This window comes from Nansenia antarctica (assembly GCF_963989245.1).
Source record: "Nansenia antarctica genome assembly, chromosome: 13".
Lineage (NCBI taxonomy): Eukaryota > Metazoa > Chordata > Actinopteri > Argentiniformes > Microstomatidae > Nansenia > Nansenia antarctica.
In genome coordinates, this window is record NC_137683.1 from 24205556 (window position 1) to 24277644 (window position 72089).

General features: G+C 45.0%; 3 protein-coding genes across 3 annotated transcripts in view; all 3 read right to left on the minus strand.

Annotated features, from left to right (window-relative positions):
• Nucleotides 1-25607: 25607 nt before the first annotated feature.
• Nucleotides 25608-41700, minus strand: dvl2 (dishevelled segment polarity protein 2). The gene is made up of 15 exons (XM_080543958.1): nt 41489-41700; nt 38385-38454; nt 34650-34804; nt 33833-33942; nt 33396-33525; nt 32538-32628; nt 32252-32321; nt 31395-31534; nt 30699-30775; nt 30318-30385; nt 29930-30064; nt 29306-29437; nt 28968-29144; nt 28417-28641; nt 25608-27484 (listed from the first exon to the last, which is right to left on the minus strand). The coding sequence occupies exons 1-15, from the start codon at nt 41647-41649 to the stop codon at nt 26892-26894; spliced, it is 2334 nt and encodes a 777-aa protein (XP_080400084.1). The 5' UTR covers nt 41650-41700; the 3' UTR covers nt 25608-26891.
• A 1538-nt stretch (nt 41701-43238) lies between these two features.
• LOC308169445 (uncharacterized protein) lies at nt 43239-43880 on the minus strand (the record flags this gene model as incomplete). Its single annotated transcript, XM_080544127.1, has 1 exon — nt 43239-43880. The coding sequence occupies one exon, from the start codon at nt 43878-43880 to the stop codon at nt 43239-43241; it is 642 nt and encodes a 213-aa protein (XP_080400253.1).
• Nucleotides 43881-65796: 21916 nt separating this feature from the next.
• The window catches only part of LOC308169145 (insulin receptor substrate 1-B), a 32943-nt gene continuing 26650 nt past the window's right edge, over nt 65797-72089 (minus strand). Inside the window, exon 4 of the mRNA XM_080543795.1 lies at nt 65797-67711. Coding sequence (XP_080399921.1) covers nt 67704-67711 — 8 coding nt within the window. The 3' untranslated portion in view covers nt 65797-67703. The remainder of the gene's footprint in view (nt 67712-72089) is intronic.

Genomic DNA, 72089 nt, shown 5'->3' on the forward strand with positions numbered 1-72089 from the left:
GAGACATAGGATCCCCGACTATGCTGAGAAGGTTGTACCTCTGTACATAGAGCACAACTTAAAAATGCATTTCCGTATGACACGCATGGCTTTTAAGCACGGGTCCTAACAGGAAATTGCAGAGGACATGACCAACCAAAATAGAGTTGGGCGACCATCCCTTCCAACCTTCAAGCAGCTACTGATTGTTCTGTGGCTCAGCGTTGCCAACTCCTCTGTAATGGAAGTAGCTGTTGGCTCTCCCAAAAGTAGCTAGATGATGTAATCAACTAATTTACATAATATGCGATTCGGAAAGGCTAAATTAATTATTTTAATTAAGTTTTGACTGAGCCATTATGGTCAATGAGCTGAGCTATGATAGCTAGCTAAGCTGACTGGGAGGGTGCGAGAGACTGACTGAGACAGAGTGAACCGTTTGAGGGATTTTTGAGTGTGAAACTAAAAGACAGAGTGAATATTATTTAAACAAAAACATATCTACAAATATTATACTGAACTGTACAAAATCATTGTTGTGATGGGATATGTTAGATACTTTAAAAGTAATTCCCCAAATGACCAGAAAAAGTACGGTAGCTAGATTTGTCACTGGTCGCTTTTGACTAGTTATGTCGCCAAGGGGGGTCTAGAAAGTCGCCATGTTTAGCGACAAAGTCGCCAAGTTGGCAACACTGCTTGTAGGTTAAATTGTTGTTTTTGTTTTCTCTTTACATTTACTTTCTAACACAGAACAGTGGATGAGTGACAGAGAGAAAGGCCTATAGTGGTTAAGATGAGTTCTTCTGAAGAGGTGAGTGGTCGCTAGCTACAAGGCAGGTCAGCCAGCCACAGGGTTAGAAGGCTACAGTGTAGTCAAACGGGACAATATGAATGTATTTCAAATAACCAAATTCTCTCCTCTTATTCTTATATATTTTTTGGCTACTGGCCAGGGGACAGCACTATTGTGTTAGGCTATTTGTTGCACATATTAGCTGTATTTATTGTGATTCGTTAATTGAAAAAAATGCAGTGCTGTAGACAGTCATGTGCTATCTTACTATGTACATGTGTTCTTACTATTTACATGTATATACGTAACGTTTGCTGGTTGGTCATTTGACTACTAGTCAGGTGCAGACAGTGGCTGTGTTCGAAATGCATTCTGGGAGGAGGTATGCATACAGTGTAAATGGTCGGCTGGTTTTCACATACTTATTGGGCCGGTTTCACAGACAAGGCTTAAGACTAATCCTAGACTAAAAAACATCTTCAATGGAGATTTTACATTGAAAGTGTGATTTAGTCCAGGACTAGGCTTAAGCCTTGTCTCTGAAACCGGCCCATTATGAATTTAGTAGGCAGTATGCAGTATATTCTCATTGAGTATGCTAGTATGCAGTATGACCAGAAATTCCCATTGACCGCCATTCAAACTTCTCCGCTTCTATCACCCAAAAAGGGGCGTGGACATTACGGGAGGGGAAAGTACCCGGATGCGTTGCTCTGATGAATGCATAATGATCGGCTGATTTTCGGATACTTAACCACCTACTTAATTATGAATTTAGTATGCAGTATGCAGTATATACTCTTTGAGTATGCTAGTATGCAGTATGCTAGTATACAATTCCGAACACAGCCACAGGCACAGGTAAGCTAATTATGGAGAATATGCCAAGTGGGCGTGATTTACCAATTAACCCCACTGGTTACATCTGTCCCGGAAATTTAAAAAACGGCTGTGTGAAAAGCTTAAAAAAGCAAAGTTTTCAATGAATATCGACGAAGCTACTAATCTTAACATGGACAAAATCCATGATCTGGCCAAAGTAACAACACAACACCTAGCCAGCAGGAAAGTAAACATCGCCAACTCATCAGCCCTCATGCAGGAGCTCAAAGATATCCTGGAGTCCAATGGTCTTGACTGGTCACTAGTCATCAGTATTCTACTTGATGTAGATCTATTGATCTATTGTTATAGTGATAGTGGCTTAATAAGTGATGCAATCAGTTTGGCCTTAAGTGATTTAATCAGTTTGTTCTTTTAAAGACATCTAAATATATTATTTTATTTTGTATTGAGTATAAAACAGTATTAATGCATTTTAACATTGAGACATATATTTTGTATTGACTATAAAATAGTATTAATGCATTTAAACATTGAGACAAGAAGCTGTCTTCTGTACCCGCTCTCCCAGTATCTGATACTGTGACCCCCTCCCCAAGAAAAAGTTTCAGGCACAGGATTTTTTCCCACTTTAAGCCCTGGGTGGAGGTTTTGGTCTTGATAGACTGGAACCTTTTTCCGGATGAAAGTCTTTGGAAGAGGTGGTGACCGGGCTGCACTCTGAGCTGCAACGTTTGCAGGAAAAGCCATATACAGATAGAAGTTATTATTATTATTATTATAGGATGCAAACATGTGCTAGTTTGACCAGATGAGGTAAGAGAGGGGTGTGGCCTATCAAAACGCTGCTATAAAGCAGTTCCCTTCTGAGAACCAGCCTTCATTATCTACCAACATCTCCTTCACAGGCAGGAACACAACACGTGTGAGTATTAACCTATAAACCCCTTTACTATCAATGACCCTGTCCATTGTAACAGCCTTTGATTGAATTTAATGAATGTGTTATTTCATTTACAGTTCCCTGCATACTTCCTTAGCTCAAGACCTGAACTTTCTCAGGGACAGAGCACTTGTAACAACACAACATTATTTGATGTATAATTTGTTCATGACCTGTCCCCTTGCTCCTTGAGATGAAATATGTTCATTGATTTACAAAAATTGATTGAAATTATTGTACATTTCATTTCAGTTGGACATTTCACTACATACCTCCAGCATCATCATTCATCACCTATCAGCTTCTTGTGCGTGAGAACATTTGTAAGTGTGTGCATCAGAGCTAAGTGTCAGCTGCCTATACAAACAGACAGGAGTTTTCAGAATTTACATTCATATTTATTTATTTTACAAATGAAAGAACAAGCAGAAGTGAGTCTATATGCTTTGACCATGTTAGTTTACAGTCCAGAGTTACACCAAGAAGCTTTGTTTCCTGTACTTGCTCAATAGCAGCATTGTTCATTGCCAAATTCAGTTGTGGTTTAATACTTGATGAAGTGTTTTGATCCAAATACAATGTTCCTAGTCTTGGATATGTTCAGGACAAGTTTGTATTCAGTTAAATACTATCTGCAGCTCTTTGTTGAGGACTGAGGTGATTTTCCTTAACTGTTGAATACTTGTTGAACCATGGATACTATACTCATCACAATTACCTGACCTCCTGTAAAACAAATCCAAATGTGTTGTTTCAGGTTCTTGAACTTGAAATGAATCCTCAGCTGGCAGCCCTGGGGCGACCCTTCAGCCTTGGGATGCTCTATGACTGCCGTAACGATTCCCTGATCCCAGGTAAGGCGTTATCTACAAGAGTCTGGTAGAGGTGTAATGGCTGCTGATCAATTAGTAGTGGGTTATATGTTTAATGTACGATGCAACAAATAGGCACTTGAATATGAAACATTTATTGATTGAGATGTTTATTTCAAATAATATATGTGCAAAACAGTAACAATAATGAATATAACGGAAAAACAAAAACTAAACTAATAGAATCAAAAAGTATAAAGCAAAATAAATTATTGCACATTTAATTTAGTTTTTAAAAAAAATGTTTATTTTGGTCCCCTATACAATTCACAATACAGATATTAAAAAATGTACACAGTCACAATGCATAACACCAGGACCAAAAAGCTGTGTAGGCTGAAGCCATGGCTTATTGCACCTACCCTTGTTACATGAATGTTTTTTTTCCCGTTTTTTTCCATGAATGCATAATCAAAACATTGAAACTTTTACAAACAAAATTTCACTTACGCATGTCAACAAAAAGTTCAAAAAATACCAAACAAAAACTATATTTAAACCTGTTTTATACTTCATCTTATTTTAAATAATTTTTAAAATCCTTTTAGTGTACTACACATTTTCATTTCCTTTTCAAAAGTATTCCATAAGTTAACTCCTTTAACTGTTATACATCTTTGTTTTGCATTTGTTCTAATCTTTGTTTTCATAAACATACATATTCCTCTGAGTTCGTAATTACTCTGTCTAACTTGAAATAGTCTCTGGATACCAGTGGCGGCTGGCCAATAGAGGGCGCTGGGGCGCCGCCCCCACCTTCACTTCCTAGTTGCGATTTGTAAAAGTTTTTGTTTTAAATAAACATTGTTTATTCACAAAATGCAGCTGATATTCTGTCGGCGCCTATCAGCATTCATTAAAAATCCTCCAATACAATATTTTTTTTTATCTGTGTGTGTGTAAAATTCACTGTTAAAATACATAGGGGGAGGAGTCGGATCGCCGGTTGAATGCAAGTCTATCGCAGGCCAAATACTTTTCGCTTACACGTGAGCTGTAGCAGCGCTCCAATTGGCTGTCTCCTATTTCTCGGCCGGGGCGCAAGAAATTGCGCCCTGAATATCCGGTTGTTAAGTCTGACGTCAAACAAAATTGCAAACAGTTTTGCAATTTCCGGCTTTTACAAAAAAAGAAAACAATGTGGTGGTCTGTAAACTGTGCAGAAATGAAATGGCCTATCACAGCAGTACATCTGCAATGAACGAGCACCTCAAGCGAAAGCATCCTGGAGCTCTTTGTGAAGACAGCCGCAAGATAGCACCGTAAGTCAGCGTTGTATTTCTGTTCACTTTTCCGGCCGTGTATGAGTGAAAAATGGATAGCTACTAGCTAATGTTACACAAGCAATGTAGCTCACCACAGTTTGTATGTCTTGTCTTCTGGTGTTAGTAACGTTAGCTATGTAGCTGGCTAGCTACGGTAGCCTATTGTCATTGTGGTGCTCGCACCTACTGTACGTTATCTAGCTCGTAGCTCGCATGCTACGTTAGCATCAATTTAGCTAATCATAACATAGCAGCGAGAGTAATGTTAGCTAGCTATGTAGCTACTAGCTAGCTATGTGTTGTGGTGATGGACAGACTTCTAAATGGCCATGTTGGCATTCAAGTTGGCTAAACATAGCAGTGAGGTGGAAATTAAGGGGCCTACACATGCTAAGATTTTTTTTATTTTTTTTTATCGAACAGAACTTTCTTATTCTGCTAGAATTGGGCTTCATTGGTAATACCATAATGGCATACAGTACATGGACAGTGGATTGAAGCATTTGAAATGTCTGTTTTGTATAGTATAGTTGGACATGTTTTTTTTTCCAGGTGAGAGAGTAATGTCAAAATGACATTATCTGACTGCATTGCCCACAGCAATCCAAAATTCAATTATAATTATGTTATGAATTGATATGGATCAATTTATACCTCTTATTACATTATAAATACTCTGGTTGTTATGTTTGCCTTTTGGTTGACAGCAAAAGGGAGAGAGGAGGATAGAGAGGGAGAGAAGGAGAGAGAGCAGGATGGTGTCGGCACACCAGAGAGAGAGAGCAAGAACCAGGTGAGAAAGTGGACATGTAGTCAAGACCACATAAGTAAGTAGCCTTGAGAACCGATGGTTCTCGAGCCTAATGGCCCATAGGGAAGGAGCCTATCTCCTGTTTCCGTAGCGTGAGGCGGCTTAATGTACAAGTTAGTACACCCCCTGGACATGACGCTGGTATGTCGCAGGGTCTTACCCCCTGGGGGGGGAGAGTCCATGCCACGGTCCATGCCACCCCCCCAAGGCAGCAAACCTAGGGGAAACACTGTTATTCTCATGCTAAAATCGACTGTAAATCCAGATTTTAAAGTTGATATTCTTCCCCGTGGAGCATGCCCCCATAACCTGTGCCCCACCCAAAATGTTTAGCACCAGCCGCCACTGCTGGATACAGTCTGGAAGCATCTTATTTTTTACTTTATACATTACTTGTGCCATTTTGAAGTCCACCAATTCTTTACATTTGAGATCATAGGTGTTTATGAATAATGCGTTAGTTGGTTCTTGATAGGCAGCTCTGTTTATAATTCGTATAGCCCTTTTCTGTAGTAAATAAATTGGATTTGTGATTGTTTTGTATGTATTTCCCCACACTTCCACACAGTAAGTTATGTATGGAACTATTAGAGAACGGTACAATATGTGTAATGAATTTGGATTAAGTATGTCTTTCGTTTTATGCAGTATTGCAATAGACTTTGATATTTTAGTCTTTAAGTAGTTTGTGTGTTTTCCAACATAGTTTGTGGTCTATAACAACTCCCAAAAATGTGTTTTCATAAACTCTTTCAATTTCAACATTATCTATCTTGATTTGTACTTGACTATTAATTTTTCGATTTCCAAATATCATAAGTTTAGTTTTTTCTAAGTTCAATGACAACTTGTTTGTGTCAATCCATCGTTTTATAGTTTTTAGTTCCGTTTCCACTGTATCCAGAAGCTGCTCCAAATCTTTGCCAGAACTAAATAAATTTGTATCATCTGCAAACAAAACAAAATTTAACAACTTGGACACATTGCAAATATCATTGATGTACAAAATAAACAGCTTTGGACCCAGCACTGAACCTTGTGGGACCCCACATGTGACCCTTAGCAGTTCAGATTTATCATTGTTTATTTGTACATACTGGTGTCTTATCAAGATAGTTTCTAATCCATAAATTTGCTATCCCTCTAATGCCATATCTATCAAGTTTTCTTATTAATAATCTATGATCAATAGTATCAAATGCCTTCTTTAGATCTATGAATATCCCTACAGTATAATCTTTACTTTCAATTTTTGTGGATATTTTTTCAATCAATTCCATCACTGCCATTGTAGTGGATTGATTTGCTCTAAATCCAAATTGATGGTCACTCAGTAGGTTTTGTTTTTCTGTAAAATCGTCCAGTCTTACTACAAAAAGTTTTTCTAATATTTTTGAAAACTGAGGAAGGAGAGAAATTGGTCTATAGTTGGAAAAACTGTGCTTGTTTCCATTTTTGTAGATAGGAATGACCTTTGCTATTTTCATTTGGTTGGGAAATATGCCGGTTTGAAATGATTGGTTACAGATATGAGTCAGTGGCTTTGCAATATATTCTATAATATTTTATTAATAATAATATATTATATATTAATTAATATAATAATATTTAATTATTTTTTTTACTATAGTCTCATATCTATGTCATTACAATCTGTAGATTTTTTTATTCTTAAATTTGGCTACCACATCAATCAGTTCATTCTCTTCAATTCTCTTCAGAAATAGGGTAATGGTGTTTATATCAATAATATCTTCGTCTACACCGTCCTTTGTTATTGGGTCCACAATTTCATTTGCTAAGTTATAGCCAACATTGACAAAGTAATCATTAAACTCATCGACAATCTCTTTTGGTTTAGTTATGTTTAGTTTATCTTTATTAAAGTAATTTGGATAGTCAGATTTTTTGGTACCCTTTTTAATTATGCTGTTTAGCACTTTCCATGTACCTTGTGTATTACTTCTGTGTTGTTCCAATAGTTTATTATAATATTCCTTTTTATTGTATCTCATTATACTAGTTAATTTATTTCTGTAAGGAAAAGGAGTCAGAAGAAGTACAAACTTATTCAATCCCAACCGATATCCGACTCCATAAATCATGAAGATGCTTCCTGTTCAAATGCACAAATTAATACTCTCATAATATATACAAATACTGCGTACCCAAAAGTCAAATATCATATTTACATACTTAATTACATTAAAAAAAGAAAATACAGAATAAATATTTTGGAAGCCAAATGATAATAAATAAAGAATAACCCCTGTAAACATCTTGTGATTATCACCCCCCCCCCCCCCCCCATCATCCCTGTACATTATGAAGACCATGTTTTTTTACCTTATTTTAAACTGGATTATGTTTGGACATTGCTTTAACTCCACATTCAAACTGTTCCATAGCTTCACTCCACAGTTTGATATACACAACCCATTTCTGTAGTGATGTCCTCTAGTCGTTGTTTTAAATCCCCGGAACAGAAACTATTTGTATAATATGCAAATAATACCCTCTTTAGTAGCTTTGATACTTTGCATATGTCATTGATATACAACAGTTTTGGGCCCAACACTGACCCCTGGGGGACGCCACAAGCAATGTCCAATGCAATGTAATGTCCCATGTTGAGCAGAAGTTACTCAGCTTCACAAACTGCTGTCTCGCAAGGAATATACAGTATATGTTATATTTATATATTTACAGACACGCACAGGCGCTCACAAACACAAACTTCGTGCCCATTTCTATGCTAGTAATAGTAGCTTGCTAGTAAGACAACGTGTTTAGAAAGTGTGTTTTGTTTTTCCATACAAAATAATATATATTTATTTTGATACTGTAGTGGAAGATATCCCACTACATATATATCAGTGGAGGCTCCTCCATAGAGGTGGAGGAGGCCTGGCCTCCCCAATAATTTGAGAGAAGAGAGAGAGATTTTAAAAAGCAATAATTATATTTATTTTATTTATTTATTTATTTATTTATTTATTTAACGAAAAAACATATTAACATTTTTTATATTAATATTATTTCCGTTTTGTTCATAAATCTGAATTTTTCCATGGCTAAAACCCAATATTGCAATTGTAAAGCACCTACAGGCCAGAATCCCTATCCGTTTGTATTGAGGGAATGAATTACCTTATGAATTGCCGCTTTTTCCGGTCTGCGCGTTAAACGTTGTCCTGCCCCCAGAGAATGACTGACAGGCCGGTAGAACATGAGAATTGCATAGAGAGTTTGAATTTTGTCAGCTGTAAAGCGGTTGTGTTTCCTAGAACATGTAAATGCAATTGCTAATCACATTATTGCATTACAATTTGAATATTGACTCAAATAACGCAGGCAAAAGTGGCAAATGAATATACTATTTTGGGATTGCATAGTAATTTTCACATTTGAATGAAAATTTGAATTTTGTCAGCTACAAAGCGGATGTGTTTACTAGAACATGTAAATGCAATTGCGTATCACATTATTGCATTACAATTTGAATATTGACTCAAATAACGCAGGCAAAAGTGGCAAATGAATATGCTATTTTGGGATTGCATAGTCATTTTCCCATTAGAATGAACTTTGTCAGCTACAAAGCAGCGCATGACTTTGAAAATTAAATGTCAAATGGCTTTGCATTATCATTTTAATATTGACAGCGAATGTGCACATCAGGTACATGAAAATGCAAATCATTAGAATTGCATTTGAATTTGAATATTGTCTGAAAGAATGCATGCAAAAGTGGAACATGCAAATGCAATCTCAAATTGCATTAACATTTGAATTAAGTCCACTATATGCTTCCATATTCCACAAGCTTCCCAGAATAAGTTGGTGGAATTTTGGCCCATTCCTCCTGACAGAACTGGTGTAACTGCTTATGTTAACGTGTTCAAATATTTTGTTTGTGTATAATAATGATTTCCAACTATCCAACTATTTTCACACATTTTGTCATTGCAGGTGTTACATTGTGGGACAAAGAGGCACTGCAAACGGATACAAAAGAGAGTCCTACAAAGAGTACTGACTTTGAGGTTATTGCATCTGATTCCGTTGAAGCCAAGTCTTCTGCATTGAACGTTACGGCCTCACTAAAGGCAAGTTTCTTAGGTGGACTGGTTAGCGTTGAGGGTTCAGCCAAGTATCTGACTGATTCAAAAGCTTCCAAAAATCAGGCAAGAGTAACACTCAAATACAAAACTACAACAAAATTCAAACAACTGACAATGAATCATCTTGGACGAGGTAATGTGAAACACCCATATGTGTTTGACGATGGCATGGCAACACATGTGGTCACAGGTATCCAGTATGGAGCACAGGCATTCTTTGTATTTGACCGTGAAGTGTCTGAGAAAGAAGACTGTGAAGACATTGAAGGAAGCCTGAAGATTGAGGTAAATAAGATTCCTTCGGTTCAAATTGAAGGTCAGGGTTATCTAGAAATGAAAGACACCGACTTCGCTAAAACTGAGAAATTCTCCTGCACATTCCATGGGGACTTTGCTCTTGAGAACAATCCAGTAACTTTTCAGGATGCCATACAAGTTTACCAAAGTCTTCCAAAACTGCTGGGTGAACAAGGAGAGAATGCCGTACCACTGCAGGTGTGGCTGTATCCCTTAAATAAGTTGGATTCCTCTGCTGCAAAAATAGTTCGCCAGATCAGCATTGGTTTAGTGATGCAAGCACAGAGTGATTTAGAGTACTTCAGTGACCTCAATACCCGATGCAATGATGCACTGAAAAACAATGTTGTACAGTACTTTCCAGAGATTGCCAAAAAAGTGAAAGACTTCAAACAAATGGGCCTTCAGTACAAGCTTACACTACAGGGGACCTTGGCCAAGACACTTCCATCTATTCGGGGAGGAGGAGCGGAGGAGTGTGTGCTTGCAGAGGTTTTACAAAGAAGGCACAGTTCTCCATTCAACAGCAAAAACCTCAGTGAGTGGATGGATGGTAAGGACAGAGAGATGATTGTCTTGAGATCCTACATCGACATGATGAAAGGCACAAATGAGTTTATAACGATAGCCAAAACCACGAGTGAACTTGACAACGAGGTCCTGTGTCGAGGAGTGAAGCACGCTGTATGTTTCACTTTCACCTCATTAGAGAGTGAACCCTATCTCACAGTTCTAAAGAACTCCTTGAGGGAACCACCCAGCTCAGAAGGCACATCTACACCATCCACGCTCCCGAAACAGTGGTACTCTTCAAGTGGTGTATCAGACAAAATGAGAAGAAAAGCTAAACTTTTCTCAGATTTTGCAGTGGCCAACAAGGAGAACAAGGCCACCAGTTTCCTAATAACTGCTACAACAAATGAGGAACAAGAAGGTGCCAGTATTTACCTTTATAAAGACGGGTTTCCAATCTCTGAGGACTTTGAGCCACCTTCGAGGCCTGAAACACCAACAGCAAGTGACAGAACACATAGCAGTGTGACAGTGAACATAAACCCACCAGAACTCGGACTACAGGATGTCACCCACTACTCCATTGAGTACTCTGTAGAGGGACAAGACAGCTGGGAACAAGACGAAGCATCCAAAGCTGATCAAACATACACCTTATCCAGTTTGATTCCAAACACAAAGTACAAGTTCAGATACAAAGCAGTTTGTTCAGCGGGGCAAGGTCCAGACAGTGAGGTCAGTGACGTCATCAAAACCTTGCCCACAAATCCACCTGGAAAACCTGAAATTAAATCATCTTCCACTGAATTTGTAGTTCTCTGGCAGAAGCCTACTGAGATTGCGAAAGGAGTCAATGTAGAGGGTTACATTGTGAAATATGCAAACGTGTCACCTGACGTGAAAAAGGAGGAAACTGAGTGGAAGGAAATTCCATCTAAAGATGAAAGGTGCATCATCAGTGGACTGCAGCCAATAAAAGAATATGCAGTAAAAGTTACCTGTGACTGCGGTCCAGCTGGCAGAAGCAAAGAAACTGTAGCAGTCACTGCCTCTACCACGCTTGAGATTACACGATTGGCTGAATCCATAAAAAATAAAAGTAAAGAGATAAGGAAGTCAGGAGATAAAGGATGCCTGTCCATTTACAAGATACCTCTGAAAAAAGAACCAGTGAATGAAGAGGGGTGTGAGAGTTACAGTTTTGGCAAAGAAAGTATAAGACGTAATCGCACCATTATGGCCCTCGGAGCAACAGGAGCAGGAAAGACAACTCTGATCAACGGGATGATCAACTACATCCTTGGTGTTCAGTGGGACGATGGGTTCAGATTCAAATTGATTGATGAGGAACCAAAATCACAGACAGAGAGCCAGACGTCGTTGGTCGCTGTTTACAAAATCAACCACCAAGAGGGATTTCAAATCCCATACTCCATCACCATTATTGACACCCCCGGTTTTGGCGACACTCGTGGAATAACCAGAGACAAGGAGATCGTTGAGCAGATACGTGGTCTCTTTGCCTCTCAAGGAGGTGTCAGCGAAATCGACGCAGTTTGTTTCGTAGCTCAGGCCTCTCTGGCACGACTTACACATACCCAAAAATATGTGTTTGATTCTATACTCTCACTTTTTGGCAAAGATGTAGCAGAAAACATTCAGATCTTAGTGACATTTGCAGATGGCCAAAGAGCACCTGTTCTGGAGGCAATCAATGTCACTGGAGTACCATGTCCTAAGACACCTCAGGGTCTTCCAGTTCACTACAAATTCAACAATTCAGCTCTGTATGCAGATGAAAATTGTGATGAAGATGATGGTGATGATGACAACTTTAATCAAATGTTTTGGGTAATGGGTGTCAAAAGCATGAAGAAGTTTTTCTCTGCCTTGGACACCTTAGAGACCAAAAGCTTAACGTTAACCAAGCAGGTCCTCAAAGAGCGCAAACAGCTGGAAACTGCAGTGGAGGGTCTGCAGCCGCAGGTTAAAGCCGGGTTGGCAAAACTGGAAGAAATAAAGAAGACGACACAGATAATCCAGGGTCATGACGCTGAGATCAGCTCAAATGAGAACTTTGAATTTGAAGTGGAAATCATGATGCCAGTTCAAATAAACATTTCTGGCACTGGAAGTTTCATTTCCAACTGTCAGCAGTGTTCAGTAACTTGTCACTACCCCTGTGGAATACCAAATGATGCAGACAAGAGAGCATGTGGTGCGATGGGAAGCGATGGATACTGCACAGTATGCCCTGGGAAATGCGCCTGGAATGTGCACTTCAATCAAAAGTACAAATGGGACTATGAAAAAGTTAAAGAGAAGCGCACTATAGATGACCTGAAGGCAAAGTATCAGAAAGCCACAAAGGCAAAGATGTCAACTCAGGAATTGATTGAAATGCAACAGGAGGACGTTGAAAATCTAGAGGATATCATGATGGACCTAATAGAGAGGTCAGCAAAGTGTTTAGCTCAACTGAACAAGATTGCTTTGAGGCCTAACCCACTCTCGACCCCAGGGTACATAGAGTTGCTCATTGAAGGCGAGAAGGCTGAGGCCAAAGAGGGATACCTGGCTCGTATCCAGTCTCTGGAGGCAGTGAAACATCAGGCGGTAATCATATCAAAGGTGCAGAATCGAGAAAGCCTCACACGCAAAGAAGAAGAACAACAACAAGCAAAACAAGAGAAAAAAAAGGGGAGAATAGGTGTTATCGGGACATTTATTAGTTACTTTAGAAGTTGAAATGTCATTTTGTTGGGTTCATGGCATTTACCAAAGTGACACAATGTGATTACACAAATATTATTTAAAAATTTTAAAAAGAAGAAAAAAACAATAAATGTTATTGTCAATGGTCATTGGTTACAACAATCGTTGTTACATTCAACATATCACAATCAACTCAGTTCCTATGACCAAAATATTTTTTTCTTTTTTATATTAAGTAAAGTAAATACAAAACAAAAACAAACAAAGAAAAAAGAAAAGCAATAGCGAGTGAACTTTGGGAGCTTTCATCTTACATATGATAGATTAGAATAGAAAATGATTCAAGAAAATAAACACAATTACATCACCCTCTCATGTTCTTTTAACAGTTCAACAGAAATCTGACCTTACAGGTTTAACATAATGATTACACAATTGTCATTTGTATTATTGTTTAGAACTGACTTAGAATGTTAGATGTAGGAAGTTCAAAGTTAGCTGCAATGTTTCCACATTTATTTGTTATGCTTGTCTTTAATTAATTAAATCTCTGTCCATTTGCAATTTAATTTTAATGTTGATGTATTCTCAATAACCGGATCTTGATTGTTTAGAACAGGCCCAAACCCTTAAAATATTTAAACTAAGCTAAAAACCTTGTTTTGCAGCAGTTATGATTAAACACAAACATTTCTATCAATGTATTTTTTCCTATACAAATAAACTTGCCTTGCCTAGAATTTACTTAGATTGTTATTTGTATGACATTTAAAGTTATTAAGAAGAATCAAATGTATTTTCTCTGTCTATGATTCTGTACAATGTTTGGCTGTAATCAGTAAGATGTCTGCATAGTGCTTGTTGCAATGTTTTATTTCATGATCAACGATTAGAGGTTTTACATGCTCTCCATTAATTAATTCCATTCGTGTGATTACCGTACTGATTACAGAGCTCAGAGCGCTGAGTGTCAATATTGTTACTGTATGTTTACACTGTATGTGTTTGTGGGAGCACTCTGTATGTCTAATGCAATTGTTTAGATGGATCAATAAACAGAATTAAAAAATACATTTTGTTTAAACTAAGATAATACAATGGGTAACATCATTTAAAAATCTTTATTAATAAAGAAAATAATTACACTTGTGGTTATCTTTTGTTGCTTGTGCGTTTGCCACTATTGTCACTAGGTGTAATTGCAGTATACAGAGTAGATTGTCCTACAAAGACACTTAGATTTAGATTTAGATTTAGTCATCTAAAAATGATAACCAAGGACTTTCAGGACTGTCTCTGTGAGCCTCGCGGGTCATCACCTCATCATTAATCTCACTGCTCTGGCAACTTGTTGATGAGTCTGATCATCTGGAGCCTGAGCTTTGCTCTGAGCTGACCTTCCTGAGCTGTTGTTAGTTTTCACACGTTTAGGTCTCCTCATCTGTGTAAGACAAATCCCATGCGCCTCTTTTTACCTCCTCTTTTGACGTGAGCCCAAGCTGCATTGGGTAGACCGGTCCACCAAACTGGGAGGTTGTGGAGGTCTAGGCTCCACCCTACAACTGGCTCTAGTCTCCATAGGAGTGGGCCAATCGCCCAGGCTGGGTAAAGGGAAGGCTTTTCGGGACACCTTCACAGCCTGTCTAAAGCAGGGCCGGTCCTAGGCATAGGCGAACTAGGCGATCGCCTAGGGTGCCAAATGCCTGGAGGGCGCCAACAGAAAAAATAAACAATAATATATACAATAGTTTTGTCTTGAAACCATTGTTGTCCATATTTTTACTGTTGAATGTGTGGGTGGTGATGAGGCAGTGCTGGTGGCTTAATGTGGTGGTGGCACCCCTAAAATTTGGGGGGAGGGGGGGGGCATCAAATCATACCTAGGGCACCTAAATGCCTAGGACCGGCCCTGGTCTAAAGGTAACGTGTGGCTTTTTGACGGTCCCCTCTGTGTCTTTGCAGGTTATCTTCCGCTTGTCCATTCTGTACTACACAGTGAATACTTTGACAGATCGATGGAATGTAAACTGTACTACTGACACTTTTTTTTATCTTGAATTATGCTTGAATTATTATGGAGTTTTTTTTTAGGCTGAGCGGAGTGGTTCTCCTTGAGCAGAAGAGAAGTCTAGGCGTTGGTGGTGTATCATCATTTTCTGTTTGACCTTCTGCTTCTGCTACATTGTAAGGGAAAACAACATGGGGGGGGGGGCGGGGGGAGAGAGTGTGTGTGTACTGTGATGTCACCTGAGCGCTAATTATGACATCATCATGTCTGATGACTGATAAGTGATCACGAGACACCTCTCGTTGTCAGTCTGGCAAATACATGAATACATCGACATGAATACATCGTCTGACACAGCGACGAGTAGCCAGAGTAGTGAGGGCCTTCTATCTGGTCTATCTGGTCTATCTGGTCCCATTACAGCATCATCTTACCTTTGCCTAACGGTTTTGAGCTGAGAAGCCTGAAGATTTTTTTGGGTTTGTTTGTTTGTTGTTGTTTGAGCCTCTCCAGAGACCACCTTCATAGTTGCCTGCATTGGTAATCAGGTTTGCAAAGCTGAAAAATGATGTTGAACTTCAATAAAAATCTAGGAGAATCCCAAAACGTTGTGATGTTTTATAAAGAGTAATCAGGCTGGGTATCAATTCTCTGTGATATGAGTTTATTACATTTAAATTATTTATTATGAATGGTTGATAATAATAATAATAATAACTTTTATTTGTATTGTAGTGCCGAGAGACGGGAGTCGGAGGCGGCGTATCAAATGTCACCGCTAGACGTTTATTAATAGACATGAACAAGTTGTTACCACACACTTAAAACAGGAACTAAAACTGAGTACCACCCACTTAACCCTCCGTACGGAACAATACTCCCAACTATTAGTTCCGGGGGTGAATTATGTTAACCCACCACACAAGCCCCCCCAGAATTCACCCATAGTCAAAATCCCTGTGTCGGGGAGGGACGACGAGCCGACCCCGGCGGGTGCGGGACGCAGGGGCATCCGGGGCAGGGGCAGGGCCAGCCGGGGCCGGGGCAGGGGGAACCGGGACAGGGGCAGGGGCAGGGGCAGCTGAAGGCACCGCGACCGGGGGCGGGGGGTGGGGCATGGGGGGGCGGCCACGGCGTGGGGGCTGAGCCAGTTCCAATGGCCGGGAAACGTCCACGTGAGCGGACTTGATCCTATCAATGGAGACCGTCTCGTGTCTACCACCAACGTCCACCACCAGGGTCTTGTCCCCGTGTTGTAGGACCTTGAACGGGCCATCGTAAGGGGGGCGTAGGGGGCCGCGGTGGGCGTCGTGGCGAATGAAGACAAAGTCTGACGAGCGCAGCTCGGTGGGGACCCGGAAAGCAGGGGTACCGTGCTGTGAAGTGGGGACGGGTGCGAACACCTCAGCGGCTTCCAGTAGGGAGGAGCGCTGCCTGGCTGCAGACCAGGGGACAGTGGCATCCGGGATGAAATCCCCGGGGACTCGTAGGGTTTGGCCGTACACGAGTTCGGCAGACGAGGACCTGAAGTCCTCTTTGGGGGCACATCTGAGGCCAAGCATGACCCATGGAAGTTTGTCCACCCAGTTGCCGTCCGTCAAACTCGCGCGTAGGGCCGCCTTCATTGAGCGGTGGAACCGCTCGCACAAACCGTTAGCCTGGGGGTGATAGGCAGTAGTGCGGTGCAGCTTTACCCCCAAACCACTAGCTACAGCGTTCCACAGCTCCGAGGTAAACTGCGAGCCACGGTCAGAGGACAGGTCAGACGGGGTCCCAAAGCGCGCGACCCACGTGCCGATGAACGCACGGGCCACGTCGGAAGACGCCGTCGAGGAGAGGGGAACGGCTTCGGGCCAGCGGGTCGTCCTGTCCACCATGGTGAAAAGGTAGGTGAAGCCGTGAGAGGCGGGCAGTGGTCCCACAAGGTCGACGTTGACGTGGTCGAACCTCCTCTCAGGAACAGTGAAGGGCTCAAAAGGGGCTCTGGTATGGCGGTGTACTTTGGCGCGTTGACAGGCCACGCACGTGTCGACCCAGCCCCTTACCTCCTTCTTGAGTCCCTGCCATACGAACTTCTCAGAAACCAATTTTACGGATGGTTTCCTGCCGGGGTGGGAGAGGTTGTGTACAGCCTCAAAAACGGGCCGGCGCCAGTTCACAGGGACTAGCGGCCGCGGCTGGCCCGTAGAGAAGTCGCACAGCAGTTTTGCGCCTGAGTCACCGACTGCGACATCCTCCAAGCGTAGGCCTGTGTCCGCGTTCTTGAGGGTCTGGACCCCGTGATCGGAGGCCTGGTCCGCACTCATGCGGAGGTAGTCGAGACCCAGTTGAACGGCCCCGACGACCGCTCTGGAGAGACAGTCCGCGACCACGTTGGACTTGCCAGCGATGTGTTGGATGTCTGTGGTGTACTCAGATATGTACGAGAGCTGGCGCTGCTGGCGGGCAGACCAAGGCTCGGCCACCTTGGACATGGAGAACGTGAGGGGTTTGTGATCCACGAACGCCGTGAACTCACGGCCATCCAGCAGGAACCGGAAGTGGCGGACTGCCAAAAAGAGGCCAAGGAGCTCCCTGTCGAACGCGCTGTATTTGCGCTCTCTGGGCGTCAACTGACGGCTGAAAAAGGCGAGCGGCTGCCAGGCGCCTGCGACCCATTGTTCGTGCACCGCGCCGACGGCGTAGTCGGACGCATCGGTGGTGATGGCAATAGGGGCCTTGGGTGACGGGTGGGCCAACATGGCGGCCTGGCTTAGGGCGGTCTTGGTGGCAATGAAGGCGGCTTCCCTCACGGCCGTCCAGTCGATGGCCTGGTTGGGGGATTTGTCCTTCATAGCCTCGTACAGCGGGTGCATGGTGTGGGCTGCACGGTGGATGAACCGGTGATAAAAAGTCACCATTCCGAGAAACTCTCGGAGTGCTCGAGCTGTGTGTGGGCGGGGGAAGGCGGAAACGGCCTCCACCTTCGATGGGAGGGGGGCGGCCCCATCTTTGTTGATGAGATGCCCAAGGAATCGGATGGAGGGTAACCCGAACAGACACTTCGCCGGGTTAATGATCAGGCCATGTTGGCTGAGCCTCGTGAAGAGGTCTCGGAGATGTGCCAGATGCTCTTCCACCGAGGAGCTGGCAACGAGGATGTCGTCCAAATAGACGAATAGGAATGGCATTTCCCTGAGCGTCGAATCCATTAGCCGCTGAAAGGACTGGGCCGCATTCTTAAGTCCAAACGGCATGCGTAGGAATTCGAATAGCCCGAACGGCGTGATCACCGCCGTTTTGGGAATGTCTGAAGGGTGCACGGAGACTTGGTGGTAGCCACGCACTAGGTCCACCTTTGAGAAAACCAGCTTACCCGCCAGATGCGCAGAGAAGTCCTGAATGTGGGGGACTGGGTAGCGGTCGGGTGTCGTAGCGTCGTTGAGGCGGCGGTAGTCGCCACACGGTCGCCATCCGCCGTCTGGTTTCGGCACGATGTGTAGCGGTGAGGCCCATGGGCTGTCTGAGCGGCGGATGATACCAAGGCGCTCCATGTTGGCGAACTCAGACTTAGCGACTGCTAGCCTGTCGGGGTTGAGCCGCCGGGCCCTAGCGTAGATGGGGGCGCCCTTGGTCTCTATGTGGTGCTCCACCCCATGCCTGGTAGTGGTGGCGGAAAATGTGGGCTGTGTCAAGCTGGGGAACTCGCTGAGCAGGCGCTGATAGTTGTCACCCTCTGAGAGTGAGCTGGAGAGCCCACCGTATGTCGCCTCACCGCGGACACATGCAAGTGAGGAGAATGTCAGTGCGTCCACCAGGCGGTTGTTCTTGACGTCCACGAGCAGTCCGTGAGCACATAGGAAATCTGCACCGAGGAGGGGGAAAGAGATGTCGGCCGTGACGAATTCCCATGTAAACCGCTGACCCCCGAAACATAGGTCTACAGCTTTCGTGCCATAGGTGCGGATGGGGGCGTCGTTAGCGGACTTTAAATGTGGGCCATGACCTCCCCTGGCGGTGTCATCCACTGTCGCAGGCAGGACGCTCCTCTGAGCACCGGTGTCACAGAGGAATTTGCACCCGGAGAGAGTGTCTCTGATGAACAGTAGCTGGTTTGCTGTGCCCACGCTCATAGCCACTACCGAACGCAGGCTTTGCCGTTTCCCGCCGAGCCGTAGTTGCAAGGGGAGCGGCACCTCTTCGCCTTCGCGCCAAAGCGTGAGTGGAAATAGCACATGCCTGGGCTAGTACGGCTATCGGTGGTAGGTGGGCCCATGTTAGCCAGCCTGTCTCTGCCAGGGGGAGTGTAATTGTGTGTCGGGGCTAGCACTTCAGGGGTAAAACGCTGGGTAGCTAGGAAGAAGCGGTCAGCCTCCTCTGCTAACTCACGGGGTTCCGTAATAGTCGTATTAGCGAGCGCCGTCTGTACATGTGCAGGCATGTGCCGAAGAAACAGTTCAATAAAAAGAAAATTTGGTTCTTCTGTACCTAGTAGGTTCAGCATCATGTCCATGTGCTGGGAAGGCTTGCTGTCTCCCAGCCCCTGAATTGCGAACAGACGTCGGGCTCGTTCCGACCGTGATAGTCCGAAGGTCCTGAGGAGGAGAGTCTTAAACGCTGTATATTTATTCAGGGCAGGGGGAGCTGTAATGAAGCCCACCGTTCTGGCTGCAGTGGAGCTCCCCAGAGCCGAGACGACATGGTAGTAGCGTGCAGCGTCGTCTGCAATCCCACGGAGGGCGAACTGCGCCTCCGTCTGAGCGAACCATGCTGCCGCGGACGTCTCCCAAAACTCCGGCAATTTGAGAAAAACGGCGTTATTTGCCATGTTCGGTTCAGTCTCGGATACTTCAACGGGACTGACGTCGGGGTCACCAATGGAGTGCCGAGAGACGGGAGTCGGAGGCGGCGTATCAAATGTCACCGCTAGACGTTTATTAATAGACATGAACAAGTTGTTACCACACACTTAAAACAGGAACTAAAACTGAGTACCACCCACTTAACCCTCCGTACGGAACAATACTCCCAACTATTAGTTCCGGGGGTGAATTATGTTAACCCACCACAGTATAGCACTTTTCCTGCAAATGTAATTGACCGTATTCCCAATCATTACATCACACCAGTAAAGTACCAGTCCAGCACATAGTAGAATTATCATTGAAATGTCATGCGTGAGAGAACGGACTACATTATAAACATGAGAACTACAACTACCAGCTACACCACGTGCACACATATCTATGACGTATGAGGAAGTGTCGGACGAAGCAGGTCCGTGTCCAAATGTGAGTAACGTGGAAACGGGTTAAGAGTGGGGGTGCTCATACCACATCATCGCAAGGTTCCTGGTTTGATTCCGACCCTCAACATATGCATGTCATCCCTCCTCTCTCACCCATCCTTCCTGTGAATCTTAACTGTCTCCATCCCATCTCATGTCAGCTCCCCGAATGCTTGCAGTTTATACATGCTTACTGTGTATAGGCAGGAGGGAAGGTTAAACATGCTTACTGTATATAGGCAGCAGGGAAGGTTAAACATGCTTACTGTGTATAGGCAGGAGGGAAGGTTAAACATGCTTATAGGTAGGAGGGAAGGAAGCGAAGGTAAACTATTGGAACGGGGCCGGTCGCTCACCTTCATGACGGCCATACTGCCCATGATCTGGATGCACTCATCAGTCACGGTCGACGCTGCTTCCTGTCAGAGACGCACAGCGTCAACACACCCTGAAGCATTCACACTAGCTCACATTTCAGGACAAGCCAGGCGGATTTTCCGACAATTGATTCGGGTCGGGCTGGGCTCTGGTTTACTGTGGAAAAAGCTGTGTTTATTTATTTTTGTTTAGGTACAATCTTGCATGGCTGTGTTTGATAACTCACTCATTCACTTACTCAGTCACTTCGCCACATTTCCACTTCCTCTGTTTCTCCTCATGTCCCTTCTAAGGATGACCATTTATAAACAGGGGAAAGAGATTACAGTGTGGTGGTGGGGTCCATTGTTGTGGTGGTGGGGTCTATTGTTGTGGTGGTGGGGTCCATTGTTGTGGTGGTGGAGTCCATTGTTGTTGTGGTGGTGGGGTCCATTGTTGTTGTGGTGGTGGGGTCCATTGTTGTTGTGGTGGTGGAGTCCATTGTTGTTGTGGTGGTGGGGTCCATTGTTGTTGTGGTGGTGGGGTCCATTGTTGTTGTGGTGGTGGGGTCCATTGTTGTTGTGGTGGTGGAGTCCATTGCCGAATGGAAGACATGAACGGTATGGTTACGGTACAACAGCAGTGGATGTGTCTCAGTGTTCTACTCGGGCTATAAATGTACCTACTGGGGAGGACAGAGGGCTTTATCATCACGCTGATAGTTGACACACCTTGCTTTAATAACAATCTCTTGCTTTGATAACAATTCTTATCACAAAGAACAGTACCACTCCATAATAATAACAGTTATGGTACAACGTAGAATAAAGAGAGATTGCATGCAAGCTAGAGAAAGAAGGTACTGGTACTGGATACTTACAGAGGAGAAGATCTTGCTGATGGCAGCTTCAATCTAGAAATCTGCAGCTCCGCTGTCTGTGTTGCCACTGATGGTGTTGTAGGCCATAGACTGCAGGGCACAGAGAGAGACCCACAGCACAGTTGAAGGGAGCCTGTGATGACGAGATGGTGCCAAGAAGATATATGGGTGAGTGTCCTGGTGCCAACTGAGCTCGGTGAGATAGTGCAGCATGGCCATGCAGGCCACCTTCTCCTGGACGGTTCCGTAGTTGTGAATTTTGTCGCCGAACTGGGTCCTGTTGGCAGCGTGGTCCACCTACAGGGGGAGACAGGGGCAAGATACCAGGTTTCTACATAAAGAGTCTGCTTTACTCTTGAGGTTTCTAAATACTCCCGTCTTTTCTTTTCTTTTTTAATGAGTGGGGCAGTCCCACTCATTTTTCATTTTATTTGACAGATAGTGAAGACAGACGGGGAGAAGAAAGGAAAGAAGGAAGGTAAAAAAGAAAAGAAAATAAGGAAAGGAAGGAAGGAAGGAAGCATCTGTTACGTACAGTACCAGTCAAAAGTTTGGGCACACTTTCCCATCTGTCCTCTCATCTTTCACAGAGGTCTTGGCAAACACTGTGAATATCTCAGCCAGACCTCCGTTGTCATGAGAATGGAGGTGTTGAATGAATGTATGATGTACTACAGTGCCCCCTTGTGGGAGGAAGAAAGCACCGATATTGAACATTTTAACCAGACGCTTTTATCCAAAGCGATTTACAAATACAGATTACTGAGAGACAGTCTCGTAATCTAGTCTAGTAATGTAGTCGCTGTTTTTTAATAGCTAATAAACATAGGAGAATTATCAGAAGCTGATATAATATAATTAATATATAATAATTGTTCAACCTTAGAACTGATTGATTTTGGTGGAACCTAGAGACACAAAAAACTCAGGATATATCTAAATGTGCAGATTTTTTATCAGCATCATCTTCCAATCATTGTTGTCACATCGTGATTGACAGGTGTGTTGGCGCCGCCTTGATTTCCCGAAAATTTGGGCTAAATTAATTCAGCCCAGGCTGACTTTTGACCAATGACAGGGCGTAGCAGTACAGTACAGTGAGGGCAGGCCGACTGGGGAGAAGAGTAGTGAAGTGAAGCGGCAATTGCGGGTATTAGCATGCTAAACTAGGTGGATTATTTACTTTCTCATCCATTTTCGTTAATGTAGGAAAAATTGGAAGTGAAGAGACAGGGGGCACATCGTCCAAACGGTGTTCAAATAACACAAGGTCAAACGAAAGTTTCTGAATAAAAGTCTGAAAAACAAAAGTTTCAGAATAAAAGTCTGAAAAAAAGTTTCAGAATAAAAGGCAGAAAAAAAAGTTTCAGAATAAAAGTCTGAAAACAAGAGTTTCTGAATAAAAGTCTGGAAAAAAAGTTTCAGAATAAAAGTCAGAAAAAAAAGTTTCAGAATAAAAGTCTGGAAAAAAAAGTTTCGGAATAAAAGTCAGAAAAAAAGAAGTTTCAGAATAAAAGTCTTGGAAAAAAAAAGTTGCAGAATATAAGTCCCCCCAAAAAAGTTGCATGGTGAGTTTTCAAGGCGATTTCAAGACTTCAAAACAGTTGAGAATGAAATGAACATGATTTGTTCTCCCTTAACCTGCAGTGTGGATAATACACCCAGCGACGTTCAGCTCGAACTCATTGACCTGCAGTCTGATACACTACTGGCAAAGCACTTTAAGTCAGTATCACTGCTGGGCTTTTACTCTTCTCTCAAAGAGGAGAACTTTCCACACATGAGGAGGCATGCTCAGAGGATGCTAGTTCTCTTTGGATCTACCTACACATGTGAACAAACATTCTCAGTGATGAAGTTCAACAAATACAGATACAGATCCTCTCTCACTGATGGATCACCTGTCAGCTGTCCTTCGCATCTCCACCTCAGACATTCAACCAGACTTCAGTGCACTTGTTCAAGCCCAAGGCAGACTGGACTTTTCTCACTGAACACAAAAAAGAACTGAAAAATATCAAAAGCACTTGTTGCTTTTTCTACTCAGATGCTTCTGTGTGTTGTAACTTTATAGTTAGTTAGACAGTTACAATAGATTGATTAATATGTTACATGATTGATTCACAGTTAAAATAGATTGATTAATATGTTACATGATTGATTGACAGAAGTACATTTCTGTTGTATTAGCTAAGAATAAGAACTGCAGGTTCCAGAATGTCTTGTCGAAAGACGTCATAGAAGTTGACAGTTTGTTGTTTTTGAGAAATGTGAATTGTACATTGAATTGAAAGTGAATATCTAACTAATAGCTCGTTTTATTGAAAAAGAAAGTGATCACAAGTGGATGTCAGCAGATTTGTATATAAAGAACCTTTCGCTTGATATCACCAGTCCTAGCCATCATTTCAGAAGGTAGAAATACTACACTGTGACTCGTAATGTTGTATGTATGTAATGTTAATAAATAATAGGCGCAAACTGATGTTGCAAAAAGTCAAAACTATAGCTGCATTTACTTCCCTGTGTTTAAATGAGTCCTCTTGCTCTTCTATATTTGACCTACTCCACATTTTCATAGCCTTATCGTAACATGTATTCTTACCAGTAGCAGCTAGTCAAAACCATATCATTTACTGCTTTTTATAAAGCGATAAAAGTAATAGCAGAATTAAGTTCAGCCTACTGGTCCGGCCCTCCACAATAGTCCCAGTTTCTCATGTGGCCCATTGTGAAAATGAATTGCCCACTCCTGGTATAGACCCTAGGCCTAATGGATTTATTAGCCCCCCCACTCAGTATCACCACCAGCCGCCACTGCATAACAATTACTGGAGATCAAAACAATGTGACCTCAGAACATTCCAATAACCTAAGTCTCACTGCATTGCTTTGATTTTGAAGCTAGGTGACATTGTTGCATAACCTAGTCAGATCCGTACAGTATCTGTAACACCAACGTGAACTCTGTCCCATATTCAGATGGGTGGGGGGGGGGGGGGGGGGGGCTTATGAGGACATGTCCTCTCCTCACTCACTCAGGCGCATTTACACAACCTGACAAACTGAACAGACATTATTTCCATGACAACGATCGACGGCACGTGGTGAATGAGTGAATCAATCCACACAACTCAGCATTTGACAGTGACTGACAGGTTGCACACATCTGGCCAGGGAACTGCCAGATGTGTGCAACCTGACCCTGCAATCTGTGTGGGATACAGGGGCATCTCTACCAGAACTGATCCACATCTACACCCTCCACCACCTACACACCCCAGGCTAACTGTATGGTCCTCCCAGGGGGTCTTGAAGGGTTGTCCCATTACATAGGGGAAGATTTCAACCACTACCTCTTCAACCACTGTTCAGACTGTTAGGGGTAAAACTAAAAAAGAAATGGGATTGGGCATCATGTGTTGTTTTTTTGTTTGTTTGTTTTTCGCTGTAGGGACGGGGTCGGCCATAGTTAGCACCCCTGGAGCAATTAGGAGTTCAGTGCCTTGCAGTTTCCTCTTGAGGCAGGGATCGAACCAGAGACCTTCCGATTGCCAGTCGGCCTCATATCAATTAAATTTCAATTCAACGATGGGCTTCTGCTGGAACTGGTGGTGCTGGGGGAGGTGACGGGGTGTGTAGGTGGTGGAGGGTGCAGGTGGTGGAGGGTGGGTGATGGGGTGTGTAGGTGATGGGGTGTGTAGATGGTGGGCGATGCGGCGTTGGTCCAGGGTTCAGGGTGGGTTATGGTTGGTCTGGGTGACATGGACTGTGGTTTAGATGTATGGTTCCTGAGGTTTAGCCACTGAGATGGGCTAAACCAATTTTCCGTTTGCATACCGCCATCGATTGAGCTCAAATGTCAGAACAATTAACATTTCTCAGTTAACCGATGCAAACAAACAAAAAAACACAGACTTCTTTGAATTTCTGTCTATTACAAATTTATTCTCAAATACAGAAACAAAAAGTGACGATATGAAATCAAACAATATGGCGCCTTAAGGTGACACTGCCGTTCTTTGAAATATTGACTCTTCATTTAGCACCTTTATGGTTCGGTTATACATCTATATTCACTCTTTCGTGTCCAAAATGGATGCTTCGTGTGTCACATGCTTCGTGTGGGGTCAGTAACATACAAAATATGTGGCAGTGCTCAGAGGGATCACAGTTATTAGAAGAGATACCTTATAAAACCCCCAAAGTACCGTTTCTGGTGTGCCCTCCTCCTCCACATGTACCATTTTCTACACCACCTAGACCTAAACTGCTTTACACGTCTCGCCCACTGATTACTAGACAGACGTATCGACTGCCTGCCATCGTTTGATCGTTGAGTTTCACATTATAGTTCACCATTCTGTAACTATTGCATTGACATGAGAGGTATTATATACACAGGCAAGTCCTTTAGAGAGAGAATATATATATAGTTGGCACACAAATTCAAAATACACCTCCCATTGTTGGTAACAGAGTTGAGCAGGAGTGAATGAAATACCGGTATAGTATATTTCAGGTCTAAGGTGCTCAAGATACTCTTCTCAAATGTCATCTCTATATAAAATGTGAATCAAGGCACGTATGATCGGTTTAATCTCCGTCTTAGGGGATCGCATCTAAGAACACTAAACGTCCTCTGTACAAGCACCGTTCAGTGCACTTGTGGTAAATTCAAGTGAGCGAGAGCACATTTTCTTCAGTCATTTCAATGAAAGACGACTACTGTTCCTCACACCCCCAGTCCCGTGTAGGGGAAAAACAAACATGATGCTACTAACGAATTCAAGTTAGAAAAACACATAACCGCCTCCTCACATATGGAGTGTGGGAAGCGTAAACCAAAACCAATAGGGTCTGGAAATTAAAAAAATCTAAAACAGAAGGGGAGTTTGCTTATTGATATGAAGCCCAGCAGCGTTGTTTCATGTCAGGAAACTGGCTAGTCACAGAACCAAACTGCTTGTTAGAACTGGGTTTCAAAAAACACAAAAAACAAACAAAAAATGGAACAAGCCGTATGCAACTCATGTATCTTTTTTTTTTTACTATCGATAAGATTGTGAGAACATTATTTCTCGCTCACTGTTCACTGCTCATCTCTCGCTCACTGTTGAACCCTGTTTCTTACCAGAGTAGAAATGACACCAACCGTTTGAACACACACACACACACATACAGACAGTAACACCCCCGATAACCTTTCCACCCTCTTCCTACTACATCACATCTACAAAGAATTCACTGGGGTTGCCCATGGCCAGGTGGAAGGACTGGCGCGAGGCCGTCAGCTCGGGGGGCACGGACGCCAGGTCGCGGGTCGGGGGGGCTCCGGGGGGTCCCCCTGGGGTGGAGGCCGGCAGAGGCAGGCCCATGTGGAGCTGGGTGGAGGGGTGGAGCTGGGGGTGACCGTGCGGGTGGGGGTGTCCCATGGCCGGGTGCGGGTGCTGGGGCACCATCATCACCATCATGGGGTTGTAGGGCAGGGGCATGCCGGGCGGGTAGGGGGACATGTGGGGCTGCATGGGCACGCGGTGGTGGTGGGACCGCTGGGAAGCGTGGCTATGCTGGCTGTGCTGGCTGTGCTGGCTGTGCTCGCTGGGCGTGGCCGAGCCGTGGTCCCGCCTCAGGCTGCTGCGGGTGGAGTACTCCGATTCGCTGCCGCTGCCCGAGCGAGAGCCCTCCCCCCCGCCGCCGCCGCCGCCTCCCGAGGGGGACTTCTCTCCGCTGCCCCCCGCCGTGCTGCCCGCACCCCCCTTGCTGCCCCGCCGCCTCTCGCCCTCGCTGCGTGTCGACCCGCTGCTCCGGCTCCCTGGAGAGAGAGAGAACAGGTGGGGTTAGAACACACAGGGAGGGGTTAGAACACAGAGGGAGGGGTTAGAACACACAGGGGGGTTAGAACACACAGAGGGGGGTTAGAACACAGAGGGGGGTTAGAACACAGAGGGAGGGGTTAGAACACAGAGGGGGGGGTTAGAACACACAGGGAGGGGTTAGAACACACAGGGGGGTTAGAACACAGAGGGGGGGTTAGAACACAGAGGGAGGGGTTAGAACACAGAGGGGGGGTTAGAACACAGAGGGAGGGGTTAGAACACAGAGGGGGGTTAGAACACAGAGGAGGGGTTAGAACACAGAGGGAGGGGTTAGAACACAGAGGGAGGGGTTAGAACACAGAGGAGGGGTTAGAACACAGAGGGGGGGGTTAGAACACAGAGGGAGGGGTTAGAACACAGAGGGGGGGTTAGAACACACAGGGAGGGTTAGAACACAGAGGGAGGGTTAGAACACAGAGGGGGGGGTTAGAACACAGAGGGGGGTTAGAACACAGAGGGGGGGTTAGAACACAGAGGGGGGGTTAGAACACACAGGGAGGGGTTAGAACACAGAGGGGGGGTTAGAACACAGAGGGGGGTTAGAACACAGAGGGGGGGTTAGAACACAGAGGGGGGGTTAGAACACAGAGGGGGGGTTAGAACACAGAGGGGGGGTTAGAACACAGAGGGGGGGTTAGAACACAGAGGGGGGGTTAGAACACACAGGGGGGTTAGAACACAGAGGGGGGGGGTTAGAACACAGAGGGGGGGGTTAGAACACAGAGGGGGGGGTTAGAACACACAGGGGGGGGTTAGAACACACAGGGGGGTTAGAACACAGAGGGGGGGGTTAGAACACACAGGGGGGGGTTAGAACACACAGGGGGGTTAGAACACAGAGGGGGGGGTTAGAACACACAAGGCTCACCTTCACTGTGCTGGCTCCCGGCGCTGCCCGGTGCAAAGCTGTAGCTGGAGAGTTCGTGGTAGGGCGGTGGCTGGCTGGAGTAGGCCGGCTGGGGGTACTGGTAGGGGAAGGTGTGCATCAGGGGCCAGGGCGTGGCCCCCGGGAGGGGGAGGGGGGCCAGGGTGTCCTGGTCCGAAGCCCCGCTGGAGCCGCCATCGTTGTCGTTCAGGGACAGGTTGGCCATGTCTTAGAGGGACGAGGGGGATGGTGGGGGAAGAGGTAAAGAAAAGTAACGGGTTAGAAGAACTGGTTCGGACATGAGGTTTTCGAATCAGGTCAGACTAGAGAGACTGCTACTGTGGGCGCGATGTTGACGACCATCACACACAACCATCTTTTTGCATCTCGAAATTATTCCAGTTTTCCTATTCACGGTGTTTTTCATGGCCAGAGTATTGGCGGATGACTCGGTTCAGATCTGTGGTTCAGAAGTATCGAGTTTTAGTTGCGAGTCAGACAGCCAGCCCGCCCCCCCCCCCCCCTCCCTCCCCACCCCCCTCTACTCTACTCACAGTTCTCACAGTCGCTGAAGTCTCCGAAGATGTAGTAGCACTGCTCGGAGAAGGTGATCTTGTTGACGGTGTGGCGGATGAAGCCGGCCTTCAGCAGGTTGCTGGCGTACTTCCTGGCCTCGCGGCGGTCCTGGAAACCCTCGATGTGATGGTACAGCCACTCCACCACGTCAGAGCCTGGACTCACGCAGCCGGGACCAAACACAAACACGCGCACACACACAGCTCATTAGATTTTCTGCCCCCCGTTTCCAATTCGAATTTATATTAATCCCCACACAACTGTTCCCTTCTCCCCTTCCTGCCCGCCTCCCTCCCTCCCTCCCTCCCTCCCTCACCCAGGAATGCGTTGGGGATGGTGATCTTGAGCCACATCCTGTCTCGGACCTCCAGGCCTGACTCAGGGGACGCCATGGCTTTAGCCACAGACGCCATGTCAGAGTGAAGGGACAGGTTGAAGTCGTCAAAACCTGCAGAGAGAGAGGAGAGAGAGAGAGAGAGAGAGAGAGAGAGAGAGAGAGAGAGAGAGAGAGATTGATAGAGGGAACGAATAAGGGTGAAAGGGAAGGAGAGAGAGCCATCAATCATAAAAAGAAGAGAAAGACAGATGTGGACAGAGATTTCCTGTGCCAAGGTCTGGTAGAACTACCTAGCAGACCACAATAGGATGGATGGACGACAATAACACGAGATAGCTGAGAGAGAGAGCTGAGAGAGAGATAGAGAGAGAGCTGAGAGAGAGCTAGAGAGAGAGCTGAGAGCAAAGGGAGGTAGACTGACAGACAAAGTGTGAGTTAAAAAGGGATCAGAAACGGAGAATAACCCCGAAAAAGACACATACCCCAAAATACACACATGAAGACAACTAACAGAAATGAGAGAAGCCAGGCTGAGTCGGAAAAGGCCGAAAAAACAGATACGGTAGAGATGAGAGAGTGAGAGACAGGGACGGCACTACTCACGTTCTGTCTCTGTGACGGAGGAGTTGGAGGTGATGGTGCTGAGGGAGGAGCTGCCGGGGTAGGGAGGGTAGGTCCCCGTCAACGCCACAGAGTGACTCACCCACGCCGCCGGGTCTATGGGCCGGATGGGTTCGTCTACAGAGCCAGATCGGAATCGCTTTTATTACATTTCACTGTACAAGTACACGAGATACAAATTCTTTGGCTTCGGTTCCTCGACATTGGTATTGCAGCGCGGGGGAGGTTAGGGGGTGTGGGGCGGGTTAAGACAACATGGACCACCAACATTGAGTCTTGAGTTCCCACCACAGACTGCTCGAATGAACAGCTCTACTGGGTGAAGGCGGGTGGGTGGGGAGGGGGGGGGGGGGGTTCAGGTGTAACTCACTGCGTGGGAGGGTGAAGTAGCCCTGAGGTGAGGGGTCCCAGCACTTAGCCACCGTCAGGATGATGGGTCTGAGAGAGGGAGGGAGGGAGGGTCGTTCATCATCATCATCATCATCATCATCACAGGTCTGACCAGGTATTGTAACAGAAGTACAGGGGACGCTTGGTGGCGTAGCACACTCAGGCGCATGCCATATAATCGCAGGGTCCTCGGTTCGATTCTGGCCGTCGACATATCCTACATGTCATCCCTCCTCTTTCTCACCCATCTTTCCTGTCAATCTCTACTGTCTCTACTCTAGTCCAATGAAGCAGAAATGCCCTAAAAACATATATACAGTATAGTATAGTATATATAAGAGAAGTACAGAGTCAGACTCACCCTGGTTTATGCACAATCTCCCTCAGGACTCGTACCGCGTCGTCATTGCTCATGTTCTCAAAGTTGATGTCGTTCACCTTTGGTAGGAGGACAAAGAGGACATTTAGAAGATTTAGTTTAGCCGTGGAAACCTCATCAACCTCATCTCAGAGCAGTGAGACCCACTGGTGAACACTTTACTTTTTGAGATGCAAAAAGCCCCAAGCCCCTCACCTGTAGAACCATGTCTCCCACCCCCCCTCACCTGTAGAAGCATGTCCCCCCCGACACCTGTAGAAGCATGTCCCCCCCCCACCTGTAGAAGCATGTCCCCCCCCCCCTCACCTGTAGAAGCATGTCCCCCCCACCGCCCCCCCCTCACCTGTAGAAGCATGTCCCCCCCCCCCTCACCTGTAGAAGCATATCCCCCCCACCGCCCCCCCCTTCACCTGTAGAAGCATGTCCCCAACCCCGCCCCTTCACCTGTAGAAGCATGTCCCCACCCCCGCCCCCTCGCCTGTAGAAGCATGTCCCCCCGCCGCCCCTTCACCTGTAGAAGCATGTCCCCCCCCCCCCGCCCCCTCACCTGTAGAAGCATGTCCCCCCCCGCCCCCTCACCAGTAGAAGCATGTCGTCGCCGTCCCCCCCGCCCCCTCACCTGTAGAAGCATGCCCCCCCCCCCCCGCCCCCTCACCTGTAGAACCACCCGCCCCTCACCTGTAGAAGCATGTCCCCGGGTTCGATGCGTCCGTCGGCGGCCACGGCCCCTCCCTTCATGATGGAGCCGATGTAGATCCCCCCGTCGCCTCTCTCGTTGCTCTGACCCACGATGCTGATGCCCAGGAAGTTGTACTTCTCTGTGGGGGGGGGAGACACGACAGGGAGAGGTTGGGTGAGAGGGTGGGATCATTGGAGGGGTAATGGTGGCCTAGTGGATAGTGAGTTGGAGTGGTGATCGGGAGGTCAGGACTTATAGTGTGCCCCTTGAGTAAGCCTGTAAGGGGCCGGCTGTGGCGCAGGAGGTAGAGCCGGCGTCTAATGATCGCATGGTCGGCAGATCAGCGGTCCGGGCAAACCCCCGGCTGGCCACATGTCGAGGTGTCCTTGGGCAAGACACTGAACCCCAAATTGCTCCCAATGAGCAGGCCGGGCGCCTTGCATGGTAGCTTGCCGCCACTGGTGTGTGAATGTGTGTGTGATTGGGTGAATGAGAGGCCATTGTAAAGCACTTTAGAATAAGGCGCTATATAAAAGTCAGTATTTGACCTGACCATTTACCATTTACTTAGCCTAAGTTACTCCAGGGAGACGGTCCCTGTAACCTCTAACTGTAAGTCGCTTTGGATAAAAGTGTCTGCTAAACGGTAGAAATGTCAACGGAACATCGTCAGGTTTGTTTTTTTAGGACGTTTCTACAATTTCAAAGGAAGTTAGAGGATGGGGGGGGGGGGGGGGGTGCTGAATCCTGCGTAAAAACAAACGGCAGGACGGCGAATGACAAAGTGATAAGAGTAAGGAGAAGGTGGGAGGCACGGTAGAGAGAGAGGAGGTGTTGTGGAGGAGTGTGTACAGACCCATGTTGAGTGTGATGGTGATGATGTTCAGGGACATGGTGGAGTCTGTCACGCTACTGAAGGACGAGGCCTAGGGAGAAACACAAGAAAACCCAATCAAAACATAAAAAACAAAGCCCATCCAATGACACCCATCCAATCACCACTGTTCTACACCCACTGACTCTCCGACCCCCCCCTCCTACCAGGATCATCACTAGTTGACTTTGAAAAAGAGTTGGATCGACGACAACAACATAATTTCTTGACTTTGGAAACTTTTCTGAAGGTCCGTGGGTGTAATTACCCTCTCCAGCCTCGGGGGGCGCTGTTTCCTGCGTCTACGGTGGCGTTTGAGGAGCCGTGAGGCGGTGCTCTGCTCCGTGGAGCTGCTGAACCTGCGGGGTGAGGGGGTCAGACACGGACACGTCAGACCACCAGGGGGCGCTGGGTGCACCTCAGTCATCTGAAGTAGCTTCCCCTCCTCCACGTCCATCCCCTCCTCCTTCGCACATATACTGATCTAAGAACACATTCTTTCCCGGAGCTGTCACTCTGATGAACAACACCCACCCCCCCCCCCCCCCACACACACACACTCTGATGAACAATCCCCCCCACACACTCTGATGAACAATTCCCCCCCCCCACACACACACTGTTGAACCCACCCCCCACCCCCTGCTACTGCTGTTTGCACACACCCCTGGTCACTGTGAACACTCATCTAACCTTTGCACTACTGCGGCACATACCACCCTTATACGTACCATATGTTTCCACATTTGTACACACCTCTTTTGATATAGCCTCTATTTATACATCTGTGTACATACACCATACTGTACATAGCGACCTTAACTGTACATAGCTTACTGCTATCCTCTCCTGTAATAATCTCTAACTACTGTACTTGCCATACTGTACCTTTCACTTATCACTATCATGTTTTATATCACTATATGCACTTCTGGTTAGATGCTAAACTGCATTTCGTTGTCTAGTACTTGTACTCTGCAATGACAATAAAGTTGAATTGAATCTAAGAACACATGATAGATGAAAGCAACACGGTGGATGTGTCGAGAATTAGCCTTCTCCTCTCCACTCCTTTTACCCTCACTCATTCTTTCCTCTCTCCCCCCTCCCCGTCCACCTTTCTCACCTGCTCATGGTGTCGTCGTCCTCAGAGTCACAGAAGCTGGTGGTGTCCAGCTCGCTGCTCATGACCGTGGAGGCGCTCTCGTAGCCCGCTAGGTGGCGCTCCAGACGGCTCTGTCCGTTTACCCGAGGGCCTGGGGCGTCAGAGAGAGAGAGAGAGAGAGAGAGAGAGAGAGAAAGATACAGACAGAGAGAGAGAGAGAGAGAGAGAGAGAGAGAGAGACAGATATCCAATATAAATATAACGTTTCACGCCGTCAACGTAAACCGCCGCTAAAACCCGACGACAAGCTTTACGAGGCTCGCAGCGAGCAGCAAAAGTTTGCTCCGAAACACGTCTGGTTCATTTCACGCTCGGAGCGACCCGTCCCTTCGAAAGCACACACATAAACATGAAGAAGTACTGTTAGCTAGCGAGCGCTACGCCAGTCGTCCCCTCACCGTGCTGCTCCAGGCTCTCCCTGTGTCTGGGCCTCTCTCTCCGGAAGGACACCACGGACTCAGTCTCCGTCTGCTCGTCCAGGGTGTCCACACTGCCCGCCGCATTGGGACTGGGAAGAGAGGACGAGGCTGAGTGGAGGGCCGTGTCATTGTGGATATCATAACCGTTGTTCTAGCAGTTTCTTTTTGGTTTTTCTTTTACTTGCCCAGGGACTTAGAGATTAAGAAAAAATGAGCTCATACTTTGGAGCTCTCGTGACATACATTATCTAATAAACCACAAATAGCACTTAACACATAAACCCCCAACCCCCCCCCCCTCCTCTGCTAGCGTACTGCTCATGTTACAGCCCCGTGAAGACACTATACAAAGTGTGTGAATAGGGAGTGCGATGGGATCGCAGTACATCTCAGGATCGAGGCTAGACAATATGGTGAAACCTGTTCCCCCTGAAACAGGTGCTGCTGTGCTGGGAGTGAATGAGCGGCACACAGCTCAGGATGGTTCAGATGGCGGCGGCTGCTGCATTAAACTGTAAGAGCAGGTAACTAAATACCGGAGAGGGAGGGAGGTATTCAAGTCTGATCCACAGGAGAGAAGGACACTGTGATGTGTTGTGACTGAGGTGGAGGGAGGTGTGTGTGTGTGTGTGTGTGTGTGTGTGACTGAGGGATGTGTGTGTGTGTGTGTGTGTGTGTGTGTGTGTGTGACTGAGGGAGGTGTGTGTGAGAGAGATTGAAGGCGAGAGGTGTGTGTGTGTGAGAGAGATTGAAGGCGAGAGGTGTGTGTGTGTGTGTGTGTTGGGAGGCAGCTTACTGAAAGGATGGGGGTCTTGAGTCTCCGATTCCCCCCAGCCTCTCGACGGGCGGGGGGGGCAGGGGCGGGGGTGGGGGCGAGGGCTGGGCTCGGGCCTCCGCTGGAGGGGGGGCCGCAGCTGGGGTTTCTGTGGCGGGGGTGTCTGACGAGACCAACTGAGGAGGAGGAGGAGGAGGAGGAGAGGAGGGAATGGAGAGAGAGAGGGAGGTGTGGGTGAGGCAAGAGAGAGAGGGATGGAGGGAGGGAAAAGTGGGAAGCCGAGAACATTGGAGAAAAAAGAGGGGTGGATGTAGAAAGAGGGGAAACAAAGGTTGATGAGGAAAGAAGGAAGAGTGAACACAAGTTGAAAGGAAGGGAGAAAAGGAGAGAGTAAAGTAAAGGTGGGGGGGGGAGAGGGAGAGATGGGTCAGGGTGGGAGAAAAAGAGGGTAACATGTTAATTGCTTTGGCACACACAAACATCTTTAATGTTTTCAGATGAAAATCTCAGGGAACTGAAATGCAACCCATACGTAACACATAACCCACCTCCCTCCATTAAACAACAAGAGAGCGACAAGAGAGACTCGTGCACACACACACACGCGCACACACATCTGATCAGGGAGCCTCTAAAACAGCGATGATGACAATGACAATTATCATATTTTCACCTCAGAATGACATGACTGTGTGTGTGCGTGTGTGTGTCAGAGAGAGTTGTAGGAAGTGTGCATGGAATAGCCATCCATATTCTAGGAGCCAAGACTATGGCTGTTAAAAAAGGGCTGACAAACCAGCCATAGCACTGTGCACTATTTGCTTACAAACTAATGCCCATGCAAACCAGCTTTTTAGCTTGAAAACTGGTAGCATCTACTAGTGAGTCTACCTAGTCTAGTAGGTAATAGTTATGGTCAGGGGTCGTTTTTCTTTAAATACTCAAACGGTCACGGTGATTGTATGACCAATTTGACCATGGGGGGGTGGGGGGGGGGAACAAGAGTCACAAGTTCAATTGAATCGAACCTCAGCTGCCGGTGTAGACTGTACAGCATTGTGCCACGTATGACACTTTTTTTCTTCTTTCTTCTTCTTTCTTTAATGACTGTCTTTTTTTCCTCTCTCTGTGTGAGACTATGAAACAGCCCTTCTCCGGGCTCCCTCCATCCTCCCCACGGTGCTATCACGTATCAGTCCCTGTGGCCTCCTCTCTTTGTCCCACTCCTTTAATCCCCCCCCTGGCTTCTTCTTAGGCACTTAGCAGACACTTTTGTCCCCGTCCTCTGATCTGGGGCGAGTCACAATGTTTTGTCTCTAGACTACCGGTACATATGTTTAAGACCAGAGTATAAGATAAACCCTGATCAGACACAGTATGTTTAAGGTAAATCCTGATCAGACACAGTATGTTTAAGGTAAATCCTGATCAGACACAGTATGTTTAAGGCCAGAATAAGGTCAAATCTGATCAGACAGTATGTTTAAGGCCAGAGTATAACCTGATCAGACACAGTATGTTTACGGTCAAACCTGATCAGAGACAGTATGTTTAAGGCCAGTATAAGGTCAAACATGATCAGACACGGGCTGTGTTCGGAATAGCGTACTAGCATACTACTCATACTAGATATGACGTAGATTTTGAGTATGTAGTGCGTTCACACTGTACAGTATGCGAGATTTGAGTATGTGAGAAATTTAGTATGTGAGCAATTACTTCCGGAAAAATTTAAGTCAGTTACGATGGACACTAGCTCGGGTCCTATTTCCCAAAATGCATTTCGCATCCAGGGTTGCAGGATTGCGTGCAGGGTTGCCAGATGGGGCGGGTTACCGCCGAATGGGCTACTTGATTTTTAGGTTATAGAAAGTTTAGGCTGTAAATTGTCAACCCCATCTGGCAACCCTGTGCGCTTTCAGCCTCGTCAAACTGCATCATACAAACCCGTCATACAGCTTTTGTTTACATTGTCCGATAGCCAAAAAACATCGTTTTTTGCACATATTTGAGTGTGCAGATGCTGCTTTCTTGCACTCTATTTGATACTCTTCAGCTGCAGCACCCCAGCTAAGTCTGATAACGGATGAGCGGTGGTATTTTCACTACATTAACATGGTGAAATGCATTCTTAGACCAGGCTAGTCGTCATGATTACAAATATGCCACTTGAAATGCATGAAATCCACGTTTATTTGTGTCTTACACACATGTTCACCTAGTATTTGACTGCTTGTAGCCCAATCACGAATGATCCCAGTATTGTCGCTTCAGACGGACAGGTTGGGTTGTTTTTGTGCTTGCTGCAGCCCACGATATGTTATTGCTCATATATATTTATTTTAATCATGTTATTTTACCAACTGTTAAGACAACAATATAGTAAGCTAGTTACTTGAGCTAAATAAAGATATTGGCCCCCCAAATCATTTTACAACGTGTTGTAGTTATGTTACGATATTTCTGTTGAGTGAGTGAAGGTAAGCAACGTAGGATGCGTTCGTAAAATCGCTCTGAGAGCGCACACAGGGTGCAACGTCATAAAGGGGGACCAGGTAATTTGATTGGACAAGAGGCATTCCATGAGTGCTGATCATATTTCCAGGGCGAATTTACGAACGCAGCTAGCGAACAGAAGACGCAAAAAATCATCAGATCAGAAATATAAACTATTTTATTTATTTTGGTAAACTGGACACATTTTGGGAATATATGTGGTTACTTTCTCGCCTGAAAACATATTAAAACTTCATAAAATGACATGTTAACACTTGTAAAGCCAAAATTACATATTTTAGCTAATGGAGGTTTAAAATGGAGGTTTAAATTCTCCGCTCCCGGCGAAATGCATTCTGGGAGGCAGTATGCATACAGTGTGTTTAAGGCCAGTATAAGGTCAAATCTGATCAGACAGTATGTTTAAGGCCAGTATACGGTCAAATCTGATCAGACAGTATGTTTAAGGCCAGTATACGGTCAAATATGATCAGACACAGTATGTTTAAGGCCAGTATAAGGTAAACCATCAGACACAGTATGTTTAAGGCCAGTATAAGCTCAAACCTCATCAGACAGTATGTTTAAGGCCAGTATAAGGTAAAACCTGATCAGACACAGTATGTTTACGGTCAAACCTGATCAGACAGTATGTTTAAGGCCAGTATGAGGTCAAACCTGATCAGACAGTATGTTTAAGGCCAGAGTATAAGGTAAACCCTGATAAGACACAGTATGTTTAAAGCCAGTATAAGGTCAAACCTGATCAGAGACAGAGTTGAGATGATCACAGGCAAGTCAGTCTGTTTTTTTATTTATTTAACAAACAAGTACTTCTCCTCATTTCTGTTTTTATATTTGGGTTTGTTCAAATCAGAGCCATATAGAAAAAGAGACGCAGAGTAAAGAGTTTGGCAAACTGTCCGCCATGTTGGCACCCGTCAGCCCATGACAAGAACATTCTAGTTTGCATTCTTACCAGATCACGTAATCGGTCTTAACAACGCTCGGTGCCAACATGGCACCCGTTAAAACTCAGAATCTCAAAACTGACTTTGCTTTACTCTCTGATTCTGGATCAGAGCTCACTGAGGGAGCAGCATACTATACATATGACAGCTGCTGTGTCGATTTTAGCAGTCATCTACAAGTTCTGGGCATCCTAACTTTTACAATCCAGTGCTGGAAAAAGAATATAATATTCTGGAGTTGCCCCCCCCCCCCCTCCTGCTCCTTTGTGCTCTTCCCCTGTACTCTTACCCATGACACCACTCTCCCGTTGAAGCAGGGAAGCTTGGCACTTTCGTCTGAGATCTCTTCCTTCACGACCCTGAGGAGACAAGAGGTATTGGAGGTGAGACGCCAGGTCACACACAGGTTGTTTGTTGTGAGTCGCTGTGGATGAATGCGGCTGCTAAATGCCAAAAAATGTCAATGTAAATGATATTCGACAAAAACACACAAACAAAAGAGACCCAACAACAACACATACCGGAGTCGGTACACATATGGAGTCGGCTGTGTTTGTGTGCATTCCACAATGACTCACCATCATTAGGCCTATTCAAAGCAGAAAGTAAGAAATGGGGACACACACACACACACACACACACACTACAACTTTAAGAGACCACTAGATAAGTTCTTTCGAGAGTCGCCTGTCTGACTATACTTTCCTCCCACACGTCTCAACAACGTCTGTGAATGAACATCTCCTGTATAATTTCTCTCTCAGACGCCATGCTATTACAGACGTGCTTAGGACCGGACACAAGAGGGACACTTGGCTGTCCAGAGTCCTCACGAGTTAACTGCTCACGAGGTCTTTTTTCAGCATCGTTTGCCTCTACGCTTCCTTCTCGTGTCCGTGCGCGTGTCCGTGCGTGGTGTGGTGAGAGTGGTAAGGGCCCACTAGGGTTTTGGAAGCAGCTGTTCGGGCTGGTTCTGTGGGTGAGTGTTAGCACAGGGACAGATTGTTGTGGGCACTTAGGAGGCTCGTCACAGAATGTTTTGTGTGTGTGTGTGTGTGTGTGTGTGTGTGTGTGCTGGGTTAGTGAATCTTTTTCCTCACGCCGCCTATCTCTCCTTTGTTCTGCTTCCTCTTTCTCATCTTTCACTACTTTCTCCCTCTCTCTCTTTCTCCCTCTCTCTCTCTGTACTCATCTGGCATCCAGAAAATGGACAAAGAGATGTAACATTCTACTCCTAACAGAGTAATTCTCCTCATACCTCAGTGTCCCAAACAAACAAATGACCTCACCTCCAGCCATTTAACACTCTCTTAACATCTCACATATTCAGAATCCCTTTGGAATACTAAATCCGAAATTCTTGCCCCCACCCACCCACCCCCCCACCTCTGAGTTGTTATTTATTCCTCACACCACCTCAAACACACATTGTGGCATCTCTTTTCTCCCATCAAGGCTAATCGCCGACCCACGCCCCTTCCCCCCCCTCCAACACAGTGATTTCAGCAGCACACCCAAAACCCCGATGCACCACCCCCACCCTCCCGCTTTCTCTCTTTCCCTCTCTTCCTGTTGACTCTGCTCCAGACAGACACCCAGCAAATGGCCTCTCTCCAACCCCAGGTCCCCCTGGCCTGCTGCTCCACGCTGCTCTGACTGCCACACACAGCCAGCCTGACAGCTGGCTCACACTGATGGAAACTAAAACGCACACTGATACACACTTACTTAGGCCAGATCCTAAGGAACGGTTAAATCAAATGGTTTGTTTTTGCGTTCTCTTTGAGGGCTTGTCTAGAATAGTGTTTTCATGTCTACACTTTGTATGACCTGTAGGCCCGCGCTCTACTTGAAAGCCAAAGGTTTCTGTACAGTAATAAACAACTATTTGACTGAACTAGACTTTACTAACTGTGGCTATTGACGTAGGACTATAGTGGAGTACCAAAGGTATACTTATAATAACCCGGTCTACATTCTGATAGTAAATCTTAGTGTGATTTAATATACTAAGAAGGAAAAAATCGTTGAAGGCCAGTTTTTTAAGTCAGTTTAAACTGCGATGCGTTTAACAGAAGCCCTAGGTCTCATAAGGCAAACTCACCACAAACACGCATTCCATTCGACCTAGAGAAATGCACAACAGACAGACAGAACAGGGCCACCAAAGAAAGATTCATTGAGAGAGGAGACAGCTCCTTCAGTGTCGAGGGTTTAGCTGGGAGAAAGGAGAGAGAGAGAGGGGAAGTATAAAAGGGTTGCTAGCAGACCAGACCAGGCCAGGGTGTAAAGGGAGACAGAAAGCCTGGCTGGTAGCCCAAAAGGAAGAAAAAACAGAGGATATTTTTTTTTACAAGATGATGGGAGTGGGGAGAGAGAGAGAGGGGTGAGGATTAGTGGCAGAGTAAAGCAACCGAGAGAGAGGTTGTATTTCTCCTTTGCAGTGACACTGTGGATGGTGTGAAGCTGTTATGCAGGTAGTTCTGTTTTCAGGCATAATTCGAGTTATTCATGCTCTATGCTATGGCCTTGGGTGAAGGGTGGGGTGGTGAACAGATAGGTAGGCGAATGCAATTGTTTCATTCTTCCCACAATCACCCCCCATTCCCCTCCCTTTTTTTGATAGATACCGAACACTGAACACTGAACATTGAACACTACACTGAACACTGAGCACTTTAGTTAGTTTAATGTTGGTTGTTGTTGAATGTAATGTCTGATTGCCTGAAATGTCTTAAATGTCTGATTGTTTGTTTGTTGATTGATTGAATGTATACATGGTGTTGTGTTTTTATAAAAAACAATAAAAAACACTTTTTTTTTGATAGATAGGCGACAATCATTCACAAAACTGGGACATTTTGGTGACATTGAATTGAATGGTGCTCAACATTAAAAACACGGGGGCCAAATAACAGCTTGCACAAATCACAGGCCTTGTCACAATTTTGTCACCTGATAGAATTTTGCTGATCTGACTTGAGCCTAAAAACGACCCGTAGACGAATCTCACGTCTTCTAACTAATGCATGATCAACATTTTAAACTATCCACCTTTTTTAAATTATCGGATTCATTTTCGTAATGACAACTGACAGTGAGTGAATCGTGTATGTATGATCATGATGTGAGCATTGGAGGCTTAATAAACTCTGATCACGTTATGCATCTGGGAACACAGCTCTCAAATCGGTGCGATTGTAACAAAGAATAGCAACGATTCATGTAAGTTGGGGAGTGGCAGACAAGAGGAGAGGTTTTTGTTGCAACATTGTATCAACTCAGATGACGTTTTAAATGCTTTATGTGGATCGGGGAGACCATGATCGTTTTGCATGGAGGACTTGTAAACGCGACACCAAATCACTGTCTGTCTGTCTCTGACTCACTCACCCGAAGTCCTGGTCCATAGACTTGAAGAAGAATTTGTAGCTGGGCTTGTTCAAGACCTGTTTGAAATCCAACAAAGTGATCTGCTCGGCCGGGATGGGGATCTTCACCAAATACGGCGTCTCCTCCTCGTCGATGTGGTAGATTATTTTAGTTTCCGCCATTTCGATGATCCCAGCTCCCCTTTTCTCTCTTTCTCAGCTGTCCCACCACCACCAAACTATCATGGGAGAGAGAGAATGGGGCTGGTAGCAGCGAGCTGGCTCAACCAGAAGGGGGGGTGAGGAGGTGAAACGGTGGCCAGTAAAGCTTTTAGAAAATTGTTACAAAATGTAAAAAGTTGAAGCACCTCTCTCCCTCTATCTACCTAATCATCTAATGATCGCAGATCGATCATGTCCCTATTGGCCGAGGGGGGTGAATCAGACCACGCACACGCAACATTCACACGGTCAGCTACCCCGCAACTTTTCCCCCAACAAAAACATACGGTGGTGGTAGAGGGGAAGGAAGGGAGGGGGTCTAAAACTTTTTCTCAACTGTTGCAAAGCCAACGTAGCCTGTGACGTGTGTCTCCCGTTACGTTTCCTCCCGACGTGATGTGTCCTGATTTTTTTTTTACTAATTACAAAGGCTGCGTTCGCAAATTTTGCTCTGGAAATCTGATCAGCAATCATGGAATCGTGAGCTTAGAATTATAAGGTTCTATCTCCGTTTAGGGCAGTTCAGAGATATTGAACGTCAAAGTGTTTACATTCCATTATGTTTTGTGAGATGGAACCTTTGTATTATATGAATTACTAACTAAAAAATGTCAACATTTTTAAAATAACACCACACAGGCATTAATAAACACCTAATGGATCAGATTATGTAAAAAACAAAATTTTGACAAAAATTGAGATAGAACCTTATCATTCTAACGTCAAGAATCATGGAATGTCTCTTGTCCAATCAAATTACTCATTTTATGACTTTGAACCCAGTGTGCGCTCCGGCGCTCTCCGAGCGAAATGTACGAACGCAGCCTACAAAGGGTGCAAACATGCAGAAGACCACGTGCATCATTTTTCCTCAAGATGCAAAGTATAACGAATTAATTAATTAATTGATTGATTAATTATATTAATTAATTAACACACACAATTAATTAAAACTCACACACATACACACAAACATTATATATTGGGTCTCTAGACTCTTGACTCTGTAACAAGTACTGTAAATGACAGTGTACAAATGTGAAGCAGATATGAAACGCTTTTATTCAGTAGATTATTATTAACTGCATTATACTTTATTAAGACAGTGTATCAAGGTTGATTAAATTACATATAGGCTGGGCCAGTCTAATGGTATTCAGTGCGATATATATTACATTAGGCCTACTGATAGCTCAGTTTACTACAGCACCATAGACCACTAGAGGGACCTCTAAATCAGCATAAAACACAATGTGATAAGAGACATGTTTAACACAGCAATAGAATAGAATGATCACATTGATCATCATCTGAAATTCTTTCCAAATCCTTTAGCAATCAAGCTACACAACTTACCTGTATTTGCAATTAAAAGTAGAATTTACATTAATAAGCAGACAGTTTTTTTTAGGTATCCAGTACTTAGTATTGTTCAGTCTGGATCACAGTAACTGTTTAAATACTTGGACAATGCAATCCTTCCATCCTTCAAGATTGTCTCATGGAAGGAAGCAAGGAAGGATAGATTGTAAAAGTATTTCGACAGGCCTTCAGTTGTGGAACAAGCTGGGCCCGAACACCACCGCCAACACACAGGTCATCACAAACATCACCCAGAAGGCCACAGCCAGGAGCTGCACACACACCAGGGTCCTCCTGTGCTGCTGCTGCATCTCCAGTTCCACCTCTCCCAACAGGCCCGGAGCTACACCGGTGGGGGACCTCTCAGGGTGCATCTGCTCCACACGGAGGCTCACCGTGGGCAGGATGATGAAGCGGGCGTCCCTGCTGCCCTCCAGGGAGACCACCACGCTCTGGGTGACGGTGGCCAGGCGAGCGGCCACAGATATGGGCATGCGGAAGGCCATGGGGGGCAGCTGTGCCAGGATGCGCGAGTTGCAGGGCAGGGAGAGGGCGTTGCCTGTCTCCAGGGGGGTCGGGTGGCGACAGAGAGGGCAGGAGATGGCCGGCGGGCCCTGGGGGTCCTGGAGGTCACAGGTGGGGCACAGCTGGATCCTCAGTAGGCACTCTGTGCAGAAGACGTGCAGGCACTCCAGCATGCGTGGGCACTTGCCGTACTGGTTGTACTCCTGGTAGCATATGGGGCACTCCACCTCAGTGGACTCCCCAGAGTTGGCTGCTGTCGTCGCCGTGTCCCTCTGGAGATGCACCGGTTCTCGGAGCTCAGCCATGGTGAGCTGAGCGGCGACGGGGGTTAGATTGAGGTGGGATTGAGGGAGATTAGGAAGATCAGGGTTCAGGGTGGACAGACAGCTGCTGTATTGATCAAGATGTTGTCATCTATGTCTATGTGACCACCTGGAAAGAGAGAACATGTCAACCAGGGTGCGAAATAAGGGGGAGCTCGGGGAGCTATAGCTCCCCTAGTGGTGACATGAGCTCCCCTGGAAACATGGTTTGTGACATTTTGGGGGAGCTCTAAAATATTCAAAATTGCGATGGATTTATTCCAAGTTGTGACGGATTTTACCTGGTGTAATATGATTTGTAGAGGCATACAATCTATTTTGATGTTGGTATTAGGTATATAAATGATATATAATAGCCTAGCCTACATATAGGCCTTTATTGGCTACAACTATGCGACAGTAACAGATCGGGGTGCACTGACGCTGAACCCCTCATAGTGAGAAGTAGGTGGACAATGCGTGGTGCTGAAATAGCCGACATGCGGTGTGTGGTTTGAAAAAAGTAACGCCAGCTCAGTAAATAATTCAAACTTAATGTTTACTTATAGGCTATGTGAATGTGACTGCACCACACATGTGAACAGTAACAAAGCAAATGCAGTTTAATTTTATGAAAAACATTGACAACTAAATCGGCGCAAAAAAAAAAAAAACTGAATCCGCTTAGCCTATATGCTCCTGAAAAACATTTAATGACAGAGCAAACACGCTACATTACTAGGGATAATAATTACAATGAGCCATTCATTAAAAATAGAAAAAATAATATTAGGCTATTAAATCTCACTTAATGAGAAAACTGGCATCTCTGGCAACGGGCTCCCCCGCACACCGTGATTTAATTCGCACACTGATGTCAACAATATGACATTGACGTTGATTTGATATAGTGAAGCAATGCCGTTGTATCATATTCCAATATGTGTGTAGCACACGCGGAAAATTAAATATAAGGGGTGAAATTATTAAGGCTTCATAAATTCAAACCTTGGGGGTGTCTGCAGTGTTTCTTCTTGCTTTATGACAATATTCCAAACCCCCCTGAATCAGTGGAATCATTTAAATGACCAACTGCCAAACCACCAACTATAAGCTTGCCCCTTAGCTCAAGCATTGTGGTGTCTGCAGACATAGTTATGCCTGCAGTATATATACGCTCGGACTGGAGTGGAGGAAAGGTATGGAAACAAGAGGAAAGGAGCTGTAGATTTCAATAATTACTCTGCCCTTTCTCTTTCTCTCACTCTCACTCACTCGCTCTCTCTCTGTTGCATTTGGTTTAGGTTCAGGTATTTCCTGCTGTGGGCTAGTTAAAATACCATGGCACTAACAACAACCCAAAGTTCAAGAAGAGAGAATAAGTACCTCAGCAGCACTGCTGTGCTCATTTAAAATTCCACAGAAGTTGCAGATACATGAAGTAGTACTGTACCATAGTGGAGAGAGTGTATACTGTATGAACTAAACATCCTCACCTCTGCGTCTTGGGATGCTGTGCGTGACACATTATCCTAAGCTACAGTATGGCTAATGATCATCAGGTGTTAGGTCATTAAAATATAGGGAAAACAACCTGCAAGACTGCATGGATAATTCCAGTCAATCCCAAATGATTTAATGTTATTTCACACTTTTTTTTAAATGACTTAATGCTTTGGGAATAATATGAAAATGTGCAGTGTGTTTTACTCACGAATATTATTCATGCCCCAGATAGTTTTGGCATTATTTCCTCTAAGTATTTGGGTTTGCCGTATTTACAGCGTAGGTTGTGTAATACTGCTACTAGCTTGCGACACATCCAGCGGTCCCTACGGGTTAGCTGTTTGTCTTTTTAAGCTGTCTTTTCAGCGTCTGCATCCATACAAAGCAGTCCCAGACCTTCACTCACCTGGGACCGAGAAAGGCAATACTCACTTGAAGGGCTGGTTGCGTAGCAATAGGGGTCTTCTATGGGACCAAAATAGTAGAGGTTGTAAGAAGCACAAGCATCCTTAGTGTCATCAAAATGTTCTATGATCACAAATAATCTGTGCATGTACAAAATATTTCATGCACATTGTGTCAAGTTATTAAGTTTATATTTTGATTTTGACCAGTAACCTGGTCACACAATGTACCTAACAAAACCCCAGAGACAACTGTATTGTGAGACTGTTCTGTACTGTAGAAGAACAGAATGTTCATTGTGTTCAAAATGTTTAAAAAATGTATCCTTTTGTTGACATTCATGAACTACACGTCCCTACTCCTGTATGTATGAGCACATTAACACTTTGCGGGATTACAGAAGGAATGGTATGAAACGTACAGTATATACCACATTCCTGTTTTGATAGGCTGTGTATATATATATTGCCATTCCTCGATCTAGCCTATGTGGGTCAGTTGATTTAAAACATACCCTCAGTGAGACTCACCGACACCTCACCCTGGAGTGCGTGGGGAGATAAGAGAAGCACTTACCGCTTTACACCCCCCTCAGATCAAGGTACACGTCAACGTCCCTCTCCAGGCCAGACATTTCTCTCACCCAACATCTCATGGATGGTTCTCACATAGCAAGCCTTGTCAGACTGTTCCTTCTTCTTCTCTATCTGAGCATATACACATTAACCACATACTGTTCTTATGACATACATCCCCTCCTCACCCTCCCTTGCTTATTATTCCTGTCCTCTTTTCTCCTCTCATCTCTTGTACCACCGTACCCAGGGGTGTCCCTGGTTCCCCGGACATTAATTAACCCTTGGTGATGTGTTGGTAACCGGGACAGGGAATATAGAGGTAAGGGTGAGTGACAGTAGTGTGTGTGTGTGTGTGTGTGTGTGTGTGTGTGTGTGTGTGTGTGTGTGTGTGCGTGTGTGTGTGTGTGTGTGTGTGTGTGCGCACGCGCACCAGGGGCATGACCACTTGAGAAGGGAGTGTTTGTGGCTAGTAGGCACTGTATTGGATGGAGAATGATGGAGGTCCAATGCCCGATTCACAATAGGTGTTTTTTTATTAACAAAACGTATACAAAAAATGTAAGTGAAAAAGCAGCATAACAAGTCCAGAGTAAACAAAGTGTCAATTTTTACATCAAATACATTTTAAAAAGCCTTCTACAGACTGCCTCGTGCAACCTGTTAAACCCTTTCTTGACAGGCTGCAAATGAACAGAATAATATAAATAATATACCTGTCTGGACCTGGTCCGGAAGCGGCCCCACCCGAGCCGCGGTTTATTTTATGAAGCTGGTTCACATGACCAAGGTCAGGCTAGTACTGTATTTACAGGAGTCTGGCTAATTAGATGGTAGACTCGCCAGCCAATGGGGGGGCTCATCACGAGTGCTTCGCCAACCAATCAGGTAGCGGTATTGCCCTGCCTTCCCCTACCATCCTAGGTTTCGCAAATTCGCACCCGGGCCGGACTAAACCACTGCAACAAGCGAGTATGGGGGCGGGGCTATACCCCGGAAATACAGATACATGCATTATATCTCTCTTAGTAGTTAAAATTAAGGTACGTATTTGAATGATATGACTATATCAATGCAAGCGGTCGGTCATATATTTAAGTTGTCAAACAGACACGTATTGCCTCCCCCTCTAGTATAGTAGTGACACGCCCTCTTTCACCCCGAGATGTCAACACGGAAGTGGGACGCTGGTCTCGCCGCGCTGTGCGTTGGTTTGGTTAAATCGTGAGGTTAGAATTATAAAGTTCTATCTCAATTTTTGTCAAAATTGAGTTTTTTTACATAATCTGATCCATTAAGTGTTTATTAATGCCTGTGTGTTTTTTTTATTTTTATTTTTTTAAATGTAGACATTTTTTAGTTAGTAATTCATAAAATACAACTGGTTCCATCTCACAAAACATAATGGAATGTAAAAACTTTGACGCTCAATCTGAACTACCCTAAACGGAGATAGAACCTTATCATTCTAAACTCACGAAATCAGAAATCAGAAAAACACTGCACTATATAGTATAATTGTCTAGCAGTCACAATATATAGGATGTGCTAAAACTGTAAATAAAAGTAACATGATAAATATGCACCGTAATAGTGTCTGTCATTATTTATAATAATTCTAGATATTAATTAAATAATAATATGAATTAATTAATAATAAGCAAAATGGAGAAAGACATACAAACATATCACACACAATTGGAGCAAGCACAGATGAAATATCTATGAACCAGACAGCCAGGGAGGTCATCTCTTCAGGTCATCTAATCGTCATTATGCATAGCCTACGTGCAACACTGGACATTGTCCTATAATGGACATTGTCCATTGTGTTTTTAGCTAAGTCTTCACTCATGTTTTGTAAACTACTTCCTGGTCTGGATCTGATCCCTGTGTATTAGTGTTAGGGGTTAGAGTTCAGGAGTATGACCATTTAGTTTGCACTGTAATATAAAGTGTATGTGGAGTGCAGTGTTTTCTCTAACTGAATCAGATTTTTAAATTTTATTTTACACAATAGGCCTACATTTCACTATAGCCTAAGTGTGACTCCAGGTGCAAAAATGGAAAATAGTCCCATAAATCACACAAGCTGCTTTTCTTTCTACAAAGATCCAGTTACTCTTGGCTTTGCTTCCATTGGGACACATCATAAAAAAGAACAAAATGTCACTGGATGACATGGATGACACTCAAATCTACATAGCCCTCTCACCGAATGACTAGTCCCATACATATCAGATCTCCTCCCTCCCTATATTCCAGCAAGGCCCCTAAGTCAGACTAATCAGCTAATCATTCCAAGAGTGAAAACAAAACACGGTGCAGCAGCTTTTAGTCACTCTGCCTCATGCTCCTGGAACAAACTCCCTGAAGAAATCAAGCAGGCCCAAACCCTAAAAATATTAAAATCTAAGCCAAAAACCTCCATGTTTTGCAACAGTTATGATTAAACACTAACACTTCCATCCATGTCTTTTTATTCATTCATATTATCGTATTCATTATCTTATTAAATGTTTATCTATATATATTTATTATTGTAATTTATTATTATTTGTAATCTGTTTACTATTCTCCTCTTGATGTATGTTTTAATGCTGTATGTAAAGCACTTTGAATCGCCCCTGAGGTTGTGCTGTTATACTGAATATCAGCACGGCTGTGATTGTCTTCGGTACTCGGCCTGCGGCCTCGTACCTACAACCTATCTATCTATCTATCTATCTATCTATCTATCTATCTATCTATCTATCTATCTATCTATCACACTATCAAACTATCTATATATCAGTGGAGGCTCCTCCATAGAGGTGGAGGAGGCCTGGCCTCCCCAATAATTTGAGAGAAGAGAGAGAGATTTAAAAAATCAATAATTATATTTTTTATCAGACACACAATATACAATTCAGAACAATACTTCATCCATTTCTAATATTTATCCTGCAGAACAGCACTCATACACGCGTGTGGCGAAAAAAGGTACTACACGGAGGCCAGGCCTCCTGTCGGAAAGTGGTTTCTCATAGAAGTCAATGTAATGCAAATTTTTTCATGGCAATATGTGATTGGCCAAATCACTGAAAATGGGTGGGCACAGGAGGCCTGGCCTCCGTGTAGTACCTTTTTCCGCCACACGCGTGTGAGTGCTGTTCTGCAGGATAAATATTAGAAATGGATGAAGTATTGTTCTGAATTGTATGTTGTGTGTCTGATTGACATAGTGTTTGAGTGCTTTTGACATGTCATTGATTGTATGTAGTATGTTGTGGTGAATGTTGTGAGCCTGAGCAGAAGGGACAATAGCTGCTGCAGGCGGACCAGAGATTCATGCCAATTGTTTTGTTTATTTGATGACCCATTGTGCAGGCAATAAAAGCTGCTTCATCCACCATCCTGAGAGTGTCCCAATCCCTTCAGTACCGCCAAACACAAATTAATAATTTTTAACAAAGACAGATAAGAAGAACAGGGAACATTCCATCGCGAGTGAATCGAGCAAGCGGAAAAAAAAAATTGGCCTCCTCAATTCTGGAAGTCACCAGCCTCCACTGCTATATATCTATCTATCTATCAAACTATCTATCTATCTATCTATCTATCTATCTATCTATCTATCACACAATCAAACTATCTATCTATCTATCACACTTTCAAAATATCTATCTATCTCGTAAAAAGTGGGAAGTAATATTTCCTAAAATACATTTGATGGATTTAGTGTTCTGGTCACCATTCTGGTCACTACCAGGTTTGTTCTGAAGGATTGGTTGCAGTGAATTATTTGAGCCACATTCACGGTAAGCTACTCGAGCTGAAATGATCGCGAATATCCCGGATTTGATTTAATCGGCCTTCTAGGAATACCCCTCCTGTTGTATGAAATGTGCTATACAAACATACTTGCCTCGCCTAGCCTTGCCTTGAGGGTTGGAGGAAACCCCCATGAAAGGATGCAGGTGCTGTCTGGGGATTATTGCGTAGACGGCGGAAGACTCGTCACGCACGTAAGCGAATAGGAGGTGCTGCGGTTTCGGGAAAAACGAAGCAGAGGCTGTGTTCGGAATGGCATACTAGATATGACGTAGATGTTGAGTATGCAGTGCGTTCACACTGTAGAGTATGTGAAATTTGAGTATGCAAGAAATGTATACTAGATTTTCGGTCGGCTGGTTTTGGCATACTTATTATGAATTTAGTAAGCAGTATGCAGTATATACTCATTGAGTATGCTAGTATGCAGTATGCTAGTATGCCATTTCGAACACAGCCGCAGAGTCATTAAACACACACACGGGCATGGGTGTGGGAAGAGGTATGGCATGTCCGTCAACAACGACAGTTTGAATGAAAGGACCTCGATGACATCACATATTTAAAAAGATTAGTCATAGTATTTGTTGGCAAGCTTCAAGCGAGAGTCCGTCCCGTTCCCACGCACCTCCCTATAATAAAAGGCCTATATAACAAGTCTCTGAGGAGCAGTCTCAGTAGTAAGTTCACTCTTTGACTGTTGCGCAAAATAAAACTCAAAATGTGTTCAGAACTTGAGTGCGGAATTTGTTACGGACGCTACAACACCGGTCGACGGTGTCCCCGTGAGTTACAATGTAAACACAGCTTTTGTGAGAGCTGTCTGGTGATACTTTCCCGACCCTCGGTGTGTGAGACGGAGTCCACGGAGGTAAGAACGGTAGTCTGCCCCTTATGCCGGTGTCCCACCTCCATCTCCGGGAAGGTGAGGGGAGCGCTGCGGGTAGACGAGGGGGTCCTGGAGCGCATAGTGGCAGCTGGGGTCCTGGAGGGCGACACGACAGACGACGAGGACACCGGAGAGAATCACGAGTCCAATACCTTTCCTGACACCTCAGCGGAGGAGAGGGACATATCTTCAGACTATAGAGGAGGAAGGTTTCGGTGTGCGTTGAGGCGCATTTGGGGCAAGTTCACGAGGAACGCTCAGCGGAGGGGCGGGACGCGTAAGTAACCTATTTCTATTGCGCAGTTCGTGACGTTAGAATTATAAGGTTCTATTTCTCTCTTTTTTTTTTTTTACATAATCTGACCCATTAGGTGTTTATTAATGCCTGTGTGGTGTTATTTTAAAAATGTTGACATTTTTGAGTTAGTAATTCATAAAATAAAAAGGTTTTCCTCTCACAAAACATAATGGAATGTAACAACTTTGACGCTCAATATCTCTGAACTGCCCTAAACGGAGATAGAACCTTATCATTCTAAACTCACGAGTTTACAATAATAATAGTGATACCTTGATTTCTGAACAACTATTCAGAAATCAACTGCTACTATAACAAGAGAAAATGTCACAAACATAGGCTACATCCGCAACAGTATAATTCCAAACAGAGAGCAGTATTGAAATAATAAATATGAATGTACAGTAATAGGCTTAGAGATTCAGGCAAGTCATTCAACTAATGAGAGTTTTTTTTTTTTTTTTTTTTACTTTAGTTTAGAATTAGGACTATTATTCTATTGATTTACAATGGGTTTACAACAATAAAACATGTCTTATTCATATGAACTAAATAGCCTCAGTAGACAGAGTAACTTTGTTAATAAGAATTTTGTTCTTAATTGTCTCGCCTGGTAAAATAAAGGTAAAATGAAAAAAATAAAAACTTTGAGTTTGAAACTTTTTTTCATATAGCCTAATCGTTTTTTCCCCCCCAACAGACTGTATGACTGATGAAGACTTGCGAGACCTCGCCACGATGTCATGCTACATCATCTGAGAACGGTGAACCGGTGTCCACGTGATGGTCCGCCCTGGTGACACATCGGCGTCCTCAAGTCTCCTCGCTGGAAGCACCAGTTGGAAAACACTATTCAAGGATATTAACATCGATTTGGATCCAGTTTGAAGATTTCAACAACTGCAGACACTGTCTCTCACCAGGGGCATGTCCAGTTAATTTCAGGAGGGAGACACAGGGGGGGGAGATGACAACAGTTCAATAGGGGGGCCAGCCAAAAGCGACCAAAGAAAAAGTTTTTTGAGTCAAACAAGTACATAGTACAGTTAGGCTACACAGTGTATTTGTCTTCATAGTGTTTTTGTTGGCTACATTAACTCTTTCACCTTGTAAGCAAGGTGCATACCTTCTTTTTGCACTGCCAACATGAACATTCTGATTGACATGTCCCCATGTTTATGATATTCTCATCAACATAATGTCTTGTGCAATTAGTAAGCTCACCAACAGTAGCCTAAGTCAGGTTAAGCGGGTACAATGTATTGTGCAAGAATAACACTATTTACAGCCCTGTCAATTTATAAATATTGCAATATGTATTACTATTATGTTTTAATAATGATAATCAACTTGTGATCCTTTTTTCAGATCACAGACATATCTGCCCATATTGATCACGTTTTGAAAAACTGATATTTTCTGAAACTGATTATTTTACTGTTGTTTGTCTGAGGTTTCTTGTTAATGAAGAATTCTTGCATATCTCCCCTTCTTTTCATTGTTAAGTCTACATTGAGAACAATTACAAACAAAGTAACTTCCATTTAAGTGGTTGAAAATGATACTTTCCTCAATTAATATTTTCGAGGCATCTCTTTTGTGGTGCCAGATGTCATACGGTTTCCAAATAATATAATGTAGGCTAATGTGTTCTGAACAAACTTTACGTAGCAATATTGTATTTATTTATTTATTCAAGTGAATGGGCTTTGTGCATGCCATTTATTTGTCAAGATATTTTCAGATACATTTTGTATAAATAAATATTTTTAAATATAAGTTTGTTTTCTATTCCTTTATTCTTATTTCATAGTGTACATAGCAGTAGCAATGCACTATTCACTTTCTGAGTTAACAACTTGGCTAGCCTATAGGTTCAAATCACACAACCTGTGCAATTCCTATTGATGGTACACATGCAGAAAATTAGATACTGATTGAATAATACACAGCTAGCCTATGTGATATCAACCGTACCCAGAATATCATAATAGAATTTGTCTCACTCTTGTCAAAAAATCTCACCGGTAACAATTGTGGTTGCACCTCACAAAGGCCAGTTTGAGTTTGTACCAGGTCACCTGGGCCAGGTGTGCCTACTTATGTCAATCAGGAAGATCTGGAGCAGAGTTTTGTTTGACTGTCAGAGCACAGGAGGTCACACAACAATTAACTCACCTTCAAGTTGTCTTGGAAGTAACAACCTACGAAGTCTATACTGTATTATTTGGCTGGTGGATCTAATGATGTCAAGAAACTTCAGACTTTATTCAAGGCAAGTCATCAAATGATTACAATCAATATTCAGTCAATTAATGTACAATATTTATAGTATGTCATCCTACTGACATACTACAATACAGAGACCGTTTTCTCAGTCAGTGCACACTTTCCTTCTCCCTGCAGACCTCTGTTTGTGTGTCTGGTGATAGCTGTATTTGTCAGTTCTGATGCTTCAAGAGGTAAGACATTGTGCACATGCTAATCTCATTAGATCCCTTGTACAAAGACATTACTTAAGCTTATTTTGGTTATCTTTTGGTGTCAGATAAACCTTTTGTCCAACCTTTTGCCCTATGCACTACTGCTGTTTGCACATACTACCTTTGCACACACCATATTTATGCACATTTATATATACCTCCTTTTTGATATAGCCTCTAATTTATACATTTGTATACACCATACTGTACATAGCTACCTTAACTGTACATAGCTTACTGCGATCCATCTCTTGTATATTTATTTCTACTTATCACTATCATGTTTTATATCACTATTTGCACCTCTGGTTAGATGCTAACCAACATTTCATCAACAAGACATTTCTTTGTCTGGTACTTGTACTCTGCAGTGACAATGAAGTTGAATCTAATCAAATGTAATCTAATTGTTTAACAATAGCTGAGGTCCCAGGGTTATTTGTACTGAATCTATCCTTAGGTGACATGGTGCTAGGATTTATCTAGGTGCTAGGATTAACCTATGCTAGGTTTTATCGAAATTGTCAATGCTTGACCTCAACATATTTTGTGTGAAATTGTTTGGGAACATTTAGTAGTTGGATTATCCGACTCCCTTGTCAAGGAGTCAGAATGTCTTCTCCAATCACCCCATACAGTTGAACCTGAACCAGGTATTTTACAAAACATAGTTACTGTACAGTGGAAATGTAAACACTGGGAATTAGTCAAGTATCATGGAGTAAAACCTGGTTCAAGTCTATCTGTACAGTTTGAGTGGAGAAGGCATTCTCACTCCATGGCGAGGGTTATGGTGACGAATACTCCGGCTAGATGCTCAAGACAAGATATTTGAAGAAGTCTATATTATTACTCAATTAACTAATATTAGCCACCTTTCGCAGAGCTTATTTTATTATTGTACAGTCTCATAAACACATGTCATACGGCAATTTATGTTTGTTTATTATGATTAACTACTACCATCATTTGATTAATCAGGTTTCTCTGTTTAATTTAAAATATCCTTCAACTTTATCACCATTGCTTTTCCTCTGCAGCCAGAGGCAGAAGAAATGCACCAGAAGAAAGTTCCCCCGGCACAGAAGAACTCAATGCCTGGAAGCCACTGTCCCACCCTTACCCAGCCAGGCAGAGGGTCCCTAGCACCCACCCTTACCCACCCATCCAGAGGGTCCCTAGTACCCACCTTTACCCACCCATCCAGAGAGTCCCTAGTACCCACCCTCACCCACCCAGCCAGAGAGTCCCCAGTACCCACCTGTACCCACCCAGCCAGAGAGTCCCTAGTACCCACCTGTACCCACCCAGCCAGAGGGTCCCTAGCACCCACCCTTACCCACCCATCCAGAGGGTCCCTAGTACCCACACTTACCCACCCAGCCAGAGAGTCCCCAGTACCCACCTGTACCCACCCATCCAGAGGGTCCCTAGTACCCACCCTCACCCACCCAGCCAGAGGGTCCCCAGTACCCACCCTTATCCACCCAGCCAGAGTCAAAACCTTCCTGTCCCCAGTGGTCTTCCCCCTGCCCAGGCTCCGAGGGTCTTCACCAGGGTACAATCTGGGACTAGCAACATTGAGGCTCATCAGAGAGTCACAAGTCCTCACCATGCAGATCAGACCTCAAACACTGCCACGTCTGAACGCAGTAACAATGATTATGCCCATAATGCCAGGGACGTCAGGCCTTCCCAGTCCGGCAGCTTTTATAGAGTGCACAGCGGTTATGGCCCAGATAGAGTCAAATCTATGAGCGGCAACTTTGACATGAGGGATGTTCAACCCACCTATGGCAGACGACATCACACTGCCCCTAACTGGTCTAGCTCTGCCCAGGATGGAGGCCAGACTGGACATGTGTCCAGACCCCCAGCAACCTCTGTAAAAAGGGGAAAGGAATTTGGTGATCCCATGGACAACCAGGAGACTAATGAACACGTGGATACCCATGAAAGCACCCTAACGGCCACATCAAAGGCACGTCAAACTCAACCTTCAACTGGCACAATAGATTCTCAACCCTCTAACCCTTCCCCTTTATATTTTAAAAGTGGGAGAATTCCAAGTAGCTCTGTGCCTAGCCAAGTTCTCCATTATCGTTTTAGGTCTTCTTCTAGTGGCCTTAAACATGAGCCAAGTAGCCCAATGGTTCCCAGAACATGGAGTACACCTGCACATGTTCAGTCGGTCCAAACCCCAGTGATCCAAAGCAGTCATGTCTCCAGTGGCACGCCACCTACCAGCAGCAGATTTGGACCAGACCAATCTGCACCACGAATCACAGATTCAATCAGCAATGATAAGAACATCCAACCCTACCTCTACAAGGGATCCCAACCCACCTCTGGCAAATTTGAGACTGTTCGTATTGTAAAGAGTCAACTAGGGAAAACCAGAAGCAGACTTGCATCCCCCTCAATACCAAGTAAACAAAAACCCAGTGTTTATGGGTCTAATGAATCCACATATGTCCAAAGTGGCCATGGCCACATAGGCTCTCAGTCTTACCCCAAATCTGTACCATCTACCCATGGCGGGCCAATGATGAACACTTACAACGCCCTCGGTCAGATCAAATCCACACCCGGTAGTTTCCCCTCTATCAACGTTGAACATCTCCCAAATGAGCCTAGTTGTAATTCTATTTCCTGCACTAGGAATTACTATAAAAAAGTGCCACCCTCAGGTTACGACAACAGAGGGCCAGCTTCAAGGCGCTGGTTGTTTTCGGAGCCGAGTATTCCAGCAGTCATTAAAACCACACCCACCTCCGACTATGAACAAGGAGGGAAAACCCCAGCTAAATATTCCCTTGACTCCTCTCTGGAGTTGAATGGCATGTATCCCATATACAACAAGAGACATAGCTCCCCTCTCTTTACTGGGAAAGGTGGTTTAAACACTGGGGTACATGCTGTGCCTAACGGAGACATTAACACATCCAGAATCACGGACCCTTCTGCCACCAGCAGCTCAGAGGATACCCACAGCTCCAAACCCACCTACATCAGTAGGCCTGGAAGACTGACTAATGTTAATACTGTCTATGCCTCTAGGGGATTCCCACTCGCCCGAAGACCGCCAATAACGTCTGGTTCTGATGGAGTAGATTCTAGCACAGAAGTCCAACCCGCTCCTACTAATTCCAAACCCCTTCATAGCAGCGGACATTTCGCAGAAATAGGAAGTGGCCCTCGGAGCAATTCCCCTGCTATAACTAAATCACAGACAGGAAATGCTTTCCATAGAGTTCAACCAGTAAATACTAGGTACAGGGCTATCCTGGCCACCCAAGCTCAACCCACCCACCGTCACACTGATTCTGAAGAGATGGATACAGCCCCAGAGAACTCTACCCCTGATAAGTCTTCCAGTATCCAGAGAGGATATACCCCTGGAGGTAAGACCTCTGTGATGAGAGCTACGAGTAGTTACCAACCTGGAAGATCAGCTAACGTTAACACTATCTATGGGTTCAGAGGGTTTAAAAATCAACCCCTCAAACCAACAGAGGCTCCTATGGCGGTTGAAGACCAACATTCTCCCCGAACCATTGAATCCTCCTATAGTAGCACGAACACTGCAAATAGTATTGATGCCCACCGGAGGTACAGCTATAGTCAACCCATGGACACCAAGAGAGGTAATGCAGTCAGTGGATATCCAACAATATTCCAGAAGTATAGCTTTGGCCAGAGTAGAGCAACCCCTACCCAAGCGGCCTCTTTCCTTAGCCACATATCCAGTGCCAAGAAAGTTGCCTCTAGTGAATCAATCTCCACCCAGTACGGCAGTGGCCCTAGTGGCTACAGACATGGAAAATCCACTAATTTGAAAAACATCCATGTGGAACTCCAATCAACATCTCAGAAATCAAACCCTGCTCCAACTCAAAGTCCAAATGGGGAGGTCCAACGCCAAATCATGCCAAGTAGTCATGCGTTACCCCTAAGGACATTCAAATCAGGTCCCGGAGAAGTCCAACCTTCCACCGAGGACAACCCTGTCTCTGGCAATGCAGACTACGGACATGGTGAAAGTGTCCACAGCAAAGTCCAACCAGCTCCTCGTAGGGTTTTGGTGGATGCAGACACCTCAAATGTGGACTACAACTCATACAGCCCAAATCCCAGCCCCCAAGTCAAGAACTATAACCGTGTCTATACATACAGGGGATTCAACACACCATCTAGCCGTAGTTCCACTTCTGAGCAGACAGATGGCGCCATTGCAACGATCGAGCCTGTGCCTAACTATAAAACCTCCAGGGTTGTCCAGCAGACTTCTAATAGCCCTGTTCTGAACCCCCCAAGTCTCACCCGTAAAGCTCATTCTTACTCTGTGGATGACACCATTACCGACAATAGTGTCCTCACTCAGAGAGTCAGCACATATCGCCGATACATGCCTAACAAGTACGCCGAAGTCAAAACCAGCGATTCTTTCAAAGGATTCAAATCCGCTTCAGAACACCCATCGTTACCACAGAGTGAGGGCCTGAGCAGCACGGAGCCAACATCAAGTCTCCCACGATATCATGGATCGGATACACTCACTCACCGTCAGCAGTACCGGCATCCTGCCAGCTATGAGTTTGCCAACCTCCAGAACAGGCAGTCTCAGGGTGGGATCACCCCAACAACGTTTAAGTCCTCCGCTGACCCTATAGGAGGAGAGAGAGCTCTCGGCATCTATAGGTCTAGCACAAGGATATTCAAGACTCCTGACGCTGTTCGTGAATCTCGACCCACGCAACACAGGCCTGTTTCTGCCCAGAGCACCGAGGAGCCAGCTGAGGTCCAACCCCCCACCCCCAGCAGTACAGGTCCTCTAGGAACCATACCCGATAGCGATTCCCCTCGTTTTAAGTCTAGCCATGCCTATGCTTCCACCTTTAGTGACCTCTCACCTGTTAGTGGGGCCGTTGGATTCAGCAAGGTGTATCAATCCCCAGGCGCATCCACTCATGGCCCCGCCGTAGACCCATCCAGTCATGTCCTGAGTAGAACACCCACCAGAAGTATCGTAAAGGCGAGACGTGTGACGGCCCAAAGTGCCGTTGCTTCCTCTCCCTCCGACAGACCCAAAGACTCGGCGATAGTCAGGGCAGCCAAGCGCCCCAGGAAGTTCAAGGTCACCACATTTGCTGATGTAGTAGGAAGTGCTTCTTTTAGCGGAGTCACGCCTGATACTCAGAGGAGAAAGATCCCAGACAGTGTCCAGTCACCATACAATGACTCAAATCTAGCCCAGGATGATGGTGCTTTGGACATGGACCCATCAATGCCAAAAGGGTTTGACTCACTGCAAGCTGAGGTGCATCAAGGGACTGTCTTGTTCTCTAGTAGTCTGGAAAGGGACATCATAAGTGAGCAAGGGGACTTTATTAGTGTGAAAGGGGGCATCAGAAGTGAGCAAGGGGATGTTATTAGTGTGGAAGGGGGCATCAGAAGTGAGCAAGGGGACTTGGAAGGGGACATCAGAAGTGAGCAAGGGGACTTTATTAGTGTGAAAGGGGGCATCAGAAGTGAGCAAGGGGACTTTATTAGTGTGGAAGGGGGCATCATAAGTGAGCAAGGGGACATCAGAAGTGAGCAAGGGGATGTTTTTAGTGTGGAAGGGGACATCATAAGTGAGCAAGGGGACTTTATTAGTGTGAAAGAAAACATCAGAAGTGAGCAAGGGGACTTGGAAGGGGACATCACAAGTGAGCAAGGGGACCTTATTAGTGTGGAAGGGGACATCACAAGTGAGCAAGGGGACCTTATTAGTGTGGAAGGGGGCATCAGAAGTGAGCAAGAAGATTTTATTAGTGTGGAAGGGGGCATCAGAAGTGCAGGGAAGAACAGGAGTAGAGAAGGAGGCTTCAGTAGCAGGGTGACTGGTGGTTTGGAACAGGTCCACAATAGTACAGACTCCCATGACTCCGGCATGTCTCTGATAGATTTGGATCTCCACGGACATGAGAAAACAACAGCCATTAACAACACAGATGTTTACAGGCCTAAAGCAACGAATCCCACGGGAACGCGTGAACCATCCATGGAAGAGGAAGAAGGAAGTGTACCATGAGAACATCAAACATCAAACCCACAAGTCCACTCATGCCTCTGTGAATGTCAGTTCACCTGCATGTTTATCAGAACTACACTTTAGAGCAGTCCAATGAACTACAATGAACTCTGCTAATCTTTCCTTCAAGTCAATAAAGTCCCATTTGAGCTAATTAAAGACTAATTTATTTATTTATAATAAATGTTGCAACATCACTTAGTTTCATTTTCATATGTGCATATCAGTGGTAGGCTTATTGTCAGTTGTAGTGCTGCACTGTGAATAGTGTATATCTAGTTTATACTTTCAACATGTTACGCATGCTTTTTGTTTCAGTAGTGTTGCGTACCATACATATTATTAATGAACTGTTTTGTTGTTTGAGTGATGACTAATTGTTCCTGTATTGGGCAATGATACCTTTGTAGAATCATCCATGGTCACTCATTGACCAATAAGACACAGTTCTGGTCTCTTAAGCACCCAGCATGAAGCGTATAGAATTAATTTTAAAAATGGCATGCCAAACACTGACATCTATGAAATTGAAAAGAAAACAGACAATATTATAGTTTGGATAAATACCTGGCAGAGCTTCACACCTCATCTCATGGGACCCATTCTAAAACCAAGAATTATTCTCTGTGGGAAAGCTCAACGAGTCAAACCTGGAATGGGCCCTCATCATAATTTCAGGGTTGTTTGGAAAAAGCCATTCCTTGGCTTTGCGTGGGGGGTGGGTGTATGCTGGAGATTGTTTTGTTGATAAAATGATCGTTTTCCCATTAGTTGAGTCCCCATAGCCAGACAGGCAAGGTCCAATGTGCTGACACAGACTTTCCATCTCCATTCAGAGCATTATGAGGAGGTTTTGGCATGCTGGTCCCACAGTTGACACACAATGAAATGGAAAACTTAATCAGCCCTTTGTGAGAAGTTCTTTTTTAATGATAATGCCAAAAAGACAACAAAGGCTTTGGTGGAAAATATGTCTGCAAATGTAGTTTATGTCCATTTAACCTCACTTCCAGGAGAACAAAGATTAATTGAGTTATTGAGTTATTGAGATGGGAATGTGTCTCGAGATATTAAGTGCACTTGTTTCAACGGTTTAATTGTTCCACTAGGTGGCACATGACATCCATTAAAAGCTTAGTGTTTTCAGTTCTGTTTCGTGTCCCAGTGGAAGTGTCATATTAGGTGACTACAGAATTGTGTCAGTAAGAAGATTGAGCACAATTCAATTCTAGATATAGTAAAACTAGAAAAAACACACTCATTGCATATATGCACTAATTGATAATATATCAATGGACATTGATAAGCACGTTGATCTCAGCTTTAAATAGAATAAAGACCAATAGAGAAACATCCTACATGTGCACAGACAGTGTAACTGATTTAACACAGGGTTCCGATTCCGTGTTAAACTCAGATAACAGAGCTAACAATCTCCTTCATGGTGGGTGACCTTTCACCTTTCCCCACTGCGGCTGGGTCAGCAACATGATCACTTCTTCACTTGTCCTCAACTGCCGCGCTGGATCAGCCGGGGGGGCCGAGGCGAGGGGCAAGCTTATGGGATCTGTCAATTTTAAATACATTGTACTTTGGATAACTGCCCCCCCTCCCCCCGAAACTTGTGGAAAGTGGAACTGTCCACTTTCCCATAGGAGTCCCCTTCAGGCTTCAGACCCATTAAGGCCCATATTTTGTGGGATTTGCGTTTTGTGTCCCATGAGCTACGCCTGTCTGATCTTACAGCTCTCTCTAAGCTACATGGCTCTGTGTGTGTGTGTGTGTGTGTGTGTGTGTGTGTGTGTGTGTGTGTTTGTGTCAGAGTGACGTGTCCCCCCCCCACCCCCCATCTCCCACTGTGAGGGGAATTCTGTACCATGTGTCTGCGGTTTTCAGGGAGCTTTCAAGGAAAATAAAGCCTCAGAGCCTCACAGTCCTGCCTTTCCCCCCTCCCTCCCTCCCTCCCTCCCTCCACCCTCTCTCACTCCCTCGCTTCCATGCGGCAGTTGTTTTTTATGTTTCTCTAACTTCTTCTTTCAGTACAGAAACAGAAACGGTACAGTGTAACAGAGCTTAACCACGTAGGCAGTGCATAAAACAGACGTCAAAAATCACATCCACATTTTTCCCATGGAGCGAGAAGGAGGTGAGTGGAAGGAGGGGCTGGGGGGGGGGGAGGGCAAGAAAGAGAAAGGCTTTTTGTTTGGTTAAGTACACTATGTGAAAGAAGGAGGGAGCAGGGTGAGGAAAGGGGCTGAGAATACATTGGAAATGGTTGCGTCCGCTGTGCCCTTCGCGGATCAAATTACCCTCAGATGCCAGAAGCAATGGATTCGCTGAGTTTGACCGTTTCCATATTAGCCTGAACTTATTAGTATTTGCACTGATTGTACAGCACACAAACTTTACCCATAATCCACCACTTTTGTTAGAGATAGCTTCTGTAGGCATTGGTCCTACTACCATAGATTAGTTTTTTCTTATGACGACTGATGGACAGATGATTCACTTTGCTTTTTTGTTGTTAATAAAATAAAATAAAATTGTTGTTAATAAAATATATTATAATAATATTAAATATATATATATAATAACAGATTATTATTAACACATATTATATTTAATATTATTATTATATATTTTATTAACAACAACAAAGCAAAGGGTGGCTACTTTGAGGAATCTAAAATACAAGACATATTTAGAGTTATTTCACACTTTATTGTTAAATACATAATTCCTATGTGTTCATTCATAGTTTTGATGCCTTCAGTGAGAATCTACAATGTAAATAGTCATGAAAATAAAGGAAACACATTGAATGAGAAGGTGTGTCCAAACTTTTGGCCTGTACTGTATATATAAACATAAACCTCTGTCAATTGCACAAAATAGGAATATAAATGCCTTAACATTCGGTCGACAGAACGAAAGGAAAACAATGACTGATTGGTTAAAATGTGTTAAATAGGGTGGAATTATAATCTAGGGTACTATGAAGCAATGTTTAGAGGGTAATGGGAACCGGAACAGACCAGCGCCAACATGTGGACAACATGGTGGAGTTCATGGAGTTTATCGGAGCAACCCCCTAAAATAGAAACCCTGGACTCACTGGATTCGTGTCATGGATGGAGATCTGTGCCACGGTATATTTCTGTGCGTCTGGCGCAGGAACGGAGCCATTTCCCTGTCAAACACACAACGAGCTTCCTGTCTGCCTGCGCCAGGGGAAGTCATAAAGCAGGAAGACTTCCTGTATTATTGCCAACACAGGGGATGGTGTGTGTGTGGACTGCTTAAACTACATGGGGAGTGGAGCAAATAATATTAAAAAGTATTTAAGATAAACCCCCCCCCCCGCTCCCCCCCTCTCACTCACTGTGCATTGTGGTTGTGATTGAGTGGGACAGTGTTTGGGTTAGTTCCAAACGATGCTGTGGGGCCTGTGGGCCCCTTTCACTACCATGGTTCAAAGGTCAGACGATCCAGATGGAGGACTGGCTCACGGCCCGTTGTTGCCAAGGCAGGCCCCACCTGTTGGCACTCGGACACACAAAGCTCCTATCCCTCTGTTTAGGTTATGTGACATCAACGTCTGAACTCTCTGTGCTCTTCACCTTGGCTTTGGCTCCGACCCAGAATCCCCCTTGGCCACGACAACCGCCATGACAATGAAGCAGGGGGACATTATTGTCGCGGTGTCTCAATGACGAGGCTGGCACCGATGTTGTTGTTCCAACTCACAGTCATTCAGTGTGTACCGGTACATGTTTCTGGGTCGAAACTCTCCATCTTCCCCCACACTTTCTCTACCATCATCCTTCTCCCTCCACAACGAAAGGACACTTCTTATTCATAGTCTGGCTCTTTGAACATAATCTACCCCTACTGCCCTGTGTCACCTGCGACACAATAGCGGTGTAATGTAAGAGACACCTGAACAGCGGAAGGCTGTGTATCCGCGGTGTCCTGTGTGTCCGTTCGCTGTCTGTTGTTACTCTGAGTAAGGTTAGAGGGTTCAAAGTTCAAATGAAGGGCACACATAGGGCCACCAGCCCCCAGTGGGTTTCAGGTGGGGGGGGGCTGCTCATCCCCCTTATTCACTCGTAGATGGTTATATGTAATGTTGTTTGATACGAGTGATGTGCAGTGCAGGACAGAGAGGGTGAGAGCATCTGTCATTCTCATGCAGGTGCAGGACAAGTGTGTGTGTGTGTGTGTGTGTGTACTCTCATTCCTATTCATCCTAGTTGGGACACAGTGACCTATGATTGAGTTACCTGGCCATCTGTGAGGGGAGGCGCTGAGTCTGAGAATGATCCCAATATGTTCTCAGTTATGGAGAAAGTGAGAGAAATTACAAAAGGATGTAAGATACTTATCTTGCAATTAGCGCATTGAATGAATCTTAATTAATTGAGAGAGAGACAGAGAGAGAGAGAGAGAGAGAGAGAGAGAGAGAGAGAGAGAGAGAGAGAGAGAGGGAGAGAGTGGAGGGTGACGGAGTTGATTGCCTTTCGTGGATCTTTCAATAGGAAGGGAGACGACGACTAATACATTCAAAGGCTTTGTAAATAACAGTTAACAGTTAAGCAGTGTTCTCTCCCAAACCATCATGACCGTGCGCTGTGGCTGCAGGCAGGCAGCCTTTATGAAAGTGTGTTTGTGTGTGTGTCTCTTTGTCTGTCTGACACTATACGGAAACGCTAACACTTGTCTCATGGTGTAAAACGATCTGCCGCTTTGCTTATCAGTGCTTGTTAGGCTGCCCCTCCCCGCAGACATCCATTATCAAGTCCTGTGATTACCGTTTTTTTTCAAGGAGAATTCTGTATTGTATTGCACACAAAAATAAAACAACTGAAACATTTGTTGTTCGCCTCTTTTGTTTTTTTTGTCATTTTGTTTTTCAAGCAACAAAAGTGAAATTGTCTACATCATCACAGGCAATTATCATCACAATTTCCCCATTCTGAATTATCCCGGTTTGATAGGGAGGGGGGGGGAAAAATAGAACACTGTAGTAGAACACCCCCTTTCTCATCCCACTTGAAGAACAACATCTCTTAACTCTTGACTGCAATGAAGAACAATAACTTAGCCTAAGCCACTCCTGAACTCTCCCAAACAATCTTTCACGATACAACATACACATTTTTTCATATCATTTTTCATAATGGACACGACACAACTACAGCTCTCCTTTTGGAATAGGGTAGCTGTTACAGCCAGTACAACCAACCCTTTTTCTCTCTTTCTTTCCTAGCATTTTGCTCATTTGAGAGACTTAAAGGGTGTAGTAGTTCACTGGCAGTTCACTCCAAAAAATCAAAGTCGCTCAGATCTTTTTAAGACCTAAAAAAGATGAGTCCATGTCCACATTTTGGGATCTGAAAGCATCCAACACAGTTTGATCAAAGAGTGAACACCCTTCCTCTGCACGTTTTGCTCCAAATTACTGGTGCTGGATTTACTTTTGAAGCATTGCAATTATTCACCATCTGTTTGCGTGTGTGCGGGTGTGTGTGTGTGTGTGCGTGTGAGTGTGTGAGTGTGTGTGTGTGCGTGTGTGTGTGTGTGTCAGTGCACTGGGTTGCAGTACAGCGTCCCGGCACAGTGAGGTTAGAGTCCAGATTGTTTTTCCACCTCTACATTAGAAACCGTTGCGGTCAATTCTCCCTGACCACAGATCCCAATCTGGTTGTAATAAAGCTGCTTTGTTTTTGCTACGCCGAGTCATGTGACACGGTTGAAAAAAAGGGTGTGAGGCAACCGGCAGACAGACTGACTGGCAACCGGCAGACAGACTGACTGGCACACGAGTAGACAAGTGTTGAGAACTGGGCGGCTACAGAAACGGTTTTTTGGGGGGGTGTGTGTGTGTGTATCCTTTTTCTCTGTTTCTAGGATTCCTAACATTTGAATCCAAGTCGTTGCTCCTATTAGCAGATGAGAAAGGCCTATTGTTGAGCAACTCAAAGCGGAGGCATCTCAAAGCGCCACGGGGCCAGACTGTGAGGTAAGATGTGTCCCAAAAATGTCCTTCTTATTTTTCGGTGTTTCAAGAAAAAACCACAAGAGAGCAGGCAACGTTATAATAAAACATAAAAAACAGCAGAACTTGAGAACTTAACGTAGCTTTTGAAGCACTGTCAGAAAGAGTCACAGCGTACCATCGTTTTTCCGTTTTGGCACCGATAGCCACAGAAGCTTTGTCCATGTGGGGGCGAAGCGAACAGCACCTACCCCAAAAATGTTAGGGCCAAAAAAATTGGTCAAGTCTTTTACATGGGTCATCATCATCACTTATCAAAGTAGCTACCTTAACAGAACTATACAGCTGCTAGGAAAAATAGACTACGTACACTCTGCAAGAAGTGCTAAGAGGGGTAGAGATGGACAGAGGGACATACAGAGACAGACAGACAGGCACTTCTGTACTAATGCATAGCAGTATTGTAAGAGGAAGGGGGGGTAGGAAGGGAGAGGGAGATGGCTAGGCTGGTAGGCCCTATACGGCGAACCAGACATTTCGCTAACAATAAAGCTAGCATGGCTATCGTCAATGTCTCTTATCCTCCTGAGCACGACCTGTCTCTAACAGGCTCCTGGCTGACACAGTGGGCTTAAAAGACATGCGGCTGTCTCGGGGCTAATAGTGCTAATGACTGAGCTGATAATGGGATCGGTCAGGGTCATGTCTGGCCTCGTTCTGAGCTGTGGTCAGCAGCACAACCAATTAACCTCACTTCAACGCTAATGCTAATCTGACCTGCTCAGTCATCCAGGTCTCCAGGTCTCCTGCAGCAGCCAAACCAACCAAGTGCCTTTTGTTGCTCTTGGGCGTTACACACATTGCCCAGGGCCAATATTCATCGTTAGGGATGAGTGTGTATGGGATGTGGGGGTGTGTTAATGTGAACAATGAATGGAGTAACTCTCTACATATTTGGATGTGTGAGGTGGAGTTGTGGACACTTTACAGAAAGAAAAATATAGATTAAAAAGAAAGAGAGATGGGGGAAATAGATACATTGAAGCAATGAGAATAAAGCGAATAAAAGCTAAGCTAATATCTTTCACAGTAAGACAGTAAGGCCAGCTGATTGCTAATATCATTATCATCATCATCATCATCAACATCATTATTATTCATACTAGCCTATATACGAATATCAGTTCTCTCTCTCTTTTGTTGATTTCACCTGCTGCAATAGTTCTACTTCAATGCAAACACAACAACTGAAGCTTCTTCAGTTCCTTAGTCAATGCTAAGTTCTTTGTAAAATGGCTACAATCAAAAAATGAGGCACTTTTGAGCAGATATATATCTCTATATATTTCATTATTACACAATAAAATATATATTTTCAGCCATCATTAGATTGAATCCTGTTTTGTGATCGGTTAATTGGGTTTCGCTTAAACTGAGGATCAGCTTAAAAAAAACACACCAAAAAAACATCGGCTCCCAATTGGCAGTCAAGTCTTTGCACACTCCTCTGTGATTGGCGCGTTCGTCACGGGGATAAGAACAACCAATAGGTTTTTAGAATTTCTTTTGGCACACATCCCCATTGGTTGCCACAACCAATAAACTGAAAGCAAAAAAAAAGAAAAAGAAAAAAAAAAGAACGTTTTCCATCAGTCTTTTCAAAGTGCTTCAGGGACGTGTCCACGTCTCTCTCCATCCAGTCGTCACACGAAGGATGAAGAGGAGCTAAGGGATCTCCAAGACTCCCTTCCTTCTCCGTGATTCCAAGGACACGACATAGACATCAGCATTCTGAAAACAAGGAAAGAGTCGGCTTAGATGACGGTACGCAACATAATAAGATATGAAGAAACACAAATATTTACTCACTAGCTCTCTTAACAGCAATTATCAGATCTACTGTAGCACATATCAATGTCTGCTTATAAAGTGAGGAACATTGTGACCAAAATATTCATATACATACACAATGAAGTAAAACAGAGGAAGGAGAGAGATAAGAGAGATGGAGAGAGAGAGAGGGGGGGGGGATATAGCTGGAGGGATGAAGCAAAACACATGGGTGTATAACGCAAGAGTGGAGGGCAGAGAGGAAGGAAGGAGGGGGTTTCTAGGGCTCTTTCGAACGTTTTGTTACACAACTACAGTAAGAAACTGTGTCGTGACGTCAAAGGTCATTATTAGTAATAACATGAACCGTTGTGTGAGTTTCACACAAACATGCCAAGATTGTTATGGAACCGACCGTACATTTGGATAAAGGCTTCGAGGGTTGCGCACTGACAGACTGGGGATATTTAGACTACAGAAAGGAGGGAAGGAAACTCACAGCAAAGTGACCAATTCCAAATCAACACAAGTCCCTAACCCCCCGTCCCCGTCCCCGTCCCCCCCATCCCCACCCCACCCTCGGCACTATGTACACATGCAGGACTTGATAAAAGTGTCACTCAAGTATTGTGGTGAAAACTCCTGAATGAGCACAACCGTCGGCAAGGTGGGAGCTACTAACTGTATTGCTAGTTTGCTAATACCTAACAAACTCTCTCAGATAGAACAACAACATCATATGATAGGAATATGATTCCGCGTCTATGATAAAAAAAAAATCTAAAGGCCGATACAACTAAAATGGAACGGGCAGCGAATGTCAATTAAACAAAGCCGGAGTCGGAGGAGACGACACAGACTGTGATTGACAGAGGGTGCCCGGACGTTCCCTACTTTACATTTCCCAGCCCTGTGCTCTAATTGTCCCGCAGAAAAGTGCTCCTCTATATTTACGGCTCCCCCCTTTTCTTCCTCCTGGTGCAGTGCTATATATAGCCCCCCCTGGCCCGGGCCGTGCCAGCCAGCCCAGCCAGCCTGAAAGAGCCACACAAACAATCTGACTGAACGGACTGAAGGAGACCAGAGGAGACAGTCAGGACATGCATTGGTGGACGGATACACACACACACACGACCACACACACGGCCCCACACACACACGCACGCACGCACACACACACACACACAAATTCATTAGCAAGCAGAAGGTTGGCGGGTGCATCTGCCTCGCTATTCTACACACACACACACACACACACACACACACACACACACACTCGCACACACACACCCGCACACACACATACACACACACACACACACACACACTCGCACACACACACTCGCACACACACCCACCCACCCACCCACACACACAGCGGGCCCAGTCATAATGCGACCAGACAGGAAGCGTTTCCTTTCCTAACTACTGTAATCAGATATCCCTCACTCCCCCCCCCCCCTCTCTCTCCCTCCCTCCCTCTCCCTCTCTCTCGCTCTCTCCCCTTCGGGCCACTTGTCTATCGATCTCCTCCATTTCCTTGTGTGTCTCTCCATCCGTGGTCTAATCTACATCACAATGCCTGTGGGAGCTGTACGCCCGTGTCTCTCTCCAGCTCTTTAACTCCGGGGGCAGACAGGGCTATCTGCCTCAGCCAGCATCTGTCTAATAAACTGTTCTCCCCCGTCCGTCCGTCCGTGTCCGTCCGTCCGTCTGGTCTGGTCTGTCTGTCTGGTCCGTGCCTGTCACGGTGATGGCTTCATTACGGCTAAATTTCACTGGAAGCGCCGAACCTCAGCAGTGTGTGTGAGGTCCATTTCGGCCCCCATGTTAACGGGTTAGAGCCGCCTTACAGCACGCGTGAGATGCGGGTCTCACGCTGGCTGCCGCCGCACGCCATCTAGAGAGTCGGGAGTCTCGCCTATTTTCTCTGTGTGCCGCGCGCCTGAAAATGATCATACCAGCAACATACACTACAGTCTTCAATGTCTACATCTGTAAATATGTCTTTTTTTTTTTTGCCCCCCGCTATCTGTTTCAAATTAAAAGCTGTATTAAAATACGGTAGTCATAGTCATCATCTCTCTCACTCACCCACTCACCCACCCACTCACCCACTCACCCACCCACCCACTCACCCATCCACCCACCCACTCACCCACCCACCCACTCACCCATCCACCCACCCACCCAACCGCTAATTAAGGATGGTTGACAGCAGAGACTGAACCCAGAACAATTTACAATGAAGTCAAATGAAACATGATATTATTGATGCCCATTATCAAGGGCAATGTACTCAATGTACAAAGGTAGGGGTGGCATTAGCAGCTCCGCAGTAGAGCCGTAGCAAAAACGCTTCCAGTAGGGAAGATGCAACAGTGACAGCAACAGCGGTTCCACCACACACACAAGCTGCTGAGGTTGACGCCTGCGGGATAATTTAGGGGTCACGGTGCTCTGGGTGTGATGCTCGTCTGTCTGTCTGTCTGACCATGTGTCTAAGAGTTAGGGATGCTCCGATTTATCGGCCACCGATTTAAATCGGCCGATTTCACTCCAAATGACTCGATCGGTGATCGGCAAAAATGGCCGATCGCAAAAAACGTTTTTTTTTTTTTTTTTTTTTTTTCCTGGGGAAGACAGATAACTGAACAGAAAACATAGGAGGACGTAACAGTATGTAAACCATGAAGGCCACGTTTATGATGTCTTTTATACAGCCATATCGACTGACTTGGGCTTCAGGCCCTAACTGGGTGATAGGCCAGACCTTTACTATGCCATAAAAATGGGTCTGCGTTTGCTTGGTGCCTAATGGATCAAAACTTTTGTCTAAAAAGCAAAAAATATGTAGGCTATCCAGTCAGTAGGCCTACAGTTATGTATTAAAAAAAAAATCGGTATCGGTATCGGTTGATCTTGAGGAAAAAAATCGGTGATCGGTATCGGCCCCAAAAATCCAGATCGGAGCATCCCTACTAAGAGTAACTGTGGCTGCAGTTCCACACACACACACACACACACACACACACACACACACACACGATTATTGCCGTTGGGGAAACGGTACCGAAGCCTCAGGGCTAAACTGACAAACAGCTATTTCCCCCTAGCAAACACGCTCCTGGAGAAACACACTGGGAGAAAACAAAAGACTGCCACCCCCTAAGCAACACCATGCACATACTACAAAACATTAACATATTACAGTATTATAACTACTGCACAGTGCACACTACTAGATTACTTGTTTGATTACATAAGTAAGTAGCCTTGAGAACCGATGGTTCTCACGCCTAATGGCCCATAGGGCAGGACCCTATCTCCTGTTTCCGTAGCGTGAGGCGGCTTGATGTACAAGTACACCCCCTGGACATGACGCTGGTATGTCACAGGGTCTTACCCCCAATCCAGCCCTTAATGAGTTATCTTCACCGAGGGGGGGGGGTCCATGCCACCCGCCCAAGGCAGCAAACCTAGGGGAAACACTGAAGCTACACTGGTACTACAATAAACATGGCATTGGGTAGACTGACTATAGTCCAGCCATGTGCCTGTCTGTCTGTCTAAACCTCTGTGTCCATGTGCCTGTCTGTCTGTCTGAATCTCTGTGTCTGTCTGTCTTTCTGTCTGTCTGTCTTCCTGCCAGAGAACATGCTACTGCTGCAAACACACACTGCCCCCTCTCTCCTTTGACCCTTGCACTGTCAATCACTTCCACGCCTGGTGAAGACACCACTACACCAAGTTATGTAACACGTCTGTTCATCCAGGTGTGTGTGTGTGTGAGCATATCTTGTTGAGGTTTTTGACCTGGGGATACTAGATAGTGTGCTGCAGCTCCGACCCACCCTCCAGCCTCACACAGACGGGGGGCCCACCAGGGAGAGGCCTCCGCACAGCCGGGAGAGGCTGTTAGAACACACTCACTAGGGAAGAGGGGAACAGGGCAAAGAGCGGAGAGAAAGAGGGAGAGAGAGGGAGAGGGAGAGAGAGGGAGGGGAAGCAGAGAGAGAAAAGGAGAAAGGGAGAGAGAGGGAGAGGGAAAGAGAGAGAGAGAGAGGGAGAGAGAGAGGGAGGGAGAGAGAGAGGGAGAGAGAGAGCAGACAGAGAAAGGGAGAGAAAGAGGGAGCAGAGAGCGAAAGGGAGAGAGAGAGAGGGAGGGAGAGCGAAAGGGAGAGAGAGAGGGGGAGGGAGAGGGGATGGGAAAGAGAGGGAGAGAGAGAGAGAGAGGGGGAAGGAGAGAGAGAGGGAGGGAGAGAGGGGATGGGAAAGAGAGGGAGTGGGGGAAGGAGAGAGAGAGAGAGAGAGAGAGAGAGAGAGGGAGAGAGGGAAT

Coding starts and splice junctions, on each gene's coding strand:
- dvl2 (XM_080543958.1), bottom strand. CDS start 41,649: ATGGCGGAAACTAAAATAATCTACCACATCGACGAGGAGGAGACGCCG. Junction 30,776..31,394: donor CCGGGGACATGCTTCTACAG/GTGAGGGGCGGG, acceptor CTCCTACCAAAG/GTGAACGACATCAACTTTGA. Junction 30,386..30,698: donor GAGATTGTGCATAAACCAGG/GTGAGTCTGACT, acceptor TCCCTCTCTCAG/ACCCATCATCCTGACGGTGG.